At 33.4% G+C, this 72089-nt stretch overlaps 2 protein-coding genes, 1 long non-coding RNA gene and 2 pseudogenes across 16 annotated transcripts; 3 read left to right on the top strand and 2 right to left on the bottom strand.

Moving 5' to 3' along the window:
• The first annotated feature begins 5714 nt into the window (after nucleotides 1-5714).
• LOC136227108 (uncharacterized WD repeat-containing protein C3H5.08c-like) lies at nucleotides 5715-7909 on the top strand (annotated as a pseudogene).
• Nucleotides 7910-8312: 403 nt separating this feature from the next.
• On the top strand, nucleotides 8313-9792 carry LOC136227626 (putative pentatricopeptide repeat-containing protein At1g26500; annotated as a pseudogene).
• Nucleotides 9793-33781: 23989 nt separating this feature from the next.
• On the top strand, nucleotides 33782-36628 carry LOC136226635 (kinesin-like protein KIN-7N). Of its 9 annotated transcripts, none has more exons than XM_066015232.1 (6): nucleotides 33782-34056; nucleotides 34902-35100; nucleotides 35182-35249; nucleotides 35327-35404; nucleotides 36255-36329; nucleotides 36500-36628. In XM_066015232.1, exons 2-5 carry the CDS (start codon nucleotides 34926-34928, stop codon nucleotides 36297-36299), a joined length of 366 nt encoding a protein of 121 aa, XP_065871304.1. In that variant the 5' UTR covers nucleotides 33782-34056; nucleotides 34902-34925; the 3' UTR covers nucleotides 36300-36329; nucleotides 36500-36628. The 9 variants fall into 9 exon arrangements, with proteins under 9 accessions (XP_065871304.1, XP_065871303.1, XP_065871305.1 ...); XM_066015231.1 differs by having other exon boundaries at nucleotides 36404-36628; XM_066015233.1 differs by lacking the exons at nucleotides 36255-36329; nucleotides 36500-36628 and adding an exon at nucleotides 35479-36242 and having other exon boundaries at nucleotides 34902-34939; nucleotides 35019-35100.
• An 18095-nt stretch (nucleotides 36629-54723) lies between these two features.
• On the bottom strand, nucleotides 54724-57185 carry LOC136227982 (uncharacterized). Its single transcript, XR_010688358.1, has 3 exons — nucleotides 57072-57185; nucleotides 55377-56583; nucleotides 54724-55286 (listed from the first exon to the last, which is right to left on the bottom strand). It is a non-coding gene; the product is annotated as an uncharacterized lncRNA (long non-coding RNA).
• A 3087-nt stretch (nucleotides 57186-60272) lies between these two features.
• On the bottom strand, nucleotides 60273-68365 carry LOC136225948 (riboflavin synthase-like). 6 transcript variants are annotated; one of them, XM_066014155.1, is made up of 5 exons: nucleotides 68156-68365; nucleotides 68009-68071; nucleotides 66682-66826; nucleotides 62749-62874; nucleotides 60273-61790 (listed from the first exon to the last, which is right to left on the bottom strand). In XM_066014155.1, exon 5 carries the CDS (start codon nucleotides 61547-61549, stop codon nucleotides 60710-60712), a length of 840 nt encoding a protein of 279 aa, XP_065870227.1. In that variant the 5' UTR covers nucleotides 61550-61790; nucleotides 62749-62874; nucleotides 66682-66826; nucleotides 68009-68071; nucleotides 68156-68365; the 3' UTR covers nucleotides 60273-60709. The 6 variants fall into 6 exon arrangements, with proteins under 6 accessions (XP_065870227.1, XP_065870229.1, XP_065870226.1 ...); XM_066014157.1 differs by having other exon boundaries at nucleotides 68173-68365; XM_066014154.1 differs by lacking the exon at nucleotides 66682-66826.
• Nucleotides 68366-72089: the final 3724 nt, after the last annotated feature.

Here is a 72089-nt window from a genome sequence, read left to right as displayed (position 1 = left end):
CTTGTCATCTACACTTCGCATGTGTGTCATTTTATCGCTCGTTAGTAACAGATCACAAACATATGATTAAACGCAAAAAGATTTTAATTATTTTTTTAAAAATATACTCTATTAGTGGGACAAAAAAAATTAAATATTTTACCGAATTTAAAAATATCAATCTATAATTCTATCATTAAATCACAAAAATATTTAATCTTTTTTTAGAATCAACTAACGTGAAATTGATGCAGAATAAGGAACAAAATATCTATGTTTTATAATAATATCTGAAATTGACATAACTTGCCAATGTTAGAGGTAAAATTGCTCCTGACTGCCAATGTTATAGTAAAATTGTATTATTTTAGACATTAAAAGTAAAATTGCTCATGCATGCAAACGTTAAGGGTATTTTTGCACCGTATCTCTAAAAAAAATTACATGAAAACCAATTTAGTTTAGATATGTTAAAGTGCGAATAAATGTGAATAGTTGATAGGGAATACATATAAATAGTCAATAAATGTAAATTTATTAACTTGTTTAGTATTTTACCTTTTCTATTAAAGACTGGTGCTGGTGTTATTTCAACTTCTGTATCAGGATCTAGATTTGATGTCCTTTCTATTGAGGAGGGACAAGCCTCGGGTTTATCTAGTAAACAGAAGGAGGTAAGCAAGCCAGGCCTTGAGTCTGTCGAGCCTGCTACTATCCTAGGGGATTCTATTAATCCTCTATTTGACACCAAAACTTCTGCCAAAGGGAAGTCCCAGATCACTGCCTCAGCTGGAAAAGTGAAGATGAATGAGGTTAGTAATTCACAAACTCTTATTAAGATCCCAATTGGAAAGTCTATGGGAGTTAAAAAGTTGAATTTGAAGAAACCTAAAGCTAACTATAAAAAGAACCTTAGCTCTTTGAATTCTTGGGATAAAAGAGGGCCATCTGGTGCCTCTTCAAGGCTCTCAGGAGCCCCGAATAAATACATGCTCTAGGTTTTGGGCATGTGATCGGTCGTTTTCCTTCTGATGGACTTTTTTGTTTGGAATGTTAGAGGTGCGGCTAGCAAGGCGACCCACATCCATGTTAACGATCTTATTAAGCAATTTAATCCTTCTTGTTTTGCTCTTCTGGAAACCAAGGTTAGTGGTTCTAAAGCAGACGAGGTGGTTAAAAAGTTTAAGAATTGGAAGTGTGTCAGGTCGGAGGCGACTGGTCGAGCAGGGGGGATTTGGCTTTTTTGGAAGCCAAGTCGCGTTAATATTGATATTATTACTATTGATAACCAATTCATTCATAGTAAGGTGTGTTATCCTGGCAACATTCCTTTCTTTATTTCCTTTGATTATGCCAACCCGGTCTGGAGTAACCGGAAAAGGCTTTGGGAGATCCTGTACTCTATTAGTACGAACATGGTGGATGCTTGGTTGGTTGCTGGTGATTTTAATGATATTGCCCTTATGAGTGATCAGAAAGGGGGAGGTAATCATTATATCAACTGTTGCCTTAATCATAAACAAAATATGGATCTTTGTGGGCTGTCAAACCTAGGTGCGGCTGGCCATAAGTTCACTTGGAAAAGAAATAGTGTGTTTGTTAGGTTGGACAAAGTTTATGTAAACATGTCGGCGATCTATAGATTCCCTGAGGTAAAAGTAATGAATCTCCCTTTTCGCCATTCTGACCATTGTCCTATCCTCGTTAATCTGGTTAAAGGTCTTCGTCCCAAAGGGAATAGACCTTTTAGGTACCTTGTTGCTTGGGATACCCATCCTGACTTCAGAAATTTTGTTAAAGATAATTGGCAACCCCATTCTAATGTTCTCCTGGCTGCTGAGGAGTTTAGAAAGAATGTGGTGGGATGGAATAAAAACATCTTTGGCCATATTATCCGGAGAAAAAATAAACTTTTAAGGAGGATGGATGGCATTCAACGCTGCTTGGAGATACGTTTTGACCACAGTCTGAATTGCCATCTTAGATCTCTCCAGAACGAATTGGAAGCGGTGCTTAGACAGGAAGAGCTCCTTTGGTTCCAGAAATCTAGGAAGGCTTGGATTAAGGACGGTGACCGAAACACCAGATTGTTGCACCTCTCAACTATCATTAGAAGGCAGAGGAACCAGATTGAGGCTATTAAGGACTCTAATGGGGACTGGATCTTTGAGGAGGAGGATATCCGTCGCCTTGCTCTTGATTTCTATAAAGTCCTCTTTAAAGAGGAAGAGGTGGATCTGGATAAAGCCATTTTCGGGATCACCTTTCCTGGGCTAGAGGAGGATGCTATTAAAGGTGCTTTTCATCCTATCAACCTGAAAGAAATTGATCTGGCCTTCTCCAGCATTGGAGCTACTAAGGCTCCAGGGATTGATGGTATTCCTGCTAGTTTCTACCATAAACACTGGGACACGGTGAAGGAAGACATCTACAACTTTATCTTAGGAGTCTTCCATGGTTCCAACGATATTAGCCTGGTGAACAAAACCCTCCCGGTGTTGATCCCTAAGGTTGAAAAACCTTCCTCCTTTTTACAAATGAGGCCTATCAGCCTGTGCAATGTGTTATACAAAGCTATTACTAAGATTGTGGCTAATAGACTCCGTCGTATCCTCCCTGAGATTATTAGCCAAAATCAAGGTAGTTTTGTTCCTTGTAGGCAAATGATGGACAATGTGGTTATTGCCCAGGAGATGGTTCATTCCATGAAGATGAGGAAAGGTAAGAAATGGATCATGGCTCTCAAACTTGATTTGGAGAAAGCTTATGACCGTCTAAACTGGAGTTTTCTTATGAATAGCTTAAAGAGAGCTGGTATTCCTGAGAACTGGAGGAGATTGATTGAGGATTGCGTTTCTTCTCCTGTTTTCCAGGTTTTGATCAATGGTGATATGTCTGATGAGTTCTCTCCTTCAAGAGGTATCCGTCAAGGTGATCCTATGAGCCCCTTCCTTTTTGTGATAGCTATGGAAAGGTTGGCTCACCTAATTCAAGAGGCTGTGAGTAAGGGGATTCTCCATCCCGTGTCCATTAACAAATTCTGCCCGCCTATTTCCCATCTGTTCTTCGCTGATGATGTGCTGATATTTGTGGAAGGGAATGAGGAGCAAGTAGGTGTGATCATGAACATCCTGAATTGCTTTTGCGCCACTTCTGGCCAGAAAATCAATATTCAAAAATCCAGGATGCTTTGCTCTAAGAACATGGATAGGAGCACTTGTAATAATCTTAGCAATTTTTCTGGTATCCCCCTTACCCACTCTTTGGGAAAGTATCTTGGGGTTCCCCTCCACAGCGACAGAGTTTCCAAAGCCTCCTTTAAAGAGACTCTGGATAAAACTAATGGGTTGTGTGCTAGTTGGAAGGCTAATTCCCTCTCATTGGCTGGCCGTCTTACCTTAATTCAGTTTGTCAACTGCGCGGCTCCCAATCATATCATGCAACCCTGCAAATTGCCTGAGCCGGTTCTCAATGACCTCGACAAAATTAACCGGAGGTTCCTTTGGGGAGAGTCTGGAGAGGGAAGGAAGATTCACCTCGTCCCTTGGAAGGAGATCTGCCAGCCTAAAAGCAGGGGGGTCTTGGCATTAGACATGCTAAAGATAATAACAAAGTTTTACTTATGAAACTCCTCTGGAGAATGTGGCAAAACCCCTCTTCTCTTTGGGTTCGTCTGCTTTGTGGCAAGTATCGAAAGGACAAAATCTTTGGGGGCCCAAAGGAGAGAGTTGTCAATTGTTCCTTCCTTTGGAAAGGGCTTAGTGTTGTGTTTGCTGAGTTCTGCTTAGGGGTTGGCCTGAAGGTGGGTAATGGTAAGTCCATTAGCTTCTGGTATGACACCTGGATTGGAGATAATCCGCTTATTGATCTTTGTAGTTCTCCCCCGCCCTGTAACATCCGTAACTGGAGGATTGCTGATGTGGTGGACTCTGAGGGGGACTGGATTTGGTCTAAATTTGATACTTTCTTGAGCATGGATACTCTCCCCAGAATCAGGGGAGTTAAGATAAGTATTCTTGAGGAGGACAAAGATAGGCACCGCTGGGCCCTGACTAACAATGGTGCTTACTCTTGCAAGTCTGCCTTTGAAGCCTTTTATCTCGACAGAGCCGACCCCCTCTCGGATACCTGGAAGTCCATTTGGGCTCTGAAAATTCCTTACCGAATGAGGAGGTTCCTGTGGCTTGGAGTTAAGAACAGGTTGCTGACTAATTCGGATAGATATAGACGACATTTGGCTGACTCAGGAGCTTACAGTAGATGCATAGGCCATATTGAAACCTTATGCCATGCCCTCAGGGACTGCCCAAAGAGTAAGGAGGTTTGGCAGAAAGTTCTCCCGCACCATTCTCTCATTTCCTTCTTTACCCACTCTGAGAATGACTGGTTCTCTAATGGGGTGAATGGAAAATTACTGGCTAACATAGAGCAAGGAGACATCTTCTTTGCTATTGTCTGCCACCATCTCTGGAAATGGAGAAACGAGGAGATCTTTGGTAAGAAGACTGTGGTTATTCATAACTTACCCGAGTTCTTCTCGAAAAAGCTCCTTACTATTTCTGACAGCTTCAAAGGGGACCCTCTTGCCAGGTCTACCCAGAATAGAGAGGTTCACCTTGTTGGTTGGTGCAGGCCTAAAGAAGGGTTGGTGAAGTTGAACACTGATGGCTCCTGCCTCAACAATGGTAGAGTTGCGGCCGGTGGTGTTCTCAGGGATGCAGGGGGTGCTTAGCTGTCTGGGTTCACCCATAACCTAGGATTGGGCTCTTCTTTCTCTGCGGAACTTTGGGGTATTCTTTCTGGAGTCAAGCTTGCCAGAAATATGGGTATTAAAAGGCTAACTGTAGAGTCTGATAATGAATAGGCAATTAGTATGATCTCTAATAATCATGTTATTTGTCTTAGTAGCCAGAACCTTATCAAAGCTATCAGAAGCCTTGGTTCCTCCTTTGATTACTTGGAGTTCAGCCACATCTTCAGAGAGCAGAATCGGATTGCAGATCGCTTGGCGGCTGCTGGGCATGAGGGGATGTTAGGTGTTACCACCCTATCTGATCCTCCTATCTTTCTTTCGTCTCTCCTTTTAGAGGATAGGACTGGGGTTAGCTTTCCTAGGCTGATCCCAGGCTAGTGTTGTTTTTGTTGCCTTTCTTTTCCTGTTTCTACCAAAAAAAAAAGGAATAAGGAAAAGCGTAACTTAATTTATATGGATTTAAAATAGATGTGAACTAATAAGGAAAATAATAAGAAAATTCCTAATTTACAGTAAATTAGGATAATCAATTCGAAATTAACTCAATTTATAGTCTATAATTCCACTATTTTTTTAAAACTACATTTCCACTATGTGCAATTTTGTTTTTTTTAAAGGGAAGTCATAATTTACTATAGGGATTTAAAATAGATGTGAACTAATAAGGAAAATAATAAAGAAATTCCAAATTTATAGTAAATTAGGATAATCAATCGAAATTAGCTCAATTTACATTCTATATTTCCACTATTTTTTTTGGAAGTATATTTCCACTATTATAAATACAAGAAAACACTATTATTATTCTCTTCTCTCTTTGTTGTGGACTTACAATTTTTTAAATTTCTAAGACATGATGAATTCTTACATGCTCGATGGTGATTTATTCTTTGATTGTGTCGAATGCTTTGATTCAGAGTTTGAAATTTGGTTGAGTGAGCCTCAAAGTGTAAAGGAGAGATGAGAAAGTTTTCTATCTGAAATGGGTTTGGCTGACCAGTTGCCCTGTAATAGTGATCAAATTACTAGATTGGACAAGATTTCTGATTGTGATGGGGTTGTATCAAACGTTGAAGATGGGAATTTGGTCTGCTATGATGCAGAGCTTGAAGAGAGACCAATTGTAGATTCTCAATCTGAAGCATCTAAAACTTTGAATGAAGGAAAGCACATAATCAAGATTTGGTGCAAGTTTTTTTTACCTAAGAGGAAGCATCATCCATCTGTGATATCAAAGTCAGAACTTGGAGCAATGAAGGTGAAACAGAAGAAGAAGATGTGTAAGGAATTTACAGGTGTGTATATGAGACAAGAGCTTAAGGCTCACAGAGGCGCTATCTCGAGTGTGAAGTTCAGTCCAGATGGAGAGTACTTGGCAACCGGTGGTGAAGATGGGGTTGTACATATATGGCATGTTACATCAGTAGATGCCCCTCATGAGTCGTTTCCTTTAGAAGGAAATGTGAAAGAAGGCAAGCTGAGCTTTTGGAGAAAAAAGAATATGCATGCATCAGTTATCATTCCTGAGAAGATTTTTCAGATTGAAGAGTCGCCAATACATGAATTTCGCGGTCATGACAGTGACATTCTGGACTTAGCATGGTCCAATTCCAATGTGAGTTGTTCCTTCTAAATATCTATATATCTCTACATGATTCTATAATAATTGATTTGTAACTGATATTGGAAAATCATTTTGCAGTGTCTTCTTTCTGCTTCTAAGGATAAAACTGTCCGTCTGTGGCAAGTTGGATACAAGCATTGTATAAATGTTTTGCATCATAGGGATTATGGTAAATATGATAACCAACCACTTTCCTTTTTCACTGCCAATATTCTTTGATCTTATTGCAAAGTAAGCAATTTTTATGTGTCATTTCTTTGAATGCAACAGTGACAAGCATTCAATTCAATCCAATTGATGAAAATTATTTCATTAGTGGGTCTATTGATGGAAAAGTACGAATTTGGGGAGTGAATGAGAAGAGAGTAGTTGATTGGGTTGATGCAAGAGATGTAACAACTGCTGTATGTTACAAGCCAGATGGGAAGGTATGGTATTCTTTGCTTTTTTGTCACACCCAACCCAACCCAACCTTAACTTATGTACTAACAGTAATCTATTTTTGAATGAAAATAGGGCTTTGTTGTTGGTTCAATTATAGGTACTTGCCGCTTCTACAAAGCATCCGGTACAATATATAGTTCCATTTGTGTTTTCACTTAAGACTCTCATTTTAAAATAATATGTAAAATTGGACTGACTTGTGCCCTTTTAGAAAATGAAATGGAGCTTGAAGCAGAGATTTGTGTTGGTAGGAAAAAAACTTTAGGCAAGGGAATCACGGGCATACAGGTTGAAACTTGAGACTCTTATTAATGAAGAAAATATGAGCTTAGTTTTGTTGATAATTCATTAACATTTGTGTCATTGGTGCAGTTTTCCTGTGATATACCTGGAAGAGTTATGATCACTTCTAAAGATTCGAGACTTCGAATATTCGATGGATTTGATGTTGTGCAGAAATTTAAAGGTAAATTATTACATTTACATATAGGTAGATAGATGTAATAAAAAACACAAATGATAATATCCATTGCCAAGAAACTAATCAATGCAGCCATAAGCCAAGTTTCTTAGGCAAATAAAACCCTAACATGGGGATAATTCCAATTTCATTAACAACTAAATAAAATAGGGAGAATAAGTAAGACAATTTGATAATGCTGATTGCAATTAAAATCTTAAGAATTTGGGGATTTCGAAATTCCTTTCCTCTATCTCTGCTTTTCTCAATATTATATAATTTAGTGTCTTGGAGTTTTGATACATACCTCCATTGATGCAGGTCTAAGCAAGTCTGGGAGTCAAAGGTCAGCTTGCTTTACTTCAACAGGGAGACATATAGCATCAGTTGGTGAAGACTCTCGTGTTTATCTCTGGGATTACGATCCATCATCTAAACACGGAAAAAAATCAGTTAGATCTTGCGAGCATTTTTTCTTTGAAGGCATATCTGCTGCAATACCTTGGTCTGGTAGAATGCAAATGGAGGACAATGCATCCCCAAACATGCTTCTTTACCAGATACTTGGGGGCTTGTGATTGTTACAGCAGGATTCGATGGAACTATCAGAACTTTCCATAATTACGGCTTGCCTTTACCCCGAAAATAGTACTATTCGATGAAACTCTGTTTTCAAGATTCAATCTTCAATCTTCAATGGATGTGGCTCACTTCTTGTTTGGTATTTTTGGTACCCTTCTTCCTTCATCTTTTTATTGATTTTTCTTGATTTTCCGTCTTTAATGGGTTTCAATCTTGTTTTTAGGAAATGCTACTGCTCTGGCTCCTACATTTTTCTCTTTTCTCTACAACTCAATTTCTTTCTGGTTTCTTGATTTGTTGTAAAAATTAACTGACCAGTTTTCAAGTATCCCATATGTCATGACTTTGCTCAACTGTCTCCTCTCTGCCTGCCTGGTATGTCTTTCTGTGGCTATCAATGCTAATCCGGTTTTTGTTCTTCCACAAGGAGAAAACATTGTTCGAGAACTGCAATCATACAATGATTATCAATGATGGAGACATTTTTCAAAAGAAACAAGTACGATGAAGCTTTGAAAGTGTTTCATACAATGAGAGTGAACAGAATGGATGATTTGGGACTATCTATATACAGGCTTGTAATCATTTGGATGTGTAAAAAGGGGAAAATCGCACAAGCAAAGATGGTGTTCGACGAAATGCTCGAGAGAAAAATCAAAGCAGATAACCTAACTATGGGGCATCTTCTATACGGACTTCTATCAAGAGGGAGAGTCAATGAATCATATAGAGTAATGGAAGGGATTGAGAATCCAGATATAAGTGTATACCATGGTTTGATTAAAGGACTATTGAAATTGAGAAGAGCAAGTGAAGCTACACAAGTTTTTAGGGAGATGATAAAGAGAGGATGTGAACCTATAATGCACACATATATAATGCTATTGCAAGGGCATTTGGTGAAGAGAGGGAGAAAAGAAAGAGACCTAATCGTGAATTTTGATACAATATTTGTTGGTGGTTTGGTCAAGGCTGGGAGATCATTAGATGCAAGTAAGTATGTGGAGAGGAGCATAAAGGGAGGAAGGTGTTGAGGTGGATAGATTTGATTATAATAAGTTTTTGCATTATTTTTCAACTGAGGAAGGTACGGTTATGTTTGAAGAGATTGGGAAGAAATTGAGAGAGGCAGGAATGGTTGATTTGGCTGATATATTGCAGAGGTTTGGAGAGAAAATGGCTACTAGGGAGAAGCGGAGAAATAGAGCAGCTCACCCATAAAATTCAAATATCCGGCAGGGCCGAACTCGATCCCCAATTCCGGGAAGAAAATAACAATAATTATATTTGCTGATGTAACTTTCCGACACCGAATATGTACATTCCGGCGGAAATTCTGTTATTTCCAGAATCTGCAAATCAGATACAGGATTGGGTCCCTTATTCTTCGGGGTGGAGCCTGTAGGAGAACAACTTGCAGAATATAACACACATCAAGTTCACCAATATCAGAATTTTTCTTGTACAGAAAACGAGCATTCTGTGATTGTCAATGCTAATCCAGTTTTTGTCCTGCCACGAGGTTACAACGTTGTTCGGGAACCGGAATCCTACAGTCATATCCCGGGTAATTCAATTTTCAAGAATGGTGCCGATGTGATTCAGGTCGAATCTATTCAAGATAGGGCTACAGAACCCGAACCCTTCGGGGTCGAGCCTGTCGAACAACTTGTAGAATGCAACACACATCAAGTTCACGAATATCAGAATATTTATCCTACAAAAAATGACTCTATGTGGTCGAGCCTGTAGGAGCACAATGTGCGCCATTGATGAATGAGGGAAAATTCGAATACCATGTCGGATATGATAGACAAATTGCATATCAAGTTCAGGAATATCAGAATTTTTCTTCTACAAATATCGTACATTCTATGACGGAGCCTGTCGGGGAACAACCGGTGCCATTAATTGATGTTGCTGCTGAAAATGAAGGAAAACTCGAATACGGGCAAACTACACACAAGATTGAGGAACATCAGAATTACACAGACATAATGACTTGTTCAGTTGAATCTCTAGATTCGGTAGTCTTAGGGTTGGTAAATTTTGATGTTTGATTAGATAACTTTAATTATGATTTTATGCCTAAATAAGATTAAGAATATTTGAGACTAGTTATTGGGATTTTGTTTAACATTAGTGTTTGTAATTTTTATTTTGAATTCATCCATGGATTCAGTTCGAACTGGAATATATCAGAAATTGTTTATCTTGTTTGTGATTGTGTTATGGTATGCATTCATGGATAACTATAGTTCGATTTCTGCTGTCATTGTTGGAGTCCCTATAGATAAAATCATAGGTAATGACTTTGAAATTAGTTTAATGACTGATTAATGTGTTAATATTATTAAAGGGATAAGATAAAAGAATGAAAAATGTTCCTAAAGTTGATGTCCAAAATAATGCAGTTTTATTCTACATATGGTATCAACTGAAATCAGCAATTACAAGTAGAGGCTATGAAACAAGTTCAAATAGCAAATACTGCTCTGGCTTCTACAAAAACTTACAAGATTGCGGAAAGAACATCCTTCCTTGAATCAAATGACTCTTTCTCTATTAAAATTAGTTGAGTTTTGAAGGGCTTTTTCTCATTAGGGATATTTATCAAACATATGGTGAGCATGCAAAGACTTTATGAATATCCACCAAATTTCACACATACAGCTACCCAATTCAGTGATTTCAAACACAAATCAAGCCAAACATACGCAAGACAACCATCAATTTCTCATGAATTTCAAAACCTAGACTTGCATACTTTCAAAATTGATGCATTTTGGATAAGAGAACGAGTAAACTTACTTGGGATTGAACAAGTGAATTTAAAGAGTGATTAGAATATTTGATGCTTCATACTTGCAGAAGGGATGCTTCCTATGGTGCAGCTGCAGTTTAAAGATTTCGAAAGCAATGGAATTGGAAGAATGTGAAGGTGAGGAGAGAAGAGGTTCACTTGCATCAGTACAAAACCGAATATAGAAATTATTATTTAATTTGATAGAGAATATTCCCTTCACTCACTAATGAGATGGGCCGAGGTATCTTCAGTGGCGGATCCAGGACAAAACTTTACGTAAAAATTTTTTAGATAAAAAATGTAAAATTGTTTAATTTTTAGTGACGAAAAATATAAAACCGTTCAATTATCATGCATTATTTTCATGATTTTTTTTTGATAAAAAATATAAATTTTAATATTTCCGACTCGTAACCATCCATTTTTGGGATTCTCGGGTTGTTATGCATCAAATATCCCTAACGTTTTGGACCAGGAGCAATTTTACCCCTACATCTAAAATGATGCAATTTTACCCCTAATATTTGTAGCCAAGAACAATTCTAAAAAAGGATATAATGTTTTTTTATAATTTAATAATAAAATTGGAGATTAATATTTATAAATTGGAAATGGCTCTAGTCGTGGGTATCTATCATGGGTACTCCTTACTTTGACATCAATCATCGTCATACTCACACTTGCATCTTGGGTTATAAACCTAAATCCATTACCAAATAAAGGACCAGCAATCTAGTGATGCCTTTGTAAAACCCTTTGTTCGGACAAGTACAAGAAAATACCTTGGTGGGCGTGAAGCATTAATGGTCAATGAGGAAGAAGTGTTGGGATTTGAAATACTCAGTGATGTAGCGAATTTTGTCAAGAGCGAGGATGAGCCCGCCTTAATGGACTCGAGCCCCCTCAAATAAGTTGACATGCCACGAATAGCTATGGAGGAACTAGTCTCCGATTCTAAATTAATCTTTAAATTGTAAATTCGGTAACCGAGATGTCCATTAAGAATATGTCCACACCAAAAATGAATGAATTAGCTCGGTAAAAGTCGACTCAATAATAGCTGAGTTAGAAAGGATTATAACAGATGTTGAAGACCGAATCATGGTCACCGTGAGGGCTATAATAAAAGAGAATGCACTTGCCGTATATTTGATGAAAGCAATAACAGAAGCACTGGAGTTTGATGGTGTAGTTTCTGACAAACTTAATGAAATAAAATCATCTTTTACCAATGTTTATGCTATTGTAGTTGCATCTGATCCTCCAAGTTGCATATTCAGCAAACATAACAATCCATTACATGAAATTAATCTGGTACAAATGAACAACCTATGTTAGTTTCTATTTCAAGTGAATTTAATTCTGATGAAAGAATAGAGATCATAAAAATATGGCATAATGCTCCTCCAGTCCCCTTAACTTGTCTAAATTGGTCATTTTACCCCTCCAACTAGACCTGGCAATTATCGTGTTCGAGTCGTGTTCGTGTCGTGTCATTTCGGGTTCGTGTCAAAAAGAGTAAACCCAAACCCAACCCAAAAACTTTCGTGTCAAAGTCGTGTTAACCTGTTCGGGTTAGTGTCGATTTCGTGTCGTGTTTTCGGGTTACATGTAATTTTTTTTATGCATATATATTAATAATAACTCTTAAAAATATAAGAAGATATGATACTGTTTTTAAACATTTTATATCATTTTTAGATTAGTATGTAAACAATAATTATCGAAAAGTTCGATAATATCATATTAGAGGGTCATGTAATGTGTTTATAACAATTTAGGAAATTCAAATTAATATTTGCAATTAATAATTATAATGTTATTATCTTTATTAATAAAGTGACATAAAAAACATGAGAGAATATAACAATAATTTTCAATATCCGTGTCATTTCGTGTCATTTTCGGGTTCACATATCAACACTAACCCAACCCAAAAATTAGCGTGTCAGTTTCGTGTCAACCCAAAAATGACCCATTACCTATTAAGCTCAACACTAACACTAAAAATCCGTGTCGTGTTCGTGTCGTGTAATCGGGTCGTGTGTCATTTTGCCACCTCTACCTCCAACTCATCGGATGTCCTATTTACTCTCTTAACTCTATAAAAAATGGTATTTCTCACCCCTTAACTTGTCCAAATTTGTCATTTTACCCCTCCCCAACTCATTGAATGTGCTATTTACACCATTAACTCCATAAAAGTGGTATTTCTCACCCTTTATGATCCTATTTACCCCTTAACTTCATAAAAGTGGTATTTCTTACCCCTTTATAGTGCAAAATTAATAGGACTTATTCAAATGAGTTTGGAAATATTTTTTCAATATCAACTTTTTATTTTGTTTTAATTTGATAATTATATTGATCCTTCATGTGTTTATTACAATAATATTGTATTACGATAATTAGATATTCAAAATTTAACTAGCCAAAAAAGTTGAAAAGAGAAAGAATGAATAAAAGATACAAATAACAAGAACATTAATATAAACAAGTTAAAGACATTATACGTAGGGATAAGGTACCAAAATAGGTCTATGGTTTTTGGAGAATTATCAATTTGGATTCCACGTACAAAATAGCACAAATATATGTTTAACGTTTAAAAAAGGTATCAAGTTAGGCCTCGATAACGGATTGTAAGGGATGAGAAATACCACTTTTATGGAGTTAATGGGGTAAATAGTACATTCTATGAGTTGGAGGGGTAAATGGACAAGTTGAGGGGGTGAGAAATACCACTTTTATGGAGTTAAGGGCGTAAATAGGACATTCAATGAGTTAAAGAGGTAAAATGACCAATTTGGATAAGTTAAGGGGGTTGGAGAAGCATTAATCCTAAAAATATTAAAAAAAATGTAGATGCCTTTGTATGGTCTTATGACGGAGTTTTTATATTAAGCACCCGGTCTTCCATGTCACTCGCAGGACCCTCAATTCACATTTGGACATGTGTATCGTGACCCCACGTAATAATTAAAATAGTGGGACCTCTTATAATATGTGTGGGTCTATGTTACACGTGTCAAAATATGTATGGAAGGTCCTCCATTTGACATGGAAAACCGGATGCTTCTAATAATTTGCCCTTATGACGACATGCCTATTGTAGATCAAGAGAATACCGAGCACAAGATTCCAACTGATCATAGTTTCAAGCCAGTCAAGTATAAATTGAGAAGATTGTGTCTAGAGTGGCACAGTTAATCAAGGATGAGGACTCCAGTCAGCTAGATGTCAAATTCTTAAAAGTCTTCGAATATCCGAATGACATTTTGTTTATGAAATAAATATTTTTTACCTTTTCTAAATATATATATATATATATAAAATTTTTTTGGATACTTTTAATAAAGAAAAAAATAAGATTCCAAGATTTATTATCTTTATTGTATTCTAACCTTTAAATTCCATTTGTGAACATAATTGTAGTCATTAATATTATCCATTACTCATCCATTTGTACATTATTCTGCCATAGTCCTATAATGGTTGAATAAATCCGGAAATTGGAGAAAATCTTGACTTCTCAAGTCATTAACAATTAATTTATTGCGTTAGAATCGTAGTAATTCTTCAGGGATGATAGTGAAAAATAGATCTCACGAAAAAATTGATTAAAAAATATTTAAGATATTCTGAATTAAGATAAAGTAGATAAAAAATATTATTGTTGGCGATATTTTCAGAATATCCTGGTTACAACCTTGGCTTTCGCGAGTGACTTTGCAGGCGTGCCATGGAAATTAATTCCCAATTGATTTTTAATATATATTATGTGCCAAACTCGACTTCTAACAATTAACGATTGAGTGAAGGATGCAATGATTGATAAAAATCATTCTTGGATTCCTAGCTCTACTACATGAAGCTTAATTAGCTAAAGTAATGGTGACTAAAATGAAATCAATACAAAGGATTTGAGAATTTTTTTTCTTTTTATTGATTTTGCAAATATTATGTGATTATAGATGATAAAATTGGAAACAAAAGCTATAATTACAACTGAAAAGAGTACGCTAATTTCGTGAAGAAATTACGTTTGACAAAGCAATTAATCATAAGAATGGAATATTGACAAAAACTGAAATTGAAATTAACAAACTTGGAGTTGACTTAGGTTGATGAATCGTTTGCGTTTGTAGTTGAAAATTTTCCTCGTATTATGGATGATGAATGTTGTTATTGATTAAACGAAAATTTTGAATGAAATATGAACTGAAAGATGGAATTTGTATTGTAGGAAGCTTATGAGCTTTTGGAGAAGATGACAACGGTGACTTGATGAGAAACTTAAATTTAAGCAAATTGAAGGCTTGGGGAATGAAATTAAAGGCTTAAGGATGAAAATTAAAGCTTTAGAACAGAGCATGATCGCTTGGGAAGAACGACTTCAGAGGAAGAATTGAGTTTTGCTGTAGAAATTGATTGTTTTTGGTTGGCGCTGTAATAGAAACTTGATTTCAAACAAATTAGAAGCTTGAGGAATGAAGGTAAAAGCTTAAAAATCAAGCTTAAAGAGTTTGATTGCTTGGAAGAAACCAGAAAATTTGAAGAACAATTTGAGTTTCTGCCATAGGATTTGGTTGAGTTTCTATTGAATTTGTTGATTTTTTTGTTGGGGGTTGGAATGATGGATTGAGATCCTATTTATAGTCAATAATCCAAGCCTCACATCCCATGAACTCCTATTTTTGCTCCCATGAATTGTAATTATGGATAATGCAGAGTTTGAGGGCTAATAAATGTGGATAGTGGACGATTTAACACCGAGAAAATGACATACATGTCAATGTCTCGCCGAGACGAGATCATCTCACCGAGACCTAACCATGTCTCGACGAGACCTAACATTTCGCTGGGGAAAAAACTTTCCAAGAGTAGATCTCGCCGAGACCTACTAAAAATATAACTTTATTAAGTTATTTTTCTTCATTTGTTTATTTTTGCTATTTTTTTAATAAAATAAAAATGATTTTTTATTTATTTTAACCCCCAATAATTATCCTGATAAATAAAAATAAATATGTTTTATCCATATAATTCATCCACATATTTCATCTCTTTGTTTTGAATCATATGTTTACTTAGTTCATCATTTCCCGTTTCTATCGCTCCCTTCTTCATCTCCTTCAGTCTTCAGTCCATAGTCTACATAGGCACAATGCACACACATCTCTCTCAACCATTAATCTCTTCAACTCGCCATTGACCTGTTGTCCCACTCACAATAAAAATTAGAATTTTTTTATTATTTTTAATTTTATTTATTAATGTTTAGAACTGGAATAAAAGGTTAACTGGTCGAAATAGTTGGTTAACCGAATTTAGTGGACTAGCATATGATTAGTGTTTAGAAAAATGATCAAATAGTTAACCAACCGAATTAACCTTAATGGACTAGTTAACCGACTATGTGCACCCTTAGGAGCACGTGAAGAAGTGGCAGTAGCTCCTCAACCAATCACATTCCTATCTAGTAATGAGTTTCCTTCAACTGTAGCGCCTGACTTGTTACTTACTCCCGCGATTGAAACAATGACGGTTTTGGCCAATTTCCCTTTGCCAAACAATGATGAGCTGGAGGCTAAAATTACAAACAGTACAAGTGATGCAAACATGGGTCATGGTTTTAGGGAGAAAAAGCCTTCCGTAAAATTGCAGATTTTATCACGCATGCAATTATCAAGAAAGGTCCATCTCGACTCCATCTAGTCCACACAATCCTACTCTATAAATCATTTCCTAAATTGAGAAAGAAATAAATAATGAAATTGTAAGGTTTTAATTTGAGACCCAAACAGTATTATCAAGGGAAATTACATGGAGATACATTTTTCAAAAATTATTTACAACTATGTTTATGATTATTTAAATGATGTCAAACTAAGAAAATCATCATTTTTAATATATTTTAAGGACTAAAATTTATAATGAGTCTAGAATATATTTTTTTAGGGTTAGAATTTACGAAATGGAGTCTAAAATTTACAAACGAGAGTATAAAGTCATACTTATTTTGTGAAATATAAAATATAATGACATATTTAGAATTAAGTTTTGTGATATGATGTAATTGTAATTTTTATACCCAATGTGATTTTCAAGTAACCAGTCGTATTATCAAAATATGGATAGCCAACCATTAAAAAGTATAACACATTTATAGTCATTATAATAAGTGTCATGGACAAATCCAAAAGGGGGTTTATGGGCTTGAGCACCACCTACTAGTGCTAGAAAATGCTAAACATTCTATAGAAATTGTGTATGGATTTTTAATTTTTTTATATAAAAACACACACAAAAAAAATGAAATAAATAAATCATAAGAGAAAGTGAATCCTGAATCTGTCACTTTAATGCATATATTATCTTTAATTTGAATAAAATATATATACCACAACCAATTTATTCTCACATTTTTTTTAGCTTACTTAGGGTATGGACTTACTATTTTATTTGTTGTTTTACACATAATATTTAGGGCTGATAGTGACTAGGGGTGGCAATGAGGGGATTATCCGAAAACCGCAGGTATCTGAACCGTAAAAATTGAGGATGGGAACGAGGAATTTTTTTTCCCCAAACCTAAATGGGGATGGAGATTGCTCTATCCGTCCCGTGGGGATCCCCACCCCATTACCGTGTAAATTCCCGTGGGGATCCCCGAAAAATTCCCGTGAAGATCCCCGAATAAAATTATTAATTTTAATTTCAGACCATTATTTTTATATCATTGTATCATATTGAATTTATATATATAGGGCAATATAACCAGCAATTGCTGCTGGTTACATTATCTGTAACCAGTTTGCTGGTTACCCTGTAATGTAATAGTACAATATTATATGTTTTTGGTTATTTTTAGAAAATATTATAATTAAATTTTTTTATATATACAAATAAATATTCTCATTTTATTGAATATGGGGATTCCCCGAAACCGTATGGGGAGGGGATGGGGATGAAAAAATCCCCAACTCATTTAATGGGGATTCCCCAAAATCGTCCCGTAAACATCTAGAGACGGAGTGGTAAATGGATACCCGTCCCGTCCCCGCACCATTGCCACCCCTAGTAGCGACACATTCAAATACAAATTGTGTCCAACATTAACATTCAAATATAAACTTACATATATAAATAATTAACAAATGGTACTCTATTTGGTACTCTTAATTAGTGGTTGCATAATTTTACATTTATTATTTTGTCATTTGAATAAAAACAAAAATTGGGATAAGCTGCAAATTATCCATAACGTTTACAGTTAGGAGCAACTTTATCCTTAACATTGACAGTCAAGAGTAATTACAAGTTGGATCAATTTAAGAAATAATTCATCAAATTGTCTTATCGGTCATGAATTTTGTCATCTACACTTCACATATGTGTCATTTTATCGCTCGTTAGTAACAAATTACAAACATATGATTAAATGTGAAAAGATTTTAATTATTTTTTTAAAAAATACTCTATTTTGTACGAGTTGGACAAAAAAATTTAAATATTTTACCGAATTTAAAAATATCAATCTATAATTCTATTATGAAATCACAAAAAATTTTAATCTTTTTTTAGAATCAACTAACGTGTAATTGGTGCAGAATAAGGAACAAAATATCTATGTTTTATAATAATGTCTGAAATTGACCTAACTTGCCAATGTTAGAGGTAAAATTGCTCTTGGCTACCAATGTTAGGGTAAAATTGCATTATTTTAGACATTAAAAGTAAAATTGCTCATGCATGCAAACGTTAGGGGTATTTTTGCACCGTATCTCTAAAAAAAATTACATGAAAACCAATTTAGTTTATATATGTTAAAGTGCGAATAAATGTGAATAGTTGATAAGGAATACATGTAAATAGTCAATAAATGTAAATTTATTAACTTGTTTAGTATTTTACCTTTTCTATTATTGAGAAATCATATTTAAATATTTACTATTTAGGAATAAGGAAAAACGTAACTTAATTTATAGGGATTTAAAATAGATGTGAACTAACAAGGAAAATAATAAGAAAATTCCTAATGTACAGTAAATTAGGATAATCAATTCGAAATTAACTCAATTTATAGTCTATATTTCCACTATTTTTTTTTAAAACTACATTTCCACTATGTGCAATTTTTTGTAAAAGGAAAGGCATAATTTATTATAGGGATTTAAAATAGATGTGAACTAATAAGGAAATTCCAAATTTATAGTAAATTAGGATAATCAATCGAAATTAGCTCAATTTACATTCTATATTTCCACTATTTTTTTTGGAAGTATATTTCCACTATTATAAATACAAGAAAACACTATTATTTATTCCCTTCTCTCTTTGTTGTGGACTTAAAATTTTTAAATTTTTTAAGACATGATGAATTCTTACATGCTCGATGGTGATTTATTCTTTGATTGTGTCAAATGCTTTGATTCGGAGTTTGAAATTTGGTTGAGTGAGCCTCAAAGTGTGAAGGAGAGACGAGAAAGTTTTCTATCTGAAATGGGTTTGGCTGATCAGTTGCCCTGTAAGAGTGATCAGATTACTGGATTGGACAAGATTTCTGATTGTGATGGGGTTGTATCAAACGTTGAAGAGGGGAATTTGGCCTGCTATGATGCAGAGCTTGAAGAGAGACCAACTGTAGATTCTCAATCTGAAGCATCTAAAACTTTGAAGGAAGGAAAGCACAGAATCAAGAGTTGGTGCAAGTTTTTTTTTACCTAAGAGGAAGCATCATCCATCTGTGGTATCAAAGTCAGAACTTGGAGCAATGACTGGTCCACATAGACTGGAAGCGAAACCTTGCTGCAGAAACAGTCTTATTGCTATATTGAAGGATCAGGGGGCTGTGATCTGATTTATGACGTGCAAGAGCCGTGCAGCTGAACACATCCCAGAACTCCATGAAATCCTTTGAGAAAACAGCTCTATCAAGCCTGCTTTCTACTCTATCATTTCCACTTCTACCATTGCACCAAGTGTGGAAGTTGCCCGAAACAGCGCCTTCCATAAGATCCCCAATTTCAAGGAATTGTCTAAATTCACGGCAAGGACGAGAAGCAGGAGGCCTCCCTGTCTTTTCATGGGCACCCAGGATAGAATTGAAATCTCCCAAAACCACCCAGCGGCCCTGCAGTTGTGCTTTCTGCGCCAAGATACTATCAAACATATCCACCCTTCTGTTCGCCCACACACTACCATAAACAAAGCAAATGTAATTGGAGCTACCGAACCTGACAACATTAATCAGGACAAACTGCTCATGGGAATAACAGACCATGACTGATTGAAGAAGTTTCGTGGAGGCAAAAATCCAAAGAGTTGGTTTATCCTTAGCATTCATCGAAATAAGACTTAGACCCAAACTAGTCCAGAAGGTATTACTGATATCAGAAAAGGAAACCATGGGCTCGGCAAGACTCACAAAATCAGGCTTATGCATATAACATAAATGTGCAAGGTGACGCTGGGTATCCTGATTGAGTATACCCCTACAATTCCAATATAACACATTCATAAGAATCTAGTTGGAGGTTTACCTGCCCGTTTTGGCCTAGGTGCTGTACCTCCTTTATCTCCAGGACATTTAGCTTTCATTTTAGACTTCTTCTGCTGAACCTCTTGCCAAGCTTCCATGTTTTCCCCAACTGTTTCTTCATCCTCAATATCCGCCCAAGCTGTGGAGACTGGTGGAGACTGGCTCTCAGCTTCTGAAGGAGATAAATTCTTATTCCTAGGAGACTCTGCCCTCTCTGTCATAACCTGCACCGAGTCTCGCTCTTGTCCCTGAGGACTCCCAGACAATTCCAAACCTTCTGTCACCTTAATACTTCCAGGGGATTGCTGCTTTCCTTCCAACTCACAATCTCTTTCTTGCTCCTGCTCTTGCTCTTGCTCTTGCTGGAGCAGTTGCGGAGGTACAATGTCCATATCTGTGCTTGTCCGCGTGTCCGCGTTTATTCGCTGCAGAATTTTGGTTACTAGAACTTGATGGGTTTTATTTTCATTTGGCTCTTTTCTTATCTCACCCTGCGCAGCTTCTTGTTCCGCCTGCAATCATATGCCATGTGTCCGATGGATGAACAGATTTTGCAAAAGTTTGGGAGCTTCTCGTAAACCACTTCTATCCAGAGCTGTTTTCCATCCCTCTCAATCCCCAATTTGACAGGTAATTCACTGGCTAAATCTATGTCCAATAGCATGCGAGCAAAATGACCAAAATCCCCATCAATAGTGGCTTTATCAAAGCGTAACAGTCCTCCAATACATTTAGCAATGTCTGCCAGTATCTGTGCATCCCAGTATTCCCAAGGAAGAGAATAAAGACGTACCCATACCTGCGCATTGGTTGATTTTGCTATCTGCGGATCGAAGTCCGGCACCCATGGCTGCAGCCTGAATGTTCCTGGCCTTGTGCTGATAACTCCTTTTGCAAGGATTGCATTTTTGGTTGCTAGGGAGCTCAAAAGGACGTGGAAGTATCCTTTGCCAATAGAAATTAGGCGCCATGATTCCTGAATCCCCCAAAGTTTTGTTAGGGTGCTTTTGAGATCCGCTATTTTCCAAGGGGCGTCCCCTTTGTTGAGAGTTAATCTGCCTATCCATGAGTTGGCGCACATCGCAACCCTCTTATCATAGGCCGCTTGTGATATATTGACTGATTTAATCCCTCCGATATTGGAGATCGGTGCAGAGGAAATTGGTGATTTCGCAATCTTCTTTTGAAGAATTCCAGCGTATGAGTTATTCTGAACCGGGGCTTGCGGGATCAACGGATTGGCAAACCGTAACTTTGGATTGAAGACAGTTCCTATACTGCAATAGTCATCTAGAGGAGCCGATGAGGGGTTGGCCGGGCTGGCCATGGCGGCCACGGCGGCGGAACAGCGGCACGAAGTTAGACAGAGTGAGAGGCGGCGGCTCCAAAAATTATTGAACTTAATTTTATTTCTCCTATTACTACCTAAATTATTACACTACTTTATCCTATTTTGAGTAAATAAAATACTCGAATTATTTTAAAGTAATAGTGACATGTAATAAATTAACACATATTAAAAAAATAATTGACTTATATTAAATTTATAAAAAATCAACTAAAATATTTTGTTTTTTTTTATTAATAATCCTTATTTTTTTGTAAAAAAAAAATCCTTATTTTTTTATTAAATAATAGAATATTAAATTGAAATTCCAATAATAATAAAAAATCAAATCGCGATTTACATGAGATCCAAAGGAAACTTGGACATTTATTACATGGGCCATATTCGCGGGTTTTTTTTCATACTTGTATCACTCATTAAATTGAACCATAATTCATACATAAAAAAAAAACTTAAAATGACAAAACTGCAATTAATATTAAACTCGGTAAAATAGCAAAAAATTATTTGAAAACTAAACCTGACAAATAATATGAAAAAGAAAATTTGGATAAATTTCATAATTATTTTGAAATAAAGAGAGTATTTACAAACTATATATAGAATCCTTAATTAACAAGTATTGAAATTAAATTTATCAAATTAATTAGGTATAATGATTGTATTTTTATTAAATGCAACGTTGGAATAATATTTTACATGATATGTCGTTGCTTTATCTAACTATCATGTTAAAAAAGGCAACGATATGTCATAAATGTCATATTATTGTTGCCTTAGTTCAAATTAAACAATTAAAAGCAAAGCAAAAGCAACACTCCGTACATAATCGTTGCATTTGACTAATATAAATATGAACAATAAAAAAAATTAGATAATACGACTTACGGCAACGATTTCTAAAAATTGGTTGCAATAGGCAATCATATGACCTACAATTAAAATAAATTATTTTATTTATTATATACATATCTATATTTGTATCTATTTAGTAATTGTGCTTACCCAAATACTTCTTCACAATCATTGATGTTAAATAATAGCCAATGGTTGATCTGTGTGGCAATTGATCTTCTATCAAAATCTATGGCTATTTCTCCCCACAACGTGACTCTAATCATTTTTCCTCTATAATTAAGCAGTCAAGTATAAATATATATTTATTTTTACAAAAATAAGAAAAGTTAAATTAAAGTGCAAAAAATTTAATTACAGATCATACTCATAATTCATCAGCTCGAGAGCTACTTTCTTTCGTTTCTTTTCATTAACATCAATTTCATTGATCGAACTTATTGTTGTGATTCTTCCAACAACATCTACAAAATTAACATTTAAAGTCAATTAAAATTAACATTTACTTTGAAGCTAAATGAAATTCTAAAACTATATTTGAATATCTTACAAGTTAGAACTAAATGGTTTTCACATCTATCAATAAGTTTATTAAAAGTAACAAACTTAAACTTTTGTACAACAATTTTACAATCAATCTCATCAACTTGAGTTACTTTAGTTGTTAGAAGGAAAAAAATCTTATCAATTTGGGCTTTACAGATGCTTCCATAAATGGTGCGATCCTATTTTGCAATATAAATTATATCAATATATTTTACAGTTTTAATGAATATATAAAAATGTGAAATAAATACCTCTTTATCTAGCAATATCATATCCAAACTCATTACGGAATTATTATCTTTTGTGTTATACAAACCGGCTTCCGGCCTGGCTATCAGTGACAGTGTCATTACTTCTTTCGTTAGGGTTTTCCATTGGCGCTTAGTTTGAAATCGGTTGCAGAATTTATGTTTTTTCTTTGAGGACTTGTGAAGCTCTGAATTCAATTCTTCATTTCTCTCTCTCTCTCTCTGTCCCTCTCCAATTCTTTATTTGTTGCCTTATCGAGGCCTTAATATGAAGAGCAGAGTTATTCTTTTTAGGTAGAATATTTGCATCCATCTGTATTCAAGTTTATTTTTGGTTGAGGTTTCTTGAATTTTTTATTGAAATCATTTAGAGAATTTTAGTGAGTTTTCCCTCTTTTCTCTACATGCTTTCCATAACCTAATTACCTTGACTATTATTCTCTAAGTGTCTTTTTCGACAATGAGGTGATTAATTTGGCCCTTTATATAATTTACTTCGAAATTTATTAATTTAGGCTTTACGGATGCTTCCATGCATGGTGCTACCCTATTTTGCAATAAGAATTATATCAATATATTTATAGTTTTAATGAATATATAAAAATGTGAAATAAATACCTCTTTATCTAGCAATATCATATCCAAACTCATTACGAAATTATTATCTTTTGTGTTATACAAACCGGCTTCCGGCCTGGCTATTAGTCACAGTGTCGTTACTTCTTTCGTTAGGGTTTTCCATTGGCGTTAGTTTGAAATCGGTTACAGAATTTATGTTTTTTCTTTGAGGACTTGTGAAGCTCTGAATTCTCTCTCTCTCTCTCTCTCTCTCTCTCTCTCTCTCTCTCTCTCTCTCTCTCTCTCTCTCTCTCTCTCTCTCTCTCTCTCTCTCTCTCTCTCTCTCTCTCTCTCTCTCTCTCTCTCTCTCTCTCTCTCTCCAATTCTTTATTTGTTACCTTATCGAGGCCTTAATGTGAAGAGCAGAGTTATTCTTTTTAGGTAAAATAGTTGCATCCATCTGCATTCAAGTATATTTTTGGTTGAGGTTTCTTGAATTTTTTATTGAGATTAATTAGATAATTTCAGTAAGTTTTTCGCCATTTTCTCTACGTGCTTTCTATAACCTAATTATTTTGACTCTTATTCTCCTGGTGTCTTTTTCGACAAGGAGGTGACTAATTTGGTTGAAGTGAGATTTCATTTGCAACATTGTCATACTGCATGAAAATAAATTCATTAAAAACACACACCAAAATACAACAAATAAAGTTAATTTGTACATTATTTAAGAGTTGAATTTTGTAATAAATGTAACCAATAAACGATTTTTTCAATAACAATGTACAACATAAAACATAAAACAATTTAAAAAATCATATAACTCTAACAAAATCCAAGATAGACGTACCTAAAGTTTTTAGTTTGTGAGGATTTAAATTTGTGAAGAAAAAAATCACATACTACTTACATTATGTAATACAATAAATTGTAACTGATGTTGTAAATAATAATGTCTATTAAATATAAATTATTAATCTGTTATTATACCTTAATTAATATAATACATCTTCACCTAATGAATAATTTATTGTTATAACATTAATTAGTAGAATACCTCTTTACCTACTTTATTAATATAATATATTTTTTAATCTATAGTATATTATATATCAATTTAATACACTTCTCTGGGAATGTATCATTTATAAAAAAAAAATTGAATCAAATAATTTATAATTAATATGTTATTACTATTAATTAATTGATTCAAATTTTGATTTTGATTTTTTAATCCACTATCACATTTTTGTATCGTTGTTATAATGTTAATTAATACACATTTTAACTATTTGATATAATATTAATTAATACCACACTTTCACGTTTTATAATGTTAATTAATACAACACTATCACGTTTTATAATGTTAATTAATATACATTTTAACTATTTGATAGTCATTAAAAAAAACTATTTGATATAATGATAATTAATATCATACTCACATTTTTCTATTTTGTTATTAATTCTATTATTTTATTTATTTAAATAATCTTTTTAATTTTGATTCTTAACTATTTGACAACTCATCAAAAAGGCTCCTATAACACTTCTCCTCATTTGTCTGTGTTTTCGCTATTATATATAGTATACATATTAGATTTAATAGGTTTAATGTTTACTAACTTCAATTCTGAATTCATTAAGTTGAACTTGTCCCATGAATTAATCAATTAAAACCAATAATTTTATAAAGGGTTAATACACATATTTGCCCCTGTGTTTTCGCGGAAAAACAGATTTACCCTTAAATCAAATAAACCCACAAAACTATCCCTGAATTTTCCATAAACCTGCAATTATACCCTAATCTGACGGAGCTTCTAAATGGCGATGACATCAAACCTTCTTGTCTCCAAAAAAATTGGATGACGACAATCAAAATTCATTTGGTTTCTTATTGTTTTCTATTGCTATTGCTTTTGGATTAATTAGGAGGTTTAGACGCCATTTTATTAGGTTGATTGAGCTTTTAGGAAAATGAATTTTGACCAATCTGTTCTTCTAACTTGCTTTTAATCGAAATTGAATGTGCATACTTTTTCTGTTTGTGATTGGTTGTTCTTTTCTGAAGTTTTTCTGGAGATAAGAAGGTTTGATGTCATCGTCGTTTAGCAGCTCCGTCAGATTAGGGTATAATTGCAGGTTTATGGAAAATTCAGGGATAGTTTTGTGGGTTTATTTGATTTAAGGGCAAATCTGTTTTTCCGAGAAAACACAAGGGCAAATACGTGTATTAACCCTTTTATAAAAGCAAGTTCATGAATCATGGATACTGCTGTGGATAATAACCTCCATAAATAATAATAATAATAATAATAATAATAATAATAATAATAATAATACTAAGCCCCCTCCGTCTGATTGGATTAAAGCTAACATTGATGCCTTCGTGATCTCGGGTAGAGATGGTTGCGGTGTGGTTTTTCGAAATAGCCAGGGGCATCCTCTTGGGTCATTTTCCTTCCCCCTTGATTGTGCTTTGGTACACATGGCGGAATTGCAAGCTGATATTTTGCAATTTCGATTGCGAGGTCACGTGGATGGACTCGTCTCTGGATTGAAAGTGACTCGACTTACGTTATTCGAATTTTTCGTACCCGTGCACAGATCATTCCCTGGACAATGCGTGTGGATGGTTAAATTGTTTAGATTCAATGACGCATATTCAGGTAGTTGTCTCCCATGTGTTCCGTGAGGGAAATCAAGTGGCGGACGCTCTTGCTAATTACGGACGTCTGGCCTCAGATTTACAAATGTGGAATACCCTTCCAGACTTCTCCTCCCTTCTTGCTAGAGATAATGCCCTTGGGTGGAAGATACATTGAAACAGTTCATTGATCTTCCAGCATCAAGACGTGGAAGGGTGGAAAATGTTGAGCTGATTAGGAGGATGATAGATCAATTAACCCTTGAAACATTGCCATCCGGGACAAGCGTGAAAAATCATTTGGAGGTAGTTCAAAATGAAATCGAAGAGTGTAATTCTGAATTGGAAGATCTTGAGAAACAAATTTTAGCCATTTTACAAGAAGTTTAAGTAGCATCAAAACATTGAATAAGGCTGAGAATTACGAAAGTCTATTAAAAGACACCTTAAAAGATGTCCAACATCGCAAGCAAGTGTTAGAATCAACTCGTTCCATTCCACCATCTCCACATAAAACATTTAATTTGAATTTGAATATGAATCCTGGTGGATTTATGATGGGAAGTATAAGTTATGATCCAAACATGACTCCACAACCACAAATGGACTTTCTAGGACCCAATAGATCCGGATTTCAACCTTTAGGACCCAGTGAATTAGGATTTCAAACATGGACCCAACATATTTGGATCTCAATCTGGAGGACCCAATGGATCCGGATTTCATCCCAAAGGACCTAGTGAATCCGGATTTCAACCGTTCAGTAATCCTGAACCTCAGTTACACCAATTTTTCAAATGACAACTTTCCTCTAAGAATGAATGGAGATGAGGGCACATCTCAGCAAGGCGGGTATTATGATTGGAGTATTATGAATACAACAATCAGCTATTACAATGGTGTCTCAAATCCTAAAGGCCATGAGAATCGTTTTAGTTTTTGAATTTTTAAGGATTTTTTAGTTGAATCAAAATGCTAAACTATATTTAGCTAAGTATCTTTATATATGAATTTGTTTGAACACCTTTAAAAAATAATAATAATAATATACTTAATATATTAATCGGCTGAACTTGTCCAGAAAAAATTAACTGGCCCTGAACTTTAAAGGGTACCATGTTAGTCCCCAAACTTATTTAAAGAGCTAAATATAAATACTTAATATGTCAATTAAAAACTTGAAATGGGCGTTTCAAAAAAAAAACTTGAAATGGAAGGTAAAAATCATTAAATAAAATATGTAATGGTATCACTTTTATTCTCTCATCTTTCATTACCACTTTGATTTTCTTGCTCTTTCATCACCATTAACGCCTATTTTCAACAGATTAACCATCAAAGATTTATTAGTTTTAATAGAAGAAAAGAAAAAATAGAAGAACACAAAAAGTTATTCTCATATTTGCTACTAGGGCTGGGCACAGTTCGGTCCAAGTCGGGGATTCACGAATCTCCAGTATTGGATTGAAATTCGGAGATTAATAAAAGGAAATCTCCAGGATTGGATTGAAAGAATAAATCTCCAGAATTGAATTGCCCCAAAATTTCAGTCCGGTCCAGTTCGGGGATTCGGAGATTCGGTTCCGGTCCAATACAATATAATTTTTTGATAATTCGGATAAATATCTAATAGTTTAAGTCCTAAAAAATAAATTAAAAATTTATTTTACAAGATAATAAAATATAAAATTTTATTATCTTACATAACTTGAAATAAATGATATTTTTTTAGGAAGTAAACAATATTCATTAAAAATTACAGTAGACAACAAGGCTAAAAAAACCCCACAAAATCAAAGTATTAAAAGTTACGGTAGACAACAAGGCTAAAAAAACCCACAAAATCAAAGTTACAAAATAACAAATCCGTAAAAACAAACAACATTTAATTCAAAAAAGACAACACTTCATTAGCAAAATATCTCTAATCATCATCCCAATTTGTAATTGAATCTTCTTAACACAACAAATTCCTTGTTTTCCAAAACAAATGCACTAAAACCAAACATCAATCTAAACATATAAAATTTACCATATTAGTGAATCAACAAATGTTAAATTAATTAGCTTTCACTTCAATAAAATTAATCAACACACTAGCAAAAAGTAAAAGGAAACAAATATGCTTACCAAAGTGCATTTGATTCGGTTAAAAAAACCTTAGATATTCAATTGAAATATGGATAAAAGAGATGATGCAATTTCAGGATCAGAACTAATTTCTACAAATTAAATAACATTTATATAGTTAGTATTCATAAACATTTAATTAAAATAAAACTATGAAATATAATTGCTAAGTAAATATTACCTTCTTCAATAGCTTCAAGATCTTCAACTTCTTCTTCATGCTTGAAAGCTTGAGTTGAAGTTTTCAATCAATCTTGACAACAAATCAAAACCGCAGCTGTAGCAGGAGTTAAAGAACTCCTAAAGTGATCCAAAGTTCTACCACTTGTGCTCAACGTAGATTCAGAAGCCACAGTTGAGTATTGAATTGCAAAAACATCTTTTACAACTTTGGATAAAGCAGGATATTTATAAAATGTTTAAAATTTTTAATATTTAAAACTTCTAATATTTGTTACTTAATTAAATGGTTAATAAGTAGTAGAATTGGTTCAGATGGTTAAAGTGATTAACAATGTTCCATTTGGTTAGATGTTCAATTCTCCATGTTTACATTTTAGGTAAATATTTTTAATTTCATTTTATAAACGGGAATTAATCGGGATAATTTTTATGACTATATAATAATGTTATACCTTATTAATAAATTATAAATTTATATTATTGTAATTAGTTTACCAAACCTTACAAAATATATATCTATATATTATATAATATTTCTCTTTATATAAAGTTAATGTATGAAATATAAATTTATTATTGCTAAACTTTCGGTTATTTCAGTTCGGTCCAATCCAATCCAATCCAATCCGGTTATCGGTCCGGTCCTGGATAAATTTCGGTCCAGTTCGGTCCAGTTCTTTGACGAAAAGTCAACGGTCCAATCCAGTTCGGTTCTCCAAAAAAAGTCAACGGTCCGGTCCAATTCCGGAGTTTTTTCTTCGGATATTCGGTGCGGTCCAGTATCTCCAGGATACGCGCCCAGCCCTATTTGCTACAACCTTACTTGATTCAAAAAATAAAAATGACAGAAAAAATTATCCCACAAATCCAAAATCGTAACAGTGTACAAACGCAATCACTCGCCCATGAATTAGAAAACAATAAATACAAATTCTTTAGAATGAAGTTAATATAGGAGAAGTAAAATAAGACTGATCCTCAATAACAAAAGTGTGTTCTTCTCCTCCCCCACTTCCATTACCACCACTGTCGGCTGAAAATTCATCACTTTATCGCCTTATATTGCATGTAATTAGCCAAATATAATCACCCCACCGATAGAAGATTGATTAGGAACATAAAATAAGTTTATTGCATCTGTTAATAGGAATTCCTTAACTTCATCAAAATCTTCATCAAACAATGAAAAAACGACAGAGTCAGAAAATGAAGAGTAACAAAAAGGTGAATTAGTAATTAATAATGAAACAATAGTTCTAAATGATTCAGATGATGGATATTTCAATTTGCATATGGAACATGAGATGCTATTTATAATTCAAGATTTTAAATTGATGAAACTGTTTGATCGAATTTGTATAGACTGTGTAATTAATGAATTTATTTTAACAATAAAACTGAAATAGCATTTATGATATTAATATAGCAGTTATGCTATTTAGATTTCCTAATTACTATTAATATAGATAATTTAAACTCATTTACTCTTTCCTACGATGACAACTAAGCGAAAAAGGCCTAAAACATTTATTATACATTCTCTCTGCTTTCGATATAGTATATAGTATAGATGGCAGTGTTCATAGGTGAGGATAATTTGTAAAATATTCGATTTCGATTTTGTAAAAGTTCGGTCAAATCGACTTGATAGGTCTCGATTTTGTAAAACTTCTCTCTGCTTTAATTAATATATATGTTTAATGACTTCGTATTCAACGAAATTTGATTTGGTAGGGATAAAGTATTATTCCTTCGAGAGAAGTTTATGGAGTGTCATAATGCCTTTAACAATCCACATACTAATTCTATCGCCTCGAAGCAAGTTATCTAGGTTAGTTGGAAGTCGTCAGATTCAGGGTGGGTTAAACTTGACTCAGATGGAGCGTGTAAAGGGAACCCAGGCAGAGCATGTGCAGGGGGCTTGATCCGGGATGAGAGACGGCGATGGATTACAGGCTTTTCAGTGAACATTGGTATATGCACTGTGACTGTTGCCGAGCTTTGGGGCTATATTTTGGCATGCAAGTTGCATGGAGCAAAGGGTTTCATCGTATCATAGTGGAGTTGGATTCTCAGGTTGTCTTAAACTTTATGCTGAGTGCAGTCTCTATTCATCATCCCTGTTATTGGCTTATTGGAAAGTGTCAAAAATTACGTGATAGAGATTGGGTCTTGTCTTTTGTCCACACCTACAGAGAGAGGAATCGTGCTGCTGATTGGTTGGCGAACTTCGCAGGGACTATGTCTTTGGGTAATCATTAGTTTAATGCACCTCCTGCAGGCCTTGGGAACATCATGTTTGATGATCATATAGCAGTTGCTCTGAGCCGGGTTGTGTAGCTTGTTTCTCCTCTTTCTCCTTTTAGGCTTCTACCCTCTACCTTACCAAAAAAATATAATTTATATATATATATATATATATATATATATATATATATATATATATATATATTATCTTATAACTTCATTTAAATTTATTGTAAATTACATCAAAATTCTTGTAAATTATATGTTATATTTATTTTATAAAGTTTAAATTTTATGTTTTGTTCATTATAAGGTTAAAATCAAATAGCAAAATATTGAAAGAGGTAAATTTGAGTACATTCGAATCAAGCAATTTATCAGATTTTCTCGAAACTCGAGCTGAGTTTATTTTTGGCTCTCTCGATCTCAAGCCGAACCTAAAATGTTAAATTTGAGAAAACAACTTTTTTTTTTTGTTGACAATCTATTATTTATTTAGAATCCATTTGGATTACATGTTTCTGGTTGCTGTTGTTGATGTATAGTAAATATTAATCATTTTTTTCTATTAAAACTAGTTATTTTAGAATTTTACCAAACATTTTTTTATTTCCATTTTAAAATTGAAAGATAAAAAATGGTAATTTTGAAAATAAAAACTCACAAATTTTTTTATTTAAATTTCACCTTTCCCATATTAAAATAAAGAGGAAAAAACAGTTTTTTAGTGTGCAAAATCTTTTGCACCATTCCTGCAAAAAAGTACCCATTTTACATTGCACCGGATATCCAACAACTATGATTTACTTTGTCCTCATTCCACAAGTTGACCTTGACTAAATTAAATAAATAAATAAACGGTCCGGCTAACCTATGCCATAAGACATAGGATAAGACATAATTAATATTTTTGTTTTTCAAAAAGATGTTTAGTTTTTCTAGATAATCATATGCAATTAATAAAACATAAGTAACTTGAACTTAAAAAAAAAAAGAAAACTCATGCATATATGGGTAATTATTTTATTAGTCTCTATATTTTGACAAAATATACTGTTTAGTTCCTGTGTTTTAAAAAACACACTATTTAGTCCCTGTGTTTTAAAAAACACACAGTAAGGTCCTTAACATTTTTCACGATGACCTTAACGTTTTTCTTGGTGAACTGTTTAGTCCTTACCGTTTTCCTAAACGGTAAAAAATTTAACAAACAGACGGAAAGACTAAACAGTTCATCGAGAAAAAGGTTAGGAACCTTACCGTGTGTTTTTGAAAATACAAGGACTAAACAGTGTGTTTTTTAAAACACAGGAACTAAACAGTGTGTTTTGAAAATAAAAGGACTAAATAGTATGTTACCGTGTGTTTTTGAAAATACAAAGACTAAACAGTATGTTTTTGAAAATATAAGAACTAAACAGTATATTTTTTAAAAATATAGGGACTAATAAATTAATTACCCTACATATATTGGTGGAATTTTAGAGGTTTACTGCCAAAAAGGAAAAGTAACTAATACCTATGAAATAGCATAATTAATACTTATATCTTACTTTTTCTTTTTTCATAGCATAGTTAATACCTATATCTTACTTTTTCTTTTTTCATTAATATGCTACACGTGTGCCTTATGGTAGATAAACCTGTGTCTTATGGCACAGATTAGATTATTATGCGATAAATAAATAAATAATAATAATAATTAATACAATTAACATCTTGAGTTTGAGTGCACCCAGTAGCTACCTAAAATAGTAGTACCTAATTACCACAAATAGAAAAAAAAAACAAGTTCATTGTTCTTGCGGAAAAACAGTAACTCCGATTAAAAAAAATATGTAGATGTCTTTGTGTGGTCTTATGACGATATGCCTAGAGTAGATCAGGAGAATACCGAGCACAAGATTCCGACTGATCATAGTTTCAAGCCAGTCAAATATAAACTGAGAAGATTGTGTCTAGAGTGGCACCACTGCAAAAAAAAAGGTCTATTACGATACTTTTTTAACAACGCTTTTTGATATGCGTCTTCATATTTTAAAATTTCACTACACTTTCATATTTATGTCGGCTTTTATTCTCTTTAACGTCACTTATTATTATTTGATGGCATTTTTAAAAAATTAACCACGCATTTAAAAAAAAGCATCGACATTTTTTTATGTTAATGACGGTTTGAAATTTATGTCGTAAAAAGTGTCCCGATTTTTTTTGTTTGAATATATTTTTATTTTTTTATCTTATATTTAAAAATTCAACCACACATTTCAATTTGTGTCGCCTTTTACACTCATCTAACGACGCTTTTAATTTTTTGTTGGCATTTTCAAAATTTTAACTATACATTTGAAAAAAAGCGTTGGTAGTTTTTTTAAGTTAACAATAGTTTAGATTTTGCATCAATAAAACAAAGTGTCCCGTACTTTAATTTAAAGGCACTTTTTAGCTTTGTCCCATATTATAACAACGATTTTTCTATTTGCGTTGTATTTTAAAATCACTTAATAACGCTTTTTAATTTGTTGCTTCCATTTGAAAAAATTAACTACATATTATGAAAAAACATTGACATTTTTGTTTAATTTTAAAATAGTTTAGGTTTTGTGTCTGATAATATATTTATATCTAACATTTGTTTTTATGAGATATTTTTTATATCTTTCAAATTTATCACATACTTGGATTTATCTCCTTCTTATATATAATAATTGTGGTTGAATAATTATATTTTATATTTGAAAATCAATTTAATTACCAATGGATTATTTCTTATGAAATTAAACAATACAAGGAAAACACATAGCCGGAATGAAATGAAAATTCCCCCTCTTTTTTCTTTTTGCAGACCTAACAGATACCCACTACTTGGTCGTTCCTCTATCTCTCTCTTTTATTTTCCTCTCTATTCAACCCAGTCTCAATATCGCATGTCTTTGTGTGTCGACTTCTACCGCCCAAGTCCTTTCCATTGGCCGCAGTCGTCCCTTCCTTCTAGCAGTAGTCCGACTCCGACTGTCCGATACCAAGTCTAGCATAACTTGAGCCTTCTATTTTGCTCCCTCATTACCTCTATTGGTTTCGTTCACTTTGATTGAGGTTAGTTTATTTGAATAATTATATTAGGGATTTGTAAATTGGGGATTTGTAAATTGTGGCTCACTTAGTTCGGATTTATGGTATAATAGTCTCATATTTTACTTGCATCTATCACTCCATTGTGGAAGAGAATAGAGTTTGAAGAATAGATGTAAAAATTGTGGCAGCCTCTTCGGTACGATGAAGAGTCATCTATTCTTTTGCAGGAGATCCCTTTATTCATTCCAAACATCAAATTTCTAGGCTATTTCAATACACCATACTCTGTTTATTTTTAATTGTTCTATTACTTTAATCAAAATTCCTTGTTATGCCCTCTCTTCTTTCTAACAGGCATTTTCAAATTTTTGCTATTAGTTATTATATAAGGTATCAAATATGGAGAATTTTCTTTCACGGCTACCATCTATTGGCTTTGGGTTTCTAGAGATAAGTGATTTTTTTTAGAATGGAAAAATTTTGGCTTCCAAAATTCTTGTTTAGATTATGTCTGCTGTAAGGTTTCAGTTATTGTATAGGTATCGTAATCATCTCAATTGTAAAATTGATTGGGATCTTTGGAATTAATTGCCCTGTTGTCTTGGTTTTGTAAGGTTTGCTCTGATCTAATGAAGTTTTTTTGTTCATAAAAAATATATGGAGAATTTGTGATTCTGTTGTCATTTTGATTCGATAAATAGGAATAAAGACTTGGTGGAATGAAGGAACTTTCTCATTATTTGCTTACAAAAGTGTGGTCTTGACTTGAGTTTACTCTTTTTTTTTTAAGATATGTGACAAGGAATTTTTAATACAGATTTCCTTTATGGAGATCCATAATGAAGAAATTAATGATCTTTTTGCAGTGGGGAACAAAAAATTGCTAATACATGAGAGTTTGGAGGTTCCATCTGACAGACAGTTTGTTACTTTTTCATTATGTGTTTGGAACTAGCAATTCAATTGAATTTTTCTTTCTCCAGCTTGATATATTTGTTCCAGGCCTCAAAGAGGAAATTATGGATTATGCAGAACAAGTGCTCAAGCTCATGGCATCAGGAGAAGGTTTATATATGGTCTTAAGTTTCATTTGTGTTCGTTTGTAAATATGATGATGTTCTTGTATATGCTTTAAAAATTTCTTAGTCAATAGGCATTTTGGAGAGGCAAACATGAAGGTTTGCAACAGTAGATCTCACACAATATTCAGAATGGTATGTTTTTCATATATTGATGCAACAATCCTCTGAGAAGTATCCAGCCATTTGATTTTTCTTACACTTTATGCCAGGTTATTGAAAGCAAAGGGAGAGATATCAACTCTTCTACTACTTATTCAAGCAGTGATATTGTTCATGTCTCACTCTTCGTATGTGGTCTCTTAACATGTCTACATTATTGCTTTGTGTTTAGTATTTGATTCATTAAACTTAATATGGGCAGTACAACTTGGTAAATTTAGTTGGGTCCGAAAGGATAACCAAAACTGGAGCTGGTGGAGTATGTCTTGAAGAAGGAAGGCATATCAACAAGAGTTTGATGGCTCTTGATAACTTTATCAATAAACTAAAGTGATGGTGCAAAACTCAGGGAATTATTTCTCTTGCAGTTTATTTGTTGAATTTGATAGAGAACTATGCATGAGTTTAGTAAATTCTAGGGATACGGATTTGTTTTAATTTGCAAACTTATAAACGCAGAGGACATATTCCTTATCATGACAGCAAGCTAACTCAATGTTTGTTAAAACTTGAAAGCTTAATGTTACTTAGATTGATTAGAAAGGAATGTAATGAATTGCGCACTTTGTTTCCAAGCGAATTGGCATTTGTGCAAAGAAAGAAAAAATGAGTAGTTCTCATTTCTCAAATTAGGGGAACGACAGTCTTAATTATATTTATAGAACCAGCAGGTTGTTGCAAAGGAAAACTAGAGGCCAGTGTACCCATTTGCTGCAATTGTAGGACATGATGAGATGAAACTATGCCTTTTGCTAAATGTGATTGATTCCAAGATTGGAGGTGTTATGAATAAAGCCCCTGTTTGTGGATGCTTTTTGATATAGTATATGCAAGACTCCAGATAATGTCGAATTTGTGTCTATTATTGTTTTAATTAGAGAGCTGGTCAGTTTAGTGCGTATTTCCTATTGACTATTGGTTCATGTCTCTGGTTCTAACTTATTAATTAATATATACATTTCTTTCTTGTTTTTTCAGATTCTTGTAAACTATGAGACTCTGAATACAATAGGCGGTGCGTAAAATAGAGTTCTCGTGAAAATAATTGAAGAGGTAAAATTATTTGAAATCCTATCTTGGACCGAATGGTCATTTTGATAATTTCCTAGTTGATGTTTGTATTTCAGGATAAGAGACCTTTTGACAGGAACCGATTGAGATGGATTTTAAGCAAAAATTGATGTCATACTATTAGAAATTGATAAACTTCTTTAAACTTGAAGGGTCTGAATCAACGTGAGCTTTGCAAGTGAAGGAAAGCGAAATGGCGGATGAAGAATTTGAAACAGTAAGGATTACAATTCAATTAAGTAGAGAAGGTGATAATCACATATTATTTTTGTATTCTGTAATGAGCTAAATGATAAATGTTAAGTTATTTTTGTAATTATTGATATATTTTTAGATTTTTAATTATTAATAATATTTTAATTTTAGTTTATACTGATTATAGGCCACATTTAAATCTTTTTTTTAATTTATTTTAAATAATTTACCACTATTAGAAATTCTGATAGAAAATTGGTCGGGAACGAATCATTTGCAGTGCGGGCTTGTGGTTTTGATGTCTCTTCAAGACGTTTATTTATGAAAATATCGTTATACTAAGGACATAATAATATGCAAGCGTCGCAATTTACGAACGTATTTTAGCTGCAAAATTTCGTTGCATTTGGGACAAATGAGCAAAATGTAGATGCTTTTTTTAATTAAACGTCGTCAATTTAGAGACACTATTAAATTAAAGTGTTGCGGTATTCAAGACGCTATTAATATTTTCTGAAGCGAAACAACGACATAACAAATATTGTGTAGTTCACTTTACGACGTTTTATTAAAACGTGGTGGCAATCTCTGAAATTAAAATAAATAATATAAAAAAATCACGACATAAAAAATGTAAGCATTGGAAACATGACGACGCTTGTATGTAATATGTCGTCATACTAAATTTACCAACACAGTGCTTTATGCGTCGTTAAAATTAACGACACGCGATTTAATGACGCTTGTGACGACGCTTTGAAAAGCGTGGGTAAGCATTTAAGGACATCGAAAAGCGTCATTAAACCTTGAATTTTAGCGTCGTAATAGACCATTATTTTTTTTGTGCACAGTTAATCAAGGATGAGGACTTCGGCCAACAAAATGACAAATTCTTAAAAGTCTTCGAATATCCTAAATGACTTTTTGTTTATGTAAATAAACCTTTTTTTACCTTTTCTAAATATATATACATAAATTTTTTGGATACTTTCAATAAAAAAAAAAAAAGAAAATTCAAAAATTTATTATCTTTATTGTTATCCTAACATTTAAATTCCATTTGTGAACATAGTTGTAGTCATTAATATTATGCATTACTCATTCATTTGTACATTATTTTTCCATAATCCTATAAATGGTTGAATAAATCCGGAAATTGGAGAAAATCTTGACTTCTCAAGTTATTAACAATTAATTTATTACGTTAGCATCTTAGTAATTATTCATGGATGATAGTGAAAAATAGAATTCATGAAAAAATTGATTAAAAAATATTTAAGATATTCTGAATTAAGATAAAGTAGATAGAACATCCACAAACTCGTTCTTTGAAGGGTATGGTTGTCCCATTATAATGTGTGCTCTACCAATTATTCCCGGTAAATAATGGGAATATCGGATTGTTAGGAATTTATAAAAATATCACAATAACAAATTCCTCTTCCAGGACACAACAGCAAAAATACGGAAATAAAACAAACAAGAAAGAACACAATAATTTTTACAAGGTTCACCACCAAATCAGTGGCTCATCCTTGGAGCTACTGCAAGAAGCCCTTTGCACTATAGGAGAATGGAGTACAAGTATTACAACGCTCAATCATTCACTCACTACCCAAAACCCAAGTACACCCTATTTAGTTTTGATCACACACAATTTACACAGGTGTGCAGAGTGAGAATTCCTGCAATACTTCTAAGCAAACACACAGCCTTTTGTCAACTCTTCTCTCTCAATTCTCCAGAAATATGGAGCCTCTATTTATAGGAAACAAAGAACCCTAAAAATAGAATGTGATGCTTCGTAATCTCCATCTTCAATTAATGTGATGTAGAGATCAAGACAACCTTTTAAATTCTTGACTAGGTTCAAAGCATAATCCTCCATCTCCTAGATAATAAATGCTTCATTTATTATGCACATTAAAACATACATGCACCTATTTCCAACAATCTCCCACTTGAAGACTTATTTCAATTAGTCTTCACATCAACTTCAGTGCAACGGCAACAAAACAAAGCAGTAGCTCAAACAACCTCTTCATGCATTGAGGCTAACCGAAGCTGCGCACAGCTTCAACTTCTCAACAGTCACAGTCTTTGTTAACATATCAGCAGGATTCTTACTTCCAAGAATCTTATCAAGCATCAAAGCTCCATCTTCCAATGTTGATCTAATAAAATGGTATCGCACCTGAATGTGCTTTGTTCTTCCATGAAAAGTTGGATTCTTTGCTAAATGAATAGCACTTTGACTGTCGCAATGTAAAATATTTGTCTCATATTTCTGTCCCAACTCTTCAAGAAACGATTGTAACCAAATCATCTCTTTGCTAGCTTCCGTAATAGCAACATACTCTGCTTCTGTGGTTGAAAGTGCAACTATCTTCTGGAGTTTCGAGAACCAACTCACAGCTGTACCACCAAGTGCGAAAACACCACCGGAAGTACTTTTTCTGTTATCTAAATCACCAGCCATATATGCATCTGTGTATCCTTGCAGACCTATATCTGATTTCTTGAAACATAGACAATAATCAGAAGTACCTTTCAAGTACCTCAAAATCCATTTCACTGCTTCCCAATGTTGTTTCCCTGGATTACTCATGTATCTGCTCACACCTCCCACTGCGTGGGCTAAATCCGGCCTTGTGCCTACCATAGCATACATGAGACTTCCAATGGCGGAGGCATAGGGAACCTTTGCCATATAAGCTCTCTCTTCTTCTGTTGAGGGTGACTGATCTTTGCATAATTTGAAGTGACTAGCCAATGGTGTACTGACAGGTTTTGCACCATCCATGTTGAATCTGCGCAAAACTTTCTTCACATACTCTTCTTGAGATAACTTCAAAGTACCTTGCACCCTATCTCTTGAGATTTTCATTCCAAGGATTTGCTTTGCACCTCCCAAATCCTTCATGGCAAATGTTTCTGACATCTTCATTTTTAACTTGTCAATTTCTTTCTTATCTGCCCCTGCAATTAACATGTCATCTACATACAATAACAAAATTGTGTAGTGACTTCCAGAATTTTTAATATAATAGCAGTGATCAGCTTGACATCTCAGGAAACCATTATCAATCATAAAACCGTCAAACTTCTTATACCACTGTCTCGGAGCCTGTTTAAGCCCATAAAGGCTTTTCTGCAATTTACACACCATCATCTCACGGCCATTCACTTCGAAACCTTGTGGTTGCTTCATGTAAATCTCTTCTTCTAGTTCACCATGAAGAAATGTCGTCTTCACATCCATTTGTTCCAGGTACAGATCTTCTTTTGCTACAAGAGAAAGCACACGTCTTATTGTGTTCAACTTTACCACTGGAGCAAAAATTTCGTTGAAGTCAACACCTTCCTTTTGCTGATATCCTTTTACAACAAGCCTTGCCTTGTACCTTGTAGAACCGTCATGTTCTTCTTTCAACCGAAATAACCATCTGTTTTGTAAGGCTTTCTTTCCTGGTGGTAGTTTTGTCAACTTCCACGTATGATTAGACAAGAGAGAATTCATTTCTTCTTTCATGGCTAACTCCCACTTGCTAGAATCATCCACCTGTACTGCCTCATCAAAGGTTTCTGGCTCACCTTTGTCAGTTAATAAAATGTAATTAAGTGCAGGAGAATAGCTCTGAGGTGGTCTGATAGTTCTAGAAGATCTTCTTAAGGTAACCTCAGGAGTACGAGGCTCCTCTTCTATGATCACTTGTTCATTTTCTTGCCTTGGCATATTAACTTGAATTTCAGGGAGAATTATTTCTGATTTTTTAACTTCAGAATCAGTTTGTACAACTTCTGCCAATTTGTCCTTGTACAAGACTTGCTCATTGAAGATCACATCCTTGCTCCTTATGATCTTCCGATTTTCGTTATCCCAAAAGCGATAACCAAATTCAATTTCATTATAGCCAATGAAATAACACTTCTTGGATTTAGGGTCAAGCTTAGACCTATCTGCAGAATCCACATGTACGTAAGATAAACAACCAAACACTTTTAGAAAAGAAAGGTTTACCTCTTTCCCACTCCATACTTCCTCCGGTATCTTAAAATCAAGCGGGCTTGAGGGACCTCTGTTTATCAAGTAAGTTGCAGTGTTAACTGCATCTGCCCAGAAATATTTTGGCAAACCTACATGCAACCTCATGCTTCTGGCACGTTCATTTAGTGTTCTATTCATCCGCTCAGCTATCCCATTTTGTTGAGGTGTGCTTGGAATAGTTTTCTCCATCTTGATGCCCATTTGTGCACAATACTTCTTGAATTCACTATTTTCATACTCTCCACCATTATCTGACCTCAGACACTTCACTTTCAAATTCATCTCATTTTCTACTAAAGCTTTCCATTTCCTGAAGGTATCAAACACATCGGATTTATTTTTCAGAAAGTAAACCCATACCTTTCTGCTTGAGTCATCTATGAATGTAACATAGTATTTTGAACCTCCAAGGGATGGTACAGGAGATGGCCCCTAAACGTCCGTGTGAACCAGCTCCAACTTTGTTTCTCTAGGCTTTCTTCCACCATTCAAGAAACTCACTTTTTCTGTTTGCCAAAGATGCAACTTTCACATACGCAATGTTCTACACCTTTTAAGTCAGGTAGTTTACCTTTTGATAGCATCAACTTCATCCCTTTCTCACTCATGTGACCAAGTCTACAGTGCCATAGACTTGAGTTTACACCTGCATCAATAGCTGCCAGAGTATCTTTGCAATTAGTGGTCATGTACAAAGTACCAGTTTTATTACCTCGAGCAACAACAATTGCTCCTTTGCTAACTTTCCAAGATCCATTAGTAAAGTGCACACTGTGACCTGCTGCATCAAGCTGTCTGATGCGCGTTTTAGGTATACGTGCATGTGAAGGCAAGTGTACCTTAATCGTGTATCAAGTAATAAAGTGAAAGTAGAGTATCGTTCCCACGAGGATGGTGGTTATAAGTATTAATCTTTTTGCTTACTATCCATTATTTAGACAACCGAAATGTAGAGTTTTGATGGGTCACCAAGTTAAGACTTAATAAATAAGTGAAATGAAAATTAGGCAAATCAATTGAGAGATTATTTATATTAAAGAGACTAAGGCTTCTAGCTTCACTTAACCTCTTTACTTGGTAATAACACTTAACCCCTTTTTAAGATGTTTTATCCTTTTTTAAGATGGCGATTTTTCTTATTAACTAATAAATTCTCGAGATTGGCTCTAAACTCTTGATTAATTACTTTCCCTTGGTCCGGCTCAAGTAATTAATCTAGAGAAGCATTAAGTTTTATCAATCTAAACCTTTTTAACCTACTTTACCTTGGTCCGGCTAAAGTGATTACTTAAGATTCAAGAAAAACCGCTCGAGTAATTAGTTCTAAACTTTCGATTAATTACTTTCCCTTGGTCCGACTCAAGTAATTAATCCAAAGAAGCATTAAGTTTTCTTATTTCCAAACCTTCGATTTATTACTTTCCCTTGGTCTGGCTCAAGTAATAAATCTAAGATTTGTAATAAGATTCATGAAAAACCTTGGAAAACCAATAAGCCACACTAAATGGTCATTAGGTCCAACTTATGAATTTCGATTAATCAATTTAATCACGATCAATATAAACGATTAATTATACTCAAGTAGAGAGTCGGCCCATCTCCTACAAGCATTAAGAATCATAAGTTAGTTCTTAAAAAGGATAAAGATAACTTAAATAGGTTAAACGTAATTATCACATAATTAAGATTAAGATCCGCTTTTAGCCTTAGTTAAGGGGGTTTTAGCCCATGATTAGATTAAAACACACCTTAGTAAGATAGATAATGGAGTTCATAGTGATAAAAGAGATTAAAGTTTAGAAGAAACCGTAATGACGATTGTCGAATGAACTTCTTCGATAACTTAAAACTTACTTTTATTGAATGAACTCTTGCACAAACAACACCTTAACACAATAACAACAACATAAATAACTAATTTTTAAGGAGAAAAATCAGCAAAGTAACATTATAGAGGGAGAAATTAAGCCTAAGCTTGGTGTGTCTTCAAATGGCACCCAAGGTCTCCTTTTATAGTAAAAATGGCACATATAATTCCAAAGACCAAGTCTCCTTATGGCCTCCCACTCCCTAATCTTCTGAATTTTGCATTTAAGAGATGATGGTGGAAGACTTTGACAATTTAGGAGTTGAAATGTGTAAAGGTGGGAAAGGAATCATAGGCTTCAACATGTTCATCAACTTTGGGAATTTTCTGGGCTTGATACACTTCGCTTTTGGAGAGGCCATTATTAGTCACTTGTTCATCTTTCTCTTAGCTTTCCAACGCATTTTGAATCGCCTCAATCCGAGTCCGTATGAGGGAGATACGTTGAAAATACGAAAATGTGTCAAATCTGTCCCAGTGTGAACAATTGGACTTTTATCTTACAGCACCCATCCGCGATGAGGTGCACGCTGGGTGTCACTAAAACTCCTTTTTTTGTTCCTTTTACTCCCGAGTTGTCGCCTTAAGCCCTGACTTGGTTATTTGTGCCGAAAACCTTGCGAAAGTGCCTAAAACACACAAAGTAGCTTAGATACATAAAATGAAGAAAATATACAAAAACTATTATTAAACTTTATTAAAATGATACAAAATAACTAGTAATTAAATACTAAAAATGCTATAAATTACGACGATAACACTGTCCAACTGAAATAAGATTCTTTGTTAACCTTGGCACATGTCTTACTTGGTTGATTTTCCACACTGTTCCATTTTCTAACTTCAAACGAACATCACCGATTCCGGCTATCTCCAATGGCTCACCATCTGCGAGATACACCTTCCCATAGTTTCCAACTGAATAGTTCTCCATGATTTCACGGTTTGATGTCGTATGAAAAGAAGCACCTGAATCTAATACCCAAGATTCAATGGAACAATCAACAGATAAAAGTAAAGCATCTTGTACCTCATCAGCTACAACATTTGCAGCTTTCTTATTGTCTTCCTTCTTTGGAAGTCTGCATTTAGCCTTCACGTGTCCGGGCTTTCCACAATTCCAACACTCCAATTTCCATCCATTTCTTGATTTGGATCTACCATTCCTCGACTTCGATCTACCTCGTCCTCGGTTAGAATTCCTTTCATTGCTTCTACCTCTATTTTCAACATGTAAGGCAGAACTTGTCGATGTACCTTCAGCGGAATCAATCCTTCGCACTTCTTCAGCAAGAATTCGATCCCTGACATCACTAAATGACAATTTTCCCTTGCCAACAGAATTACTAACTGCAGTCCTCATAGGCTCCCAACTATTAGGTAATGAAGTCAAAAGAATTAAAGCATGGACCTCATCATCAAAGGTAATATCAACAGACGTTAGTTGAGTAACAATAGTATTGAACTCATTTATATGTTCTGCAACTGAAGCACCATCACCCATTCTCAAATTAAATAACTTTTTCATCAGATGTAGCTTGTTATTTGCAGAAGGCTTCTCGTACATATCTAATAAGAGTCTCATCATTTCGGCTGTTGATTTTGTTTCTGCTACCTTATGAGCAACATTCCGTGTTAGCGTCAATCTGATTACGCCCAACACTTGTCGATCGAGAAGTTCCCAATCCTCTTGGCTCATATCTGCTGGTTTCACTTCTGAAAGCGGCAAGTGCAATTTTTTGCTATACAGATAGTCTATAATCTGCAATCTCCAGAATGAAAAGTCAGTTCCATCAAACTTGCTTATTCTAGAACTTATTCCGTATGACCCTGCCATTGTCCAAACCAGAAAGCTCTGATACCAGTTGTTAGGAATTTATAAAAATATCACAATAACAAATTCCTCTTCCAGGACACAACAGCAAAAATACGGAAATAAAACAAACAAGAAAAAACACAATAATTTTTACAAGGTTCACCACCAAATCAGTGGCTAATCCTTGGAGCTACTGCAAGAAGCCCTTTGCACTATAGGAGAATGGAGTACAAGTATTACAACGCTCAATCATTCACTCACTACCCAAAACCCAAGTACACCCTACTTAGTTTTGATCACACACAATTTACACAGGTATGCAGAGTGAGAATTCCTGCAATACTTCTAAGCAAACACTCACAGCCTTTTGTCAACTCTTCTCTCTTAATTCTCCAGAAATATGGAGCCTCTATTTATAGGAAACAAAGAACCCTAAAAATAGAATGTGATGCTTCGTAATCTCCATCTTCAATTAAAGTGATGTAGAGATCAAGACAACCTTTTAAATTCTTGACTAGGTTCAAAACATAATCCTCCATCTCCTAGATAATAAATGCTTCATTTATTATGCACATTAAAACATACATGCACCTATTTCCAACACGGATGACAACTCTTATTATTCTTTAGAAACAAATGTATTTCCCGTCAAACCAAACCGTGCATAATACTAAAATGACCGAACCTTATAGTTCCGAACAAACTTTTTAACTGCTAGACTAATATACGACTTATGATATTTATCAATAATTAATAAATATATTATATAATATTTATAACTTAAATTAATAAGGTTTTTAAACTTTATATATTTATATAAAATAAAATTTAAAAGTAAAATATATACTCTAATATTCTATTATATTTACATGCAACTAATATTAATAATAATAACTATTTTGATTAAAAGATAATAATAATTATTTAGTTTAAAAAATATACATTTTGTATTTTTAAATTGTTAGGTACACTGAATTAGATTATATTTTTAATTTATAAATTTGATATTTTTAAAAATTATTAGTTGATATTAAAGAAATACTTTTATTGCTGGTGGAGTTCTTCGGGATGCTGGTGGCGCCTGGCTGGCTGGGTTTACCCATAACTTAGGTACGGGCTCCTCCTTTACTGCAGAGCTCTGGGGGATCTTGTCTGGCATTAAACTCGACATTCGCATGGGTGTTAAAAGACTTTCGGTGGAGTTTGACAATTTGGAGGCTATCAACAGGATTTCGGATAGACAGGCTGTTTGTCTTAAAAGTCAGAATCTTATTAAAGCCATCTTGAGGCTTCGTCCTGCCTTCGATTCTCTTACCTTCTCCCATATTTATAGGGAGCAAAACCGCGTGGCGGATCGCTTGGCAGCTGCTGGGCATGGGGGGATGTTAGGTGTTTCTACCCTTTCCGTTCCTCCTTCTTTTCTGTTACCTTCTCTTCTTGAGGATAGGATTGGGGTCAGTCTTCCTAGACTGATCCCGGGTTAGGTTTTTGTTTGTTTGTTTTTTTTTCTTCCCTTCTTACCAAAAAAAAAAAGAAATACTTTTATTAGCATACTTTTTATAATAATGTTAATATTTTTTTTAAATAAAATATTTTTTTTAAACGAAACTTTATTAATCACTAAAAATGGCATCCCGAAATAAGATGCCTTGAATGTCTACAGGTAAAGAATAATGAATAAAAGAATTAGCATAGGACCGAGCAAGCCTAGCAAGTGCATTAGCCGCTTCGTTCGCTAACCTTGGAACAAATACCACCGAAAATCTTGGGTGGTTTACCAATAACTTTCTCACTTCATGAATCACACTACCATATTCCGTTAAGTCTTGGTGGTTTGACAGAATAGCGTCAACCACAATTTTTGCATCTGACTCAAATACAATATCATTAATGTCAATGGATCTGGCCCAAAGGATGCTTTCTTTCAGCGCCATCGCCTCAGCTAATCGAACCGACACAGATCCTTCCAAGTGCATGCTAAAACCTGAGATGAAATTGCCCTCACTGTTCCGAAGAATTGCAGCAGCCCCAAAAGATTGGGTGTCGGCGAAAATCGCCGCATCAGTGTTACACTTGATCGAACCTGCACTTGGTTTTTTCCATTTGATTTTGCACCTTTGACCACTTAAATGCATTAAATTACTGCTCTCTCTCAACAAGAAGCCTCCCTCATTATTCACCTGCGAAATATTGTTATTCAAAACAGCTTCAATATTGATTGGCACACTCGCCCATCCTACAGCCTGTCAAGGACAGCAACATCACGTTGACCCCATACTGCACTTATAGATCGCTCCCTTGCTGATGCGTCTTCAATTCGTTGAGGGGAAATGGTATCAACCTCCAATACCAGATCATTCCTCCTACCAGCACACAGCAATCTCGCAACATCTCGACGATGAGCGCCAGCTTCAACATTTGCTGCTCTTTCTGCATTAAGTTCATCCTCAGCTTCGACGGGCACTACGAATCGGTTACCTGCATCAGCATCAAGTATACCAAGATCCTCACCTTGTTCAACACCAGCAGCAGCAAGACCTCCAAAATTACCCCTTTGGGCCATGTTCCAATCACCAAAAAACACCATAACAGCGTTAATAGCTTCCTCAGGATTCCTTTTAAACTGTTTCCATAGCATATCATTCCGCACCTGCCAAATAGCCCACAACACAGCAATGTTCACATTAATGACATCCGAACTCTCATCCACTAACCTCTGAAATATCCAATCCTCAATTCTATCCCATTCCTCCCCCGGAACAGCAACTCCAACCATAGACCAACATTGTTTTGCATAATCACAGCCATAGAACAAATGCCAACCGGACTCCGATCCGTCTGTGCATAATAAGCATGAAGTTGGTATCGGAACTCTCCTATCCACAAGGCGAGTTCTAAGGGGTAAAATACCCGATACAAGGCGCCATACAAATATTTTACTATATTATAAAGTTGAATATGAATAAAAACTATATTATATTTTATAGGATTTTATGAATTCCGATTAAACCCCAGTTCAACTACGATTGGACCTTTGACCCTTGACCTTTGTTTCTTCCGATTTTATGGCAGTCCGATTTTGACAACCATGATTATAGGTGGAAAAGCTTCATCTTGTATGAAGAAAAATAAGATACCACCATTATGCACACAATTGCATTTCAAAGTTATTAAGATATGTGGTATGAAAAAAAATTGTCCTTAATACGGAATTATAAACCATCATACATGTAGCATCAAGCGTAAACAAAAAAGTTAAATTCAACCCCAAAATGATTTATACAAAACTAATGATTAAATTTTTCTTTTCAATAGTAATTTAGCTCCACCTTGACATTCAAATTCAAATTAATATTTCATCCAAATAATATACAAATTTCTACATTCATCCCAAGCAATTATAAATATTATTTCCTTTTCTCTACCAAAACAATGAGCATAAAATTTTGAACTTTGAATCTAGGAACATTCTATTTTGTATCACAAATTGGGAATTGGAAGGATATTCAACATAGTGTATGACAAAATAGTAGAAAATAACAAAAAAAAATAAATATATGTTGGCAATAATATTTTGTAGATAAAATCCAACAACAGAATTGCACTAGTTTTTTAAAATATTTAGGACCACCTTTAGATATTGTCCTTAATCTAATTAATCCCCTAAAACAAATTTAATCCCCAACGCCTAAATGAAAAAAAGTGAAAGCGTTGTTTCCCTCCATCCCAGATTTCAATTTCATTGTCCTTTCTTACAATTTGCATTAATGCTTTAGTGAGGTAGTTTTTAGCATTTTATACATGGATAAAAAAAATAAAAGGTTAAAATAATAAAACTAAGATATTGTATTAAGATCTAATTTAATCTATAATTAAACCGAATTGATATTTTTATTACATTATAGATTAAAATAGATTAAATATATATTAGGGTTCTCCAAAATATTGATCGATCCTTTAAATTTTGAAAATATCTTACTAATCTCTAAACTTCAGATAATTATTGATCTCTTAAATTTACTTAAATTAACATATTGACCTATTGAACTTATTTAACCCTTCAATTGAATTAGTCAGAGTGACATGTTTTAAATTGCTCAAATATTTTCTTACTGTGCCACGTAACAATAGAGGATTAATAATCTTAAATTAAGTAAGTTCATGGATTAGTGAAACATTATTAAAATCTAAGGGGACCAATCATTTTTTTTAATTAAGTTTACGAAAGTCTTGATGTATTCAACCATAAAATTAACATATCATTTTTAAGAAGTTAAATGATTTGCTTTACAAGAGATTTATAGTGCCAGATTGATTCTCATATTTGTAGTTTCTTTTTAGTGTTTTACTCTAAAGGGTAGATATAAAAGTATTTGGTTAAAATTGATAAACAGCTACTAACGGTCAATTTGGCATTTTATGGCCAACATAACCTGTGGTAAGAAAAATATTGTGAAAACAATAATTGATAAGTATTTAGTAAATACATGTTAAAAATATAAGTTTTTCAAAATTAAATTGAAAGTTATGGGTATTTGTGAAATTAAATTGAAAGTTATGGGTATTTGTGAAATTAAATTGAAAGTTAAGGTTATTTTTTATTAGAAAAAAATTTAATATCAGCTTTTTCACTGTAAGTTGTGAAATCAATTTTCTATAAAAGCTACAAATGGTAGATTTCTTAAGCGTAGTTTTCCCAGCTTTTAACAAAAACAATTTTAGACCATCTCTAAATGACTGTTAGTCCACTCTAATATATTAAATTTAATCTCTATTAATAGGCTTTTTTTATTAATAGAAATGATATAGCATCTTTTAATGATTTGAAGAGCCACTAAGAAACTGTTGGAGTTGATTTTTAACTCTACCTTCTTAAATTTTAACTTAAAAATCAAATTAAAAAATTATCGGAAATGCTCTTACATTTAACAAACGTTACTTTTTGCTTTTTCTCGGACATCTGCTTTTAAAGTCTCAAAAAGCAATGTCAAACATGCACTAGTAATTATTTTAAAATAAAAATCAATTAATACCTCCCACCACTTAGGTTGCAAATGTGTGTGCGGGTGGAGGTGGTGATGGGGTAGGACTGCTTTTGCTTCCCCATCTCTATCTATATGAAGAATCCCAATTTTTGTTTCCATTTACGAAATAGAGAAAAAATATTCCCGTCCTTGTGGAAATTTGGATCGCTATTGCTCAAATTCTAAATTGCATTTCTTTATTTTATTTTTATTTTTTTGTCTATAATACAATTGGTCAAATATAATATATAAAAATATTTTAAAACGGCATAAAGTATAATTCATATATAACACATCCAGATCCCATGAGAAAAATAAATGGAAGTTCTCGTTCTCGTTAGGAAGCACCCATCGAGAACAAATAATTCCAGCCCCGTTTGCAATATTACAAGTAACAATAAATAGTAGTAATAATTGAACTAAATATACTATATAGACATGTACTCAATTTTTCAGTAGTGTTCACATAGATTGTGACGGACTAAATTAGTTAGTCACTTTAAATCTGAACTTATTAGAATCTTAACGTGTTGATTCACTAACTCTAATTAATAAATCTGGATCTAATTTATGAGTTGAAGCATGTGAATACTACTACTCAATTCCTATAAAGTGTAGAAGTTGTCCTAGAACAATAATTGAATACACTAAAATGCAAATTACAATTAAAATTATTCCAAAAAGGAATTCAACTTCGTACCCAAAATAATAAACAAACATTTTTGTTGCTTTCACAATGTAATAATTGAGATTTTTTCACCTGAGTTGAAGTACATAAAGACAAACTTCCCCTTATTATTATTATTATGACTATCAGTGTTGATGAGTCAGAGATTGTTTCGGGACGTGTTAGTTTTAATCGTAAACTAATAAAGATGTTCTTCTCTAGCTAAACTAGAAGGAGTGAATCCCGGATTTTACTGCTAAACCATAAGGAAATCAAAGATCCCCCATTATTGAAGGTTAGAAACCTTAATAAACTTCAATAGAGAAGATGATATAATTTGATTTTTGATAAAAGTTAAGTTGATTACAAATAAATAGATGTATTTATATCATCTCAAAATCCTAAAAAAAAAATTACATAAAAAGGTAAATTACATAACTAAAGGAAAGGGTAAATATAGGAGTAAATTGGGGTAAGGGTAAAGGGGTGCCATGATTGTAAATTGAGTCCATTTGGACAAGTTTGAGAGGTAAATTGTTACAATTGAAAGTTGGAGGGGGCGGTTGCAACATTTGGACAAGTTCAGGGGGTTATTTGTGTATTAGGCCTACCCATTTAGCTCCTTAAACTAAAGTTTCAAAGTCAATTAGGACTTTAAACTATCCAAATCATTAATTAGGTTCCTGAACTAACCAAAAATCATCAATTGAGTCCTCATTCTAAACAAAAATCTTCAATTGAGATCTTATCGGATATCATTCGGTTGAACAATTTCAGACTCTCTTTCCTATACTCGTTTTGAACGACCACGGAAATTATTACAGTTTATATCAAATAGTCACAGTTTCTGATTTTAGAATAGGATAATGACTCAATTGATGATTTTTGCTTAGTTCAGAAACTTGATTGATGATTTTGATAGTTTAGGCTCTTAATTGACTTTGAAGCTTTAGTTTGGGGATCTAAAATAAATGTAATGTCTTGGGAGGTCATGGATTCGAATCACATCCGAGTCTGGTGGAGATTTTTCTTCTTTAATGTAAGCGCATTGCCCAAATTTTTTTAAAAAAAAATTTAGAATTTTAAAATCAAATATCAAAATGTAAAAAAAAAAATAGATTTCATTGAGACTCGAGCCGAGCCTATTTTTGGTTTTTGAGCTCGAATCAAGTCCGACGTTGTTGATTCTCAAGCCTAACCTAGAATCTAGCCTACTCACATATTCAGTGTTGGTTCGGCTAACCAGCTTAACAAGTAGAAAGCAACCAACAATCTTTTGCACCATTCCTGCAAAAAAGTACCCACAAGTTGACCTTGACTATTACTACTTTTTAACAAAATTCAATGATGATGATAATAATAATAATAATAATAAAATTAACATTTTGAGCTTGAGTGCACCCAGTAACTACCTAAAATAATACTACCTTACCAGAAATAGAAAAGAAATTGAACAGCTTTCTGGCAAAAAAAACACCGGAAAATAGTAATTCTGGCAAAAAGATCACCGGAATATGCCATTTTCAAAGAAAAATAAAACATTCAAGGGAAACAAGTGGATTTTCAAGTGACTCATTCGGTGTTGTACTTGGACCCATATTTGAAGTGCTTGGCCACTTATCCGGCAGATCAGTCCTAACCCGACCCGGAGACCCGTTTCTCCTTCTTGCCGACCTGTGGTACTACTAGATCTATTCGCCGCCGGCGATCTTGACCTTCTTCCTGAACCCTCACCCGAGTCTCTCCTATACGGGTCGGGTCTCAACACACGCCTTCCGACCGACGATGACTCCCTGATTTGACCCGGCTTCACCGAACCACAACCTCCACGGCTGCCATTGTTTCTTTTATCCGGTGACTGGTCGGTTCTCCGATTGGGTGACTTCCCTGTCACCCATTCTCTCCTACAACCAAAATCGCCTGAAAGTGAACGGTTTTTCACCGGCAATTTCGCCGGAGATCTCTTTACTCTTTGCTTCACTTCACCTTCATCGTCATTACAGCCGTATCTTCTGAATTAACCGTATCTTCATCGAGAAACGGCACCGGATCAATGTGGATATTCTTCTTCTGTTCATCATCTTCTTCTTCGTCGGCGTGGTGGTGGTGAAGTTCCGGTTTGATCAATTTGGGGGTTTCGGAGAGAACTTCTTTAACTGTTTCTTCTTCAATTGAAGGAGGAGCACTGTTTTGAGATGGAGTTGACTTGTTGATTTTGAGAGATTCAGATTCAATTTGAGAATTCCGGCCACCGTGTGTGGTGGTTAAACAACAACCCATTTGGAGGATGAAGAAAAGAAGAGAACTTTGTTGAGATTTTGGGGGAAGAAGTGTGAATGAATGAAGTGTAAGAGTAGATAAAAGTCAGTAAATGCAGAGTGTAAACAATAAGGTGCCGTTTGGTAAGACGTAATGAGCTTGTAATGGAATGACCATTACATTGAAGGCTCATTACCATGTTTGGTTGCATATTATTGCATATTACAATTTCATTGTAATGGAATGAGAAAACATTGAGTTAAATTTTATTGAAGAAATCTTGTAATCCCCATTACATAGAAAAATGACTTGAATTCTCATTACATTGTCATCTAACCTCTCATTTCTCAAATCTCACGTCTAGGGGTGTGCATCGGTACAAAACCGAACCGAACCGAATAAAAAAAACGAATACCGAAATGATCAAAATAATTCAAACCGACATCGAACCGGATAATAGGTAAAATCGAATTAAAACTGAACCGAAATATGCGGTTCAGTTCGGTTTAAACCGAACAAACCGAATTAAGTTAAAAATAACAAATAACAAATAAAATTCACTATATTTTCTCATTAAATTTACCTCAACAACAACAAAATTGAAATATTTCCAAAATATATCTATATTGGATTATTATCTCAACAATAAAAAAAAAATAAACTTGTATAATATATATATATATATATATATATATATATATAAATGTAAAATATGTGTAATTCGGTGCGGTTCGGTTTTTTTTATATTTTCTATCAAACCGAACCGAATACCGAAATACATTTAAAATTAAAACCGATGCCGAACCGAATTGTTAAAAAATCGAATCGAAAAACCGAATTCACTCGGTTCGGTATGCGGTTTAAACCGAACCGATGCACATCCCTACTCACGTCTCAAAAAGTAGAAAAACATGAAAATTGAGAACGAGAAAAATGAAAAAAATGCGAAAAACCGAAAAAATGCGAAAAATGAAAAGAAAAATGAAAAACCGGAAAAAAGAGAAAATAGAAAAACGGTGAAAAATGTTGCAAAATGGCAATTAAAAAAACGGTCAAAATTGTTGAAAATGGAAATTAAAAGAAACGAAAAAAATGTAAAAAAAACAAGAAAAAACGAAAACTATATACTAATTTATTGATTTCGGTTAATCTAATTTTGTATTTGATTTCGATTCGATTTTTCACATTTTTCGTGCTTTTCATGTTTTTCGTGGATTTTAATTATGTAAATAAAATTTTATGATTACATTGAATTAGGAAAATATAAATATTGTAATGGTCATTACATTACATCATGATTGTCAACCAAACATGGTAATGGAATTACCATTCCATTACAACTTGGATTACATTACGATCTTGATTACATTACATTGCATTACGGCATACCAAACCGACCCTAAATGTCAGGAGGGCACTAAATTTAAACTACTTTTTTATTTTTGGTCCAAATCTTTTTAATTTTTTCTGCTTTTTATGTTTGTCTTGTGATCTGTGTCTAATCATTTCTTTTAATGTCAATTAAGACATGATAATGGAGCGGATTGAATAATTAAGTACAGGTGATCTTCACAAAATAGAAAAGAGAATATGAAACTAAAAACTTAATTTCAGTTATCATTTGAAAATTTTATTCTGCACTAATATTATAGTGTAAATTATTTAAGAAAACATTTTTTAAAACCCGTTTGGTTTACTTATTGTTTACTGTTATGGTTGTTGGAAAAAACTATTTTTCCAAAAAACAGATATTTCATACTTTTGTAAAAAATTAATTTTTAGCTATAAAAGCCAAATATAGGGTGTCTAACTAAACTCATGAAACTCTTCATTTTAAAGTGACACCGTTTTGATCACATGGACTTTAATGACCATGTAGTATTTGGTCATTCACCATTAGATCTAGGCTTTTTAGAATTTTATAGTGGAGATTCAAAACATCCTAAAACTTGGGATTTAATAAGTCTAGATCTAAAGGTGAATGATCAATTGGTCATTAAGGTGCATGTCAATATGGCTGGAAAAAAACAGATAACCAAACACTCGCTTAAAGGACATGTGATAAAATGCAGACAATGTGAGATCCATATGATATCATCATTGATGAGTGATAACACATTATACATGTGAAGTAGAATAAAAGAGAGCTTCGTTAATAATATTTGAAATTAGCTCTGCTTAACAATATTAGGTTTTAATTATGGCATTTAAAGCATCTCTAACAGACTCATTTATTAGGCTTTTAAGTTAAATTTTGAGGAGTTTGTGAAATAAACTCAATCGTTACTGATTTCATTGAAAGGGCAAGCATATGTACAGATGTATAAGTAAGTTTTAGGCTATTATTGGGCCTAGAATTATATTATCTAAATCGATCTAATAAAACTAATTACAGCAAATATAACTAAATACAGTTGATAGAAAATAACATTTTTACATATTCTAATACACTCCCTTAGTTGAAACGAGATAAGGACGAACGTTGAGACTGTTACGAAAATCATCAAAGAGTTGCAACGGAAGTCCTTTAGTAAAAATATCGACAATTTGGTACCGGGAAGGGACATGAAGAACACGTATGTTGCATCAGACTACTTTTTCACGAATAAAGTGAATGTCTATCTCAATGTGTTTGGTTCACTGATGTTGACCTGAATTACCTAAAAGGTAAAACAACATTGGCGTTGTCACAGTAGATAAAAGTGGATATTGTAATGGGACAGTGAAGCTCCAAATATATATTCTGAATCCAACATGTTTTTGCAACAACATTTGCAATACCACGGTATTCAGCTTCAACACTAGACCGAGATAGCATGGGTTGTCTTTTTGCTGACCAATACAATACATTATCACCAACTGACACACAATATCCATAAGTTGACATGTGGATGTCAGGACATTCACCCCAATCAGTGTCGGTGTAAGAAATGAGATTGCTAAGTGAGGAGGGATAAAGATGAAGCCCGATTTCCAGAGTACCTTAGATGTATTGAACAATTCTTTTCAAAGCAGTCATGTATTGTGTTTTCGGATCATGCATAAAGAGACACATTTGCTAAACTGCATAAGAGATACCAAGTCTTATGAGAGTCAAGTATTGAAGCGCCCTTGCTAGGCTACAAAATGCAGTCAGATCATGATAGGAATTACCAGATGAAATGCTTTGCGTTGCTTTTGAGTCTGTTGGTGTAGAAGATGGTTTATAGGATGTCATGTCAGCCCGCTCTATAATTTCTTTGACATATTTCTTTTGAGACAAAAAAAAACCTTTCAAAATATCGTGTGACTGTAATTCCCAAAAAAAAATAGTTGAGATGCCTAAATCTTTCATTGCAAATTATGAGCCGACTTTAGACATGATAGAATCTTTAAGAATATCTGAAGAAGAAGCTAGAATAATGCCATCAACATAAAAGAGAATATAAATAATAGGGTAAATTTCAAATAAACCCCTTGTGGTTTCACTGATTTTTAGATAAAAAAACTGGGGTTTACTTTTTGTCAAAACGATGATTGAGGTTTCGCACTTTTAATAAAACAATGACTTTTTGGATTAATGCTATTAAAACCATCTTTAACGACCTGAAAATGAAAATTTTCAAGAATTAAAGTTGTTCAAATGTCATATTTTCTATGAAACTACATTTTCTATTTTCGAAAATCATCCTTTTTAGAACTTTCTCTCTCTAAACATTAACTTTCTCTCTCTTTACCAAACATCATCTAAATAATAAGTTGAAGAATTAAAGTTGTTTAGAATATTAGTAGTTCTTAAAATATGTTATTTTTGAAGTCATCAATGGTGATTTTAATAGTATCAATCGAAAAAGTCCTTATTTTGCTAATGTTGAAAACCTGAGTCCTTACTTTGAAAAAAAGTAAATCACAGTCCTTTATCTGAAAATTAGTTAAACCAGAGGGGTTTTATTTGAAATTTACCCTAAATAATATCCTTGCCACATTGATAAATAAATAATAAGTGATCAGAAATAATGTGAGAGAAACTCAAAGTAGCAAACTGTTGGTACCATGCATGTGGAGCTTGCTTAAGCCCATACATAGATTTTTCGAGTAAGCACATATGGTTAAAATGCGATGGAATACGAAAGCCAAGAGGTTGGTGCATATACACAGTTTCATCAATATCGCCATGTAGGAAGGTATTTTTTTTATATCAAGTTGATGAAGACTCCATGATATATATGGACAATATTATGCTCAGAATTGCTTGTATTGTGACCGGTTTAATAACATGATAGAAAGTTTCACAATAGTCCACACCTGACAGTTGAGTAGCACAATTATCCACTATGTGTGCTTTATATCATTCAAAAGGCCCATCTGATTTTTCTTATACCTGAAAATGCACAAACTTCGAATGATATTAGCATTAGATGGACAACATATCAAGTCCCATGTCTTATGTTTAATAAGAGCATAATATCCATCTTGCATGGCAATTTTCCAAGGGGAAAGTATGAAAACAAACCATGTGGTTTGGGCCATTTTCAACATAAACTATATGGTTTAAAAGTTGTTAAACATGTATCTTGAGGTTGAATCCGTTAGCAAACACAGTTCAATTTGACTAATAATGTTAAAAAGAGTCAACAGTCAAAAGGAAAAGAGTTAATCCGTCTATATATCTATTTATTTTTATAAATTAATCTCCTTATTATCTAATTATCACAAACAAACCCCAAAACAAAAATAAAAATCTAAATTCACCATCTCTCTTCTCTCTGTAATAAAAAAAATTCATATTACAACAAGTCTTTGCATTTTCCTCAAAAACCTATTAGAAAATGATGAAGAATGAAGGAAACACCGAAAAAAGGACATTACTTTGATTTCGAGCTATCATGTTGATTCTTCTTGGCCGATTGTCCATCGTTCACCGGTCATTTTTCTGTGATCGCAAAAGAGAAGCCGTTCACAAGATAGAAGAGAATGAGAAAGGATGGAGAACACGCAGGGTGTTATGGGTATTCTGGTAGATTAAGTTTGGTATCATATCTATCAATGAGTTTAATAAGCCTCTCATTTTCTTTTGTAAATTTCTCTAAAATGGTTCTAGTAAAAGATACCAAATTGATTTTTTTTTCTTTGATCCGACAATAGACGTCTAATCAAGGCTATGTGTGGTGAGGGAGATAATGATCCAACGGTGAGGATAGTTAATCATTATGTGTCCCTCAAGTCTCATGTGATTCCTAAGATGGACAAAAAGTATATATATATATAACTTAACAAATTGTAAATTTTTTAGTCTAACATTTTGTTAGTACGGAATTTTGCATCCATTTAATGGTTATGATTTTTGGTTTCATTAAGTTTTATTTTTTCATATTTTTAATGATTTTTAAAAAAAATAAAAATAAAAAACCGGGGTCATCGCTATTCCCGGTTGGACCATCAGGTCCTGAATCAATCCCTGTTCAAGTCGGGTCATTCAGGATTTATAAACTCATGAAGACCTAGATCGAAGACATAGTCTGTTCCTGATTCGATCGACCTGAGTCTGGCAACATTGCTTATGGGTTGAGCCTTCATAACTAAAATGATTAGATAATAGAGTTTTGGGTCAATTACATGAATATCATAATTAAGTACAAAATTATAACTAAGTCATATTACCAAATTTAATTCTTAATATGTCATTATTCTCTATATATTATGATTTTACACTCTAATTTAAAAGTTCTAGACTTCAATTCATAAATCATAAACCCTAGAAAATATATTCTAGACTTCTAATTTATAAATTCTAATCTATAAAATATATTAAAAGTACTGATTTTACTAGTTTGATATAATCAAAAATTATGATTTAATATAATTGTAAATAATTTTTAAAAGATGAATTTCTGTGTAATTTTTCCTAGAGTTTTTGTGTATATTAATATGTATAAATTTAAAAATGTTGGTGTATATGTATTACGGAATTTTACTATGAATATGTTGATTAGATATGAAAATAAATAAAAATAATTTTTTTTACTTAATTAAGGATAATTTATACTTTTATATAAGAAAAGATTTAAAAAATATTAAAAAATATATAGATAAACTGATTAGTATAATAACTAAAAATACAGAATTATTAAATTATTTACTTTTTTTTCTTTATCTAATGAAATATTTTTTTTTATTATGTAGTAAGAGCATATAGTTTCTGAAATAAATATTGCATGTGCATCATATAGTAGGAGCATATAGGACCATCCCTAATAATTAGAGAGAGAGCATAATATTAGAAAGGACCACAACAAAACAAAAGGAATACAATGTTGGATTAGCAAATTAGATTTTTGCACAAGAGAGAATGTCATTAAATATATTTAAGAATTTTGCAATTTTCTTTCTAAATTATTTGGAAAAGTAAAAAGTGTGAGACACATATTAATTTCTTAGTTTAAAGTAATATTAGCTTTCTCACCTATTCAAAATATTAATTTGAATATTAATTTTTAGCTCCTTGTAATATTTATTCTCTAAATCTATCTAAAATTATTTGGTAACAGTTTTGTTAAATTTTAATAGCTCGGCTAGGTTAAAGTTTTAATATAACTATTAAATTATTATTTATATTGGTTAAAATTTCACTAATTTTTGATAAATCAGTGAGCAAATGTTATAAAAAAAAATAGTTTAGGGGTAAAGATTAGTATTTTGGATAAATTTATAAATAAATGTACTAAATAATTTCATGTAAAAGTCAGCATTTTTAAATATGTAAAGTGATTAAGAGTGCTTTAAACCAAATGAAATGATCAATAAAAACAAATCAAGGCCTTCATAATGTTTCAAAAAAAAAAAAAATCAAGGCCTTCATAATGTTTTTTCCCATTAAATTAGGAGCATAATCGAGAAATTTTATGGTACGCTTCGGAAATACATCCGACCAATGAGAATGTTTTATATATTAATACATGGAAAATGGTTATTAATATATATATATATATTCTAGGATTACTACACTAAAAAATTTGAGCAGAGCATTAATCTAGATCAAGTAGTGGTGATGAAAACCATGTGAGAACATGTTGTGGTTTGACCTGCAGCTGTAACGAAAATGTACTGTGCTGGCTGGCCAGTAAATTTGGTAGGGGACCAGAATATTTTTTACTTCACAGGGAAAAATTACCTTCTGCATACAAAATCTGATTGCTGGATTTATTTGCACAAAGATTGATTTTGACCATGCCTAATTTTCTCATGGGGTTTCAAAATTCAATTTTAAATTTAGGATTCGTACTTCTAAATTTATTAGACATTTTAATATCAAAATATTTGTCAATATACATTAGCAATAATTTGAAAATATGTTAATTTCGATCTTCAATATGTCGAATTTGTGGACATGTCAGGGAAGCGAATTCCGAATAAGCAATTAATATTATTTAACGGTTCTAACTTCTAATTATTGAGAATTGAAAAAACCTGTTTTTACTGCAAAAAAGAATTACTAACCTCAGTAATGATCACCAAGTAATATCAACTCTAAAAGTTGAAAATATATATCTTTTATTGATTATGAAAAACATTTGAATACATGAAAAGAAATGAACAAGTGATTGATAAATTATAAAGAAAGTTTGAAATTGTAAATCAAGAACACTCTTAACACTTGATTAGCTAATGAAAGTACTTAAAAGAACTGAAATTCTTGAGGAAGAACACAAAGACTTCAAACAGCTACTGCGAATGTAGTATTTGATAGTGTTTTTGGGTCACGGACTTAGCAAACTTGAGAATTGGTGAGAAAAAGAAGAGAATTTATAGGGAAGACGGAAAAGGGTTGGAAAATGGTTGAAACAAGAGATAAAAAAAAAGTTTGGAAGAGTTTTTAGGTTTTAATGTTGTTTGTCACGGGTGCAGTTCTGCCGCTAGACTGTTGACCGTGCGACACTTATAATGCTCCTCTAAGTCGCTACAGTCAGCCTCTCCTCGATCTCACTATGTTAATGAAACAACGCAACAAAGTAGTGTAGCGGAATGAACACAAGTAATGCAACGGAATGAACACAAGTAATGCAGTGGAAATATTAAAGTGTTGCGCAACGTATCTAGTATTTACTACTAATTTCGTGTTCGAGTCAACTCAAAGCATATAAATTGTCAGTTTTGATCACATGGACCTTAATGACCATATAGTATTTGGTCATTCTCCGTTAGATCTAGGCTTATTAGAATCCTAAGGTGGAGATTCATAGATTCCTACGACTTAGATTTAATAAGCCTAGATCTAACGGCAAATGACCAAATTCACTTGGTGCAGGATGTCTGCATAACCTCCTAACCCTTTTCTCAAACTTAGCTGATCTCCATTTTGACACCCCTTTATATCCATCCACTGCACCTCCCATGCAGTATGACCAAGGAGGACTGCTACCTGAAATGGACTCGGTTTCGTCTTTCCTATATTACAGCAAATACAAAAATAAAGGTCTAAAATGCTACATTCAATACCTGTCTTTGAATCATGAAGCCTTAATGGATTCAACAAATCCACTGCTAAGTAACCTCTCTACATACTTCCCCAAAATATCAACCTCCAAATTGACCTTCTGCCCTACTTTCTTCAAAGGAATCACCGCCTTCTGTTGTGTATAAGACACCATCATAAAGTTGAAGCAATCTTCCTCATCAAACACATCAACCACTGTCAAACTAGTTCCATCCACTGTAATAAATCCCTTTGGCACCACATATCTCAATAAACTTCTATCGGCTTTCACCTTCACCCATAATGAATCCCCTTCTACTTCCCTGTTCACAATCTCCCCTGTGCCATCTACATGGCCCTGCACGAAATGCCCCCCCATACGGCTCGTAGGCTGCACTGCCCGCTCCAGGTTGACCAGAGACCCCGGCTCCAGCTCAATGAGAGACGTTTTCCTAAGTGTTTCAGGGGATAAACCCACAGTGAATTCTTCATCAGTGAAACTCGTCACTGTTAAACATGTCCCATTAACAGCAATGCTATCTCCAAGATGGACACCATCAAGAACGGTTTTTGCCTTTATTTTAAGGTCAAATCCGCCATCTATGTTGGTTCCCAGGTGGTTAACTTCACCCATTTCTTCGACGATCCCAGTAAAAAGACATCGGATGGTGGAGGTTCGTAAATGGGGTTTGATTTTGGAATTGAAAATGGGGTTCGCAGTGAAAAGAGATAGAGAGTAGGGTTTTGAGATTGTGGTTAGCTTCAAGTGTTTCGTGGGAAGGAAATTGAGAACTGTTTTTGATGCTATTGTTGGGGTTCTACAAGGGGAGAGGTTTGGGGTTCTGGTTGTAGAAATGAGAGAGGAGAGCGCCATTTCTCCCTGTTTGGTTTCCGAGAACCACAACCACAAAGAAAAACCAAAAACTGATAGAAATTGATAACCTTAATACGAACTATAATCTGAAAATGACAAGAGACGAGGCAGAAGTGGAAGTTGAAAGGGCTATGAATTTAGCCATGGCAGAGGGAATCGATCACCCGATGAAGATATTATTAGGATTAGCTTAATTGTGTTTCCAAAACTCAATTTCAGCCGCTGTCGGATTAATATGCATCTGCAACACAAGTTTCAATCAGTAAGAAAGTTAATAAATAAAGTTCAATGTGACGGAATCAACAAAGAAAGATTAGAAAATGTTTCTCTCCAACCATAAAACACATTGAAATTATCAATAAATCCTAATTACTTCCTCCAATCATGATTACCATCGTTCATGTTGCTTTGAAATAAATCTATAAGAAAGGAAACAGCCACAAATTAATTAACCAATAGAAGTTCTCTATACCATTTAAAGTATTTTCTAATGTTGGATAATGTTGAAAATAAAATGATATTCAGAAGCTATGTGAATGTAAAAACTAATCCACAAACCTTCAAAACAACTACAAGGAATGAAGACAGTTTTTCTTCTATGTTTCATCAATTTTCAAACCTTTCAAACAACTATTTCTGTAAATCATACGCTCTCTAAATAACAATTTCTTTTACATAATTAGATCTCTTCTTCTCAACTACTCAAACCTAGCAATTGCATAAATCATATATATAAAAAGGTCGATTTGGAGTCTTATGGTTAACTATTACAGACAGCAACTGCTAATGCCTTTACAAATTCTGATTTTTAGCTACTTTTGCTAAAAGTCCCATCTATGCAATTCGTCATATACCATGTCACTGTAACGAAAACTACTGGAAATTCCTTGAATTCAAAATCTAATCAAAGAAAATTTATAATTAAAACAAAAGATGATTCGAGTAATTTAGTCACTTGAAAGCTTCAATGGAGTTATAGATCGTGCCAGAAAGTAGGTTGAAAAAAATTGCACAATTAACAGGGATAGAGATAGAGATAGACACATGAAAGCAAAGAAACACAACGTCATCTACAAATTGTAAGTATAAGTCAATAAGACATGTCAGAAATAACTCAAATAATATTGAAGATACAGTTAACAAAAAACCCAACATAAGAGAAAACCCAGACAATGGAGAGATGGAGGACGGATTCTTACTCTGCTAGAGATGGAGCAAGAAAGGCCTTGACAGGGGGAAGGGCTACGACGGCGTCGGTCCGGCGAAAACGAAAACGAAGAGGTAGAGAGCACTGGATGGTGTGGTGTGGGTCGGTGGGCGGCAGTCTGCAGATCGTATTTCGGAGAGGAGGAGATATAAAATGGGCCAACAATTAAGCAAATAAATTATAAGATGGGCCAGACGGAGGTGTAAATTCTAACATGGCCCTATGCTGTAAACCAGCCGAGCGGAGTTTGCCCTGCTTAAGCTCGGCTCGTTATAATATTAACGAGCTCAAACTGAGTTTCGAGTTTAAATTTATGTTCGAATTCGGCTCATCTGCTCACAAGCAGCTTATTTATTTTGTTCATGAACTTTACTCGCAACCAGCTCGTTTATTTTCCTCGCGAATAAAATAATATCAAATAAAATAAATACAATTTACAAAATGAAATAATATAAGTTTATTAACTCATCTTAATGTAGTCAAAACAATTTAATGTAACGACCATATTAGAAGATTAATTAGTTGAATTGTTTTAGCAAATAGTTAAGTTTTCAAAAACAAAACTGTAGTCAAAATTCTAATTAATGTTCCAAAATTGAAATTAAAACTCAAAATTTAGCGTTACTTAAGGTTACAAAATTCAAATTAGATGCCTACTATATACGAATAACAAAAGGAATGATAGTACTTGTACTACCAATATAATCGAAACAGCGGCTATAAAAACTTCCATGGCTAACTATCGAAAGTCAATGTGTTGTACTTCATGTGCTATGTGTCTATATATATATATATATATATATAATATGCATCTAATTTGAATTTTGTAACCTTAAGTAACGCTGAATTTTAATTTTACTTTTGGAACATTAATTAACAGTTTTGTTTTTGAAAGCTTAACTATTAATTAATCTTATAATATGGTCGTTACATTAAATTGTTTTGACTACATTAAGATGAGTTAATGGACTTTTAATATCTCTATATCATAATACTTTATTAATATGTTATTTATTGTTAATTATTAGCACATTAATTAAAGTAATAAAAGAAAGTATGAGTTACAAGAACGGAAATCCAAAAGTTAGAAACAAACCTATATATAAAGGGTAAATTACACCCATGGCCACTGAACTTCATCCATTTTCACATTATGGCCACTAAACTTCATTTCTTCCCAGTATGGCCGCTGAACTTTACACTTTTTAACACCTCAAAACGACCGTTGACGGGTAAAAATAAAAAATCCAAAGCGTTAATAATATTTTAAGTAATTTTAATTCTTGAAAATTTTCGTTTTAAGGTCATTTAGGTGTTGTTTGGTTAAGAGAGAGAAAGTGAATTTTTAGAAAGAGAAAGCTCCAAACAATGTCATTTTCGAAAATAAAAAATGTGGTTTCATGGTAAATGTCGTTCTGAACTTTAATTTTTGAATATTTTCATTTTGAGGTCGTTAACGGTCGTTAACAGTCATTCTGAGAAGTTATTTAAAATTGAGTGGTCACCGGTGTTAAATAGTGTAAAGTTCAGTGGCCAAACTGGGAAGAAACGAAGTTTAGTGGCCATAATGTGAAAATGGGTGAAGTTTAGCGGCCATGGATGTAATTTATCCTTTATATATAGGTTTGTTTCTGACTTTTGGATTTCCGTTTAGTGTTTTTTCATCTTCTTATAACTCATACGTTCTTTTATTACTTTAATTAATAGGCTAATAATTGACAATAAATAATATATTTAATATAGTATTATGATATAGAAATAATAAAAGCCCATTAACTCATCTTAATGTAGTCAAAACAATTTAATGTAACGATAATATTAGAAGATTAATTAATAGTTAAGCTTTCAAAAACAAAACTGTTAATTAATGTTCCAAAATTAAAATTAAAACTCAAAATTCAGCGTTACTTAAGGTTACAAAATTCAAATTAGATGCCTACTATATATATAGACACATAGCACATGGAGAACAACACATTCGCTTTCGATAGTTAGCCATGGAAGTTTTTATAGCCGTTGTTTTGTTTATATTGGTAGTACAAGTACTATCATTCCTTTTGTTATTCATATGCTTTAAAAGACGACAAACGAAGGAAGATGTTGAAAGGGGTGAACAAGAATCAAATCCAACAAATATTACACTAGTTAGTCCCTCTATTTTTTGAAACACATTATAAAGTACATTAGTTTTGACAAAAACAACTACTTAGTCTTTCATCCATAAATTGTATTCAAAACCACAAGTTTATCCTTATAGTATATACTATTTTAGTAACAAAGTGGTTTATTTTAATAATTTATTTGATTACTTGGTTCGAGATTCGTTATAAATGTTCACTAATATTTACTAATTAATTGGTTATTAGGTAAGCAATCCAAATGGGCGTACAAGTAAAAGAAAACATGGGGAAAGTGCAAATCAGTCCGCTGTACAACTAAAAAAACCCATCAATCATCACAAGGATGCCTTACCAAAATTGTCTGAGAAGTGCAAAATACTACAGTCTATGTTGGATAATTATACCAATAGTCACATGTTTCAGGTTCCCGATGGGGATGTTTTTGGTTGTTTTGAAGATATGAAGATTCATATTGGAATAGAAGACGTAACTCAGCTACTAACTGGAGAGTGGCTCAGTACTTCAGTTCTAGAAGTTTTCATGATGTAACATAACTTCAACTTATTTTTGTTTTGAATTTTGAGTTTTCACTTAAATATCTAATTTTTATTATATTCTACAGTGCTTTGAAAAGTATGTACAGTGATCATCTTGATTCAATTGGATTCATGTGCCCGAATCTGATTTCGAGTACCATGTTTCAAACTAAAAGTTTAAAAGATGAGTCTTCAAAATACATGGTAGACACAATCACTGCATACAAAGCCAAGCGTTTCATCTTCTGCCCATACCATGAAGGGTATAACTGTAAAGTTTATATTTTTTTTAAATTGCAACTTCGGTATATATTAATTAAACATTGTTTTATAACATATATTTATCGTTTTAATCCAGGAATCATTGGATTCTTCTAGTAATGTGTACGGAAAAGTGTGTGGTCTACTCATTTGATCCCATAACGTCTCCATCGGAGATTGGACACAGTACAATTAAGCCACATATGAATAAGTACTTATATACTTGTGTTAATGTTATTTTTATTTACCTAATTGATTACAATATATAATAATAACTACATGCCTATATTGTTTTTGTTTCAAATTTATAGGGCTTTCTTGGCCTATCAAGAGTTGAAACCTAAACAAGGGGTTAACAAAGCGTTAAAATGGATTGTTGGAAAGGTGCATATATATTAAATTTTGTTTAGTCGTGTTTTGTGGAGTCGGGTTTTGTAATTGTATTTATCGTTTTGTAAATTTATATGTAGTGTCCTCAACAAAGTGGATCTAAAGAGTGTGGATACTTTGTAATGCGATACATGTTGGACATAGTTTTGCATCATAGTGATTGTGAAGATCTAACAAATGTAAGTTATATTATATATTTTAATACTTATCCCTATGTATATCACTCTTGAATATTTTATCTAAATTTTTTTAATTTTTTTTAAGGTTTTTGCAAAAACTTCATCATATACAGAGGACGAGATTGTCGAGGTTTCAGATATTTGGGCAAAACATTTTATAAATTTTTTGGTCTCCCTCTTATAGTGAGTTTATGAGAGAAAACATCAGAAACGTTAAGAGATGAACAATATGATCAAGAGGTAAATCAATATATTTTTTTTTTCTTCCTCTTGAGTTTATGATTATTGTATATTTCTCTATTATGTTAGAGAATCATGAGTAAATTGGGTTAACTGTGGATTTCTAATTTTTCTATGTAAAGAATTGGCATGATATTTGTATTGATTTTCCAGATTGAACTTGTGCATGCTCAACTAAGAAGAGCTAAAGAAAGATGACCTTGATCTAGCCATCACACAAAAAGAGAAGGATCGTGATCCCGTTATGCTTAGAAAACTTTCTAAAAAGCTCGAACTTAGGACTATCAATGACCAAGATCTGCTGCACATGTCGGAAATGTCGAAGATCTGCTGCACATATAATGCTGCACATGATATGAATGAATTTGACGGATGAGTTGAGTACTCGAAATTTTGTACTTTTACATTTGTTCATATCATGTTAGTACTTTCAAAATATTTAGAATTAGCAAAATTTTATCTCTCATTTTCAAGCAAGGTCAATTTTACATCTAATATAAAATTTGAACTGATAAATTTAATTATTATTTGACTATGATACCAAACTTTCTAAACAATTTTTATCGATAAATTGAAGCAATTTCATGCATTTTGGCAGATCGTTCGTTATTGTGTTAATAATATAATAAATGTACATAGTTTGAGTTTGCAGGGTTTGAGATGGGGGTATATCTTATAAATGTAATTAGATTTTTTAATATCTCGAGTAGCTGATGTACACAGTTTTCACTGAAGTCACATTCTTTGGTCTTTCCTGTACAGCTAGAATCAATAGCTCTAATAGAAGGGCCTTTTGTTTTACTATATTTTGAGATTCATGCTATTTTTGTTAATGCCAAGTGTTGATAAATGTTAAACCAATTATGCCAGTTTAAAAGAAAAAAAACATCTGTAATACCTTTACAAGCAAAATTTGGTACTTTAAAGGGATAAAATTTAAATTTATCTCTTATGTTTTTAGGAAAGTGCATGGAATACTTTCAACTTTGAATAATTTTTAGACCCAAACAACAGTATCACCTTAAAGTTCATCTTATTTTCTTTTTACACTTAGTTGTTCTAAAGTTAAAGCCAAACATGTAAGCCACTTCTATCAAACTCCTGTAAACTCGAATACCTTAAATTAAGTCTCTTAAGCTAATTGAAGTCTCTTACATGATTAATAGATTAGTTGGAGTTTCTGAGGCCTAACCCTGAAATTGTTGTTATTAGACCAAAACTTTTCATTTTTAACAGAGCAATGTGCATAAGTTCTTTAAAATAGCTAGGCCTTACAATGGAGGTTCAAGAAGTTACTCCTTTAGACAGTAATAGTCTTCAACATCAACCACTTAGAAAAGAAAAGCATATATCTAGTCAAAATCTCTTGTCAAAAAATAGAAACAGAAACAAATAAATGAAAAATACCCAACACTGAACTTCATCATATCAGGCAATTGTGTGCACACAAGAAAAAAATGCAAAATAAAAGAAAATTATTTCAGTGAATGGAATGAGAAACATTTACTCGTGTTCCAAAATCTCACCTGATCTAATAGCTCCAAGGAATGGATTATACTAAAGCCATACGGAAAAAAGAGCATCGGATCCTAAGAAAAAAGAAGATCGCAACTGTTAGATCCGAAAAGAAAAACGAAATGGAAATAGGAAAAAACGTAAACAAATACCCTTACTTGAAACGAAATCGGACCTCGTGGTCATTCATGGCCTCTGTTAAAGAAAAGGCTACAGAAATAGGTGCCATTTGAGGAGTGTCGATGACTACCATCGAGAAAAGGAGTTCTTGGTTTGAAAATGAGTGCCGCCATTGGTTAGAAGAGAGGCCCGGCTATGGAGGCGCACAAATTAATTAGATTGGGAGAGAAAGAATGAGAGAAAAGGGATAAGAGCTTGAGAGAGGCGCACAAATAAATTAGGGTTGAGACCCGAAAATGATACATTTAGGCCCCGTTTGTTTGAGCAAGAAAATAAGTGGCAAGTCAATGAAAAATGAAGAAAGAAATAAGCGAAACATTTTCTCCAATACATATGGGCTAAAAAAATGAGAAAAACATTAAAAAATGTAAAAATACGAAAAATATGAAACACGAAAAACATGAATAACGTGAAAATGTTACAAAACATGAGAATATGAAAAAAAAACCCGCAAAAAACATGAAAATGTGAACAAATGCGAAAAACACAAAAATGCAAAAAAAATAAAAAGCAAACACTTGAAAATGCACAAAACATGAGCGCGAAAAGTGACAAAACACAAAATATATATAAACGTGAAAAATACAAAAAACACGAAAACATGAAAAAACGCGAAAAATGCTAAAACAAAAAACGTGACAATACGTGAATAACGTGATAAACATGAAAAGACAAAACATGCAAACAAAACACGAAAACGTAAAAAACACGAAAACGTGAAAAATACGAAAAACATGAAAAAACGTAAACAACACGAAAAAGTAACAAAATGTGAAAAATAAAATCGCGAAAAAAGAAAACGTGAAAAAGGGAAAACCCAAAAAACTAAACGTGAAAACGTACAAAAATACATATTTTCCAGCGTTGTAGCCAAACACATGAAAATATTTTCCAGAACACAGGAAAATATTTTATTTTCCTGCATAAAATTTTTCAGAACACAATATTTTCCCCTAAACAAACAGAACATTATACTCCTTCTATTCTCAATTAAATCTCACCCGTCTATCTCCATCTCTATGTAAATTAAGGAAAATTGTAGTATTACAGGTATTAATTAAATTTTTTTGGAAGATTAATTAATTAAAATTTGATTGCAAGATTCAGTATTCAATTTTATCATCATTGTATATTATATAAATATAATATATGGAAATGTGTTATCTCTTCAACACGTCATTGACCCGCCTTCTCACTCACAGTAAAAATTAAATTTTTTTATTATTTTTATTTACTAATACTTAGAAACCAAAATAATTGGTTAATTGATTAGCAGTTAACCAATTTCAGATATTATTCATCAAATTGTCTTGTCAGTCGTGATTATGGTCATCTAGACTTTCTTGTGAGTCATTTTACCATTCATTAGTAACAAATCATAAACATATAATTAGACGTGAAACTTTTTTTTAAAATATATTGTCTAGTATACGATTTGGATACAAAAGTTCAAAATATTTCACCGAATTTATAAATATTAATCTTCAATCTATTATTAAATCACTGAAAATATGAAATCTTCTTTTTTAAAACAAACTGATATGCAATTGGTGCAGAATAAGGAACAAAATATCTGTGTTTTATTATAATATTTGAAATTGACACAACTTGTCAACATTAAGAGTAAAATTGCACAATTGTATACCTTAGGTGTAAAATTACTCCTGACTGTAAATGCTAGGGGTATTTTTGCACCTTATCTCTTATATATATATATATATATATATATATGGAAAAGTCTTCTATGGTTTCAACCCATCCCATATAATCCAAAAAAATAGCCCCTCAATAGATGCAGATCATATTTCTCTCTCCTCAATTAATTCGTAGACTTTCTCTCTCCATTTACCTTTACAATTCGCTAGATTCCGGCCACCGCGAAAAATTTTCCGATTAGCGGAAAATTTTATTTAATTTTTCGTTGAGGGACACTTTTTCGTTGAGACCAAAAACTCAATTTATGTATTCTGGGCAATCGTTTTTATCGTCCAGGGACAAGTTTTAATGTAACCAAAGAAGAATACGTTTCCATTTGACTATTAGTTGGACTATAGAAAAAATTTCAAGGAAGAATGATATTGGCAATTTATTCAGTTTTTCGTTGAGGGACGGTTTTCCATTGAGACCAAAACCTCAATTACGTCTCCTGGGCAATCGTTTTTATCGTTCAGTTACGTCTCTTGGGCAATCGTTTTTATCGTTCAGGGACAAGTTTTAATGTAACCAAACAATAAGACGTTTTCATATGACTATTAATTGGACTATAGCAAATGACACTTTCAATTCTTGTAATCAATCAATAGATTCTGCAGAAGACAGCTGGTTGCTGCATTTACCACAAAATCATTCATCCACCTAATTATATATAGTAGGTTTTTGGTACGATATAGTGTAATGCAATGAAATGTAATAAATGTTGTAATGTAATCGTGACTCGTCAAGCGAATCGAATAGTAAGATGCAGTTAAACTTTATGATATTATAAAAAATTGAAGATTTACCGTGTTGAACTTAAAATACTATCAAATATTAGTCTAGAAATGCAATTTAATGTAAGCAAAGAAATCATATTTGTTGGTCCCTTATAACGTGACAAGTATAGTTCCAATGGGGGGTTAGGAACTATTTAAACTTTATCGTCCGTTAAGGCTGACTTTTTTTTTAACAAAAAGGTTTTGGAACAGCAGCGCTGAGTAAATAGCAAGATACTAGCTTAGTCAACTAGTGACTAAGTCAGTTTCTTTACTTGAGTCAGGAGATAGCACTTAGAGTCTATTCCTGAACTCAGATATTCAATACGCACAACTCAGTGTGACTTCTTAACTAAGTCGGTTTTTAAGCAAGCAATATATTAAAGGAGTTTAAGGGATAGAAAGATGTTACTCAATGGAGTTATCCAGGTTCGGCCTCTCCGCCTACGTCCTATCCCCGGAACACTTCCGGGATTTTAGAATCCTCTACTGAGCTCTTTAAAGGTAGAGCACAAACCTTTTACAAATCAGAAGCTGAGTATAACAAGAGTACCTTCCTCTATACCTCTACTCACTTCTATTCTACTTGCTGAGTACTTTAACCGAGTACTCAGCCTCTCCTTTCTAATCTCTAGAAATGATAAATGATTGTCCTAAACAACAATTGCTAAGACACCTTAGATGATTGAATAATCACTCTAGACTTTTACACGAAAGATATGGAATTTGGTGTAAGTATTTGCTTTGCTTTTTCTCATAGAACTTCGAGTAGAATTTTGGTCAGCGTAATAGCTTGATGAAGATCTGTGTGTAATGAAGCAACTGAAGGCCCTATTTATAGAGACATCTGAGGCATCGGTCATTTCAAATTTCGAAATAACCGTTGGAGGGAAACGGCTTCTGTTGTCATTCAGTGCTGCTCAGTGCTCTTGGCCAATCAGATTCAAGCATCTTCTGTCTTCGGTCAGTGCTGAGCAGCTTTTAGCCAGTCCGACAGAATGTCTCTCCATTTGCGGTAAAGTCAACTAGACAACTTTCTATGTCTTCCGAACTTTACCCAAAGTAGAAATACTTTGTCTGGAAGTTCTTCTTGCTCAGCTGCTATCTTGTACTCTTTGTCGATACAACTCAGCAACTTCGTTCCGAAGTTGTCAACGAAGGTCTTCTCGATCCTTCTCATGCTGAGCTGCGTTTTGTACACAACGGCAGCGTTTTGCTCACACGGGCCGAGTGGTCTTGATCTGTTTGACTTGGGCTTTGACTTCCGTATTGGGCTTTGGCCTTTTTAGTCTTTAAGTCTTATAAACAATTTAATTCAACATTGAACAAACACATTAGTGTAATAAATCAAAGCATTTAAACTTAGTGTGTTTTAGAATATTTAATTATACTTAAATAATTTTGTCAAATCAAAATCATGTGGAAAGGTGTTTCAACAAAC

This window comes from Euphorbia lathyris, chromosome 4 (assembly GCF_963576675.1).
Source record: "Euphorbia lathyris chromosome 4, ddEupLath1.1, whole genome shotgun sequence".
In the NCBI taxonomy this organism is placed as follows: domain Eukaryota; kingdom Viridiplantae; phylum Streptophyta; class Magnoliopsida; order Malpighiales; family Euphorbiaceae; genus Euphorbia; species Euphorbia lathyris.
The sequence above is the reverse complement of the archived record's forward strand: the minus strand, read 5'-3'. Positions and strand labels throughout refer to the sequence as shown.

Bases quoted from the DNA above. Each gene is read 5' to 3' on its own strand.
- LOC136226635 (XM_066015225.1), top strand. From the start codon at position 34,926: ATGAGAGTTTGGAGGTTCCATCTGACAGACAGTTTGTTACTTTTTCAT. The intron at 35,101-35,181 runs GTTTATATATGG...AAAATTTCTTAG, and splicing joins GCTCATGGCATCAGGAGAAG to TCAATAGGCATTTTGGAGAG. The intron at 35,405-35,478 runs GTATGTGGTCTC...TAATATGGGCAG, and splicing joins TTGTTCATGTCTCACTCTTC to TACAACTTGGTAAATTTAGT.
- LOC136225948 (XM_066014155.1), bottom strand. From the start codon at position 61,549: ATGGCGCTCTCCTCTCTCATTTCTACAACCAGAACCCCAAACCTCTCC.